This window comes from Crinia signifera, chromosome 1, assembly GCF_055691185.1.
Source record: "Crinia signifera chromosome 1, ASM5569118v1, whole genome shotgun sequence".
In the NCBI taxonomy this organism is placed as follows: domain Eukaryota; kingdom Metazoa; phylum Chordata; class Amphibia; order Anura; family Myobatrachidae; genus Crinia; species Crinia signifera.
The window spans coordinates 120604645-120676733 of NC_139217.1; the positions used below are offsets into that span (position 1 = coordinate 120604645).

The 72089-nt window shown below is 41.8% G+C and overlaps 1 long non-coding RNA gene across 1 annotated transcript; it reads right to left on the minus strand.

Annotated features, from left to right (window-relative positions):
* Positions 1 to 35939: 35939 nt before the first annotated feature.
* On the minus strand, positions 35940 to 38252 carry LOC146026392 (uncharacterized). The gene is made up of 3 exons (XR_014454444.1): positions 38206 to 38252; positions 37060 to 37172; positions 35940 to 36903 (listed from the first exon to the last, which is right to left on the minus strand). It is a non-coding gene; the product is annotated as an uncharacterized LOC146026392 (long non-coding RNA).
* Positions 38253 to 72089: the final 33837 nt, after the last annotated feature.

Genomic DNA, 72089 nt, shown 5'->3' on the forward strand with positions numbered 1-72089 from the left:
TGCACCCCTCACAGTATTCAAAACAGCATTTTGGAAGTTTGTTAACCCTTTAGGTGTTTCACAGGAATTAAAACAAAGTGTAGGTGAAATTTCAAAATTTCTTTTTTTTTGCAGAGTTTCAATTTTAATACATTTTTCTAACGAATACAGTAGATTTTACTAGAGAAATGTGACTAAAAATTGATTCCCCCAATTCTTTTGTTTTCAAAAATATCCTATATGTGGCCCTAGTGTGCACGTTGACCAAACCACAGGCTTCATAATAGAAGGAGCACCTACTTGATTTTGGAGCCTCCTTTTTATGAGATTTTTTTTTAGGCACCATGTAGGTTTCTAGGCACCATAAGTGCTAAAAGTTAGGAACCTCCCCCACAAGTCACCCCATTTTGCAATCTACACCCCTCAGGGAATTCATCTAGGGGTATAGTGTACATTTCAAACCCCCAGGGGTTTCACCAATTTTGGTACAACTGGGATGTGAAAATGAAAAATTACATTTTTTTACACAAACATGCAGTTCTGGCTCAAAATTTTTCATTTTCACAAGGAATGAAGGAGACAAAGCACCCCAAAATCTGTGCCCCAATTTCTCCCGAGTACGGCAATGCCTCACATGTGACCAAAAAATACCAGTTGGGTGCATGGCAGGACTCAGAAGGGAAGGAGTGATTTTTGGATTTTGCAGCACAGATTTTGGTGGAATGAATGGTGGGTGCTATGTTGCACCAATACAGTGGAACCCCCCCACAAGTCACCCCATTTTGCAAAGTACACCCCTCAGGGAATTCATCTAGGGGTATAGTGTACATTTCAAACCCCCAGGGGTTTCACCAATTTTGGTACAACTGGGATGTGAAAATGGAAAATTACATTTTTTTACACAAACATGCAGTTCTGGCTCAAAATTTTTCATTTTCACAAGGAATGAAGGAGACAAAGCACCCCAAAATCTGTGCCCCAATTTCTCCCGAGTACGGCAATGCCTCACATGTGACCAAAAAATACCAGTTGGGTGCATGGCAGGACTCAGAAGGGAAGGAGTGATTTTTGGATTTTGCAGCAAAGATTTCGGTGGAATGAATGGTGGGTGCTATGTTGCATTAGCAAGACTCCCAAAGCACCAATACAGTGGAACCCCCCCACAAGTCACCCCATTTTGCAAAGTACACCCCTCAGGGAATTCATCTAGGGGTATAGTGTACATTTCAAACCCCCAGGGGTTTCACCAATTTTGGTACAACTGGGATGTGAAAATGGAAAATTACATTTTTTTACACAAACATGCAGTTCTGGCTCAAAATTTTTCATTTTCACAAGGAATGAAGGAGACAATGCACCCCAAAATCTGTGCCCCAATTTCTCCAGAGTACGGCAATGCCTCACATGTGACCAAAAAATACCAGTTGGGTGCATGGCAGGACTTAGAAGGGAAGGAGTGATTTTTAGATTTTGCAGCTCAGATTCTGGTGGTTTTTTGGTGGGTGCTATGTCGCATTAGCAAGACCCCCCAAGCACCAATACAGTGGAACCCCCCCACAAGTCACCCCATTTTGCAAAGTACACCCCTCAGGGAATTCATCTAGGGGTATAGTGTACATTTCAAACCCCCAGGGGTTTCACCAATTTTGGTACAACTGGGATGTGAAAATGGAAAATTACATTTTTTTACACAAACATGCAGTTCTGGCTCAAAATTTTTCATTTTCACAAGGAATGAAGGAGACAATGCACCCCAAAATCTGTGCCCCAATTTCTCCCGAGTACGGCAATGCCTCACATGTGACCAAAAAATACCAGTTGGGTGCATGGCAGGACTCAGAAGGGAAGGAGTGATTTTTGGATTTTGCAGCAAAGATTTTGGTGGAATGAATGGTGGGTGCTATGTTGCATTAGCAAGACTCCCAAAGCACCAATACAGTGGAACCCCCCCACAAGTCACCCCATTTTGCAAAGTACACCCCTCAGGGAATTCATCTAGGGGTATAGTGTACATTTCAAACCCCCAGGGGTTTCACCAATTTTGGTACAACTGGGATGTGAAAATGGAAAATTACATTTTTTTACACAAACATGCAGTTCTGGCTCAAAATTTTTCATTTTCACAAGGAATGAAGGAGACAATGCACCCCAAAATCTGTGCCCCAATTTCTCCAGAGTACGGCAATGCCTCACATGTGACCAAAAAATACCAGTTGGGTGCATGGCAGGACTTAGAAGGGAAGGAGTGATTTTTAGATTTTGCAGCTCAGATTCTGGTGGTTTTTTGGTGGGTGCTATGTCGCATTAGCAAGACCCCCCAAGCACCAATACAGTGGAACCCCCCCACAAGTCACCCCATTTTGCAAAGTACACCCCTCAGGGAATTCATCTAGGGGTATAGTGTACATTTCAAACCCCCAGGGGTTTCACCAATTTTGGTACAACTGGGATGTGAAAATGGAAAATTACATTTTTTTACACAAACATGCAGTTCTGGCTCAAAATTTTTCATTTTCACAAGGAATGAAGGAGACAATGCACCCCAAAATCTGTGCCCCAATTTCTCCCGAGTACGGCAATGCCTCACATGTGACCAAAAAATACCAGTTGGGTGCATGGCAGGACTTAGAAGGGAAGGAGTGATTTTTAGATTTTGCAGCTCAGATTCTGGTGTTTTTTTGGTGGGTGCTATGTCGCATTAGCAAGACCCCCCAAGCACCAATACAGTGGAACCCCCCCACAAGTGACCCCATTTTGCAAACTACACCCCTCAGGGAATTCATCTAGGGGTATAGTGTACATTTCAAACCCCCAGGGGTTTCACCAATTTTGGTACAACTGGGATGTGAAAATGGAAAATTACATTTTTTTACACAAACATGCAGTTCTGGCTCAAAATTTTTCATTTTCACAAGGAATGAAGGAGACAAAGCACCCCAAAATCTGTGCCCCAATTTCTCCCGAGTACGGCAATGCCTCACATGTGACCAAAAAATACCAGTTGGGTGCATGGCAGGACTTAGAAGGGAAGGAGTGATTTTTGGATTTTGCAGCTCAGATTCTGGTGGAATTTTGGTGGGTGCTATGTCGCATTAGCAAGACCCCCCAAGCACCAATACAGTGGAACCCCCCCACAAGTGACCCCATTTTGCAAACTACACCCCTCAGGGAATTCATCTAGGGGTATAGTGTACATTTCAAACCCCCAGGGGTTTCACCAATTTTGGTATAACTGGGATGTGAAAATGGAAAATTACATTTTTTTACACAAACATGCAGTTCTGGCTCAAAATTTATCATTTTCACAAGGAATGAAGGAGACAAAGCACCCCAAAATCTGTGCCCCAATTTCTCCCGAGTACGGCAATGCCTCACATGTGACCAAAAAATACCAGTTGGGTGCATGGCAGGACTCAGAAGGGAAGGAGTGATTTTTGGATTTTGGAGCACAGATTTTGGTGGAATGAATGGTGGGTGCTATGTTGCATTACCAATACAGTGGAACCCCCCCACAAGTCACCCCATTTTGCAAACTACACCCCTCAGGGAATTCATCTAGGGGTATAGTGTACATTTCAAACCCCCAGGGGTTTCATCAATTTTGGTACAACTGGGCAGTGAAAATGAAAAAAATACATTTTTTTACACAAAAATGTACTTCTGGCTCAAAATTTTTCATTTTCACAAGGAATGAAGGAGACAAAGCACCCCAAAATCTGTGCCCCCATTTCTCCAGAGTACGGCAATGCCTCACATGTGACCAAAAAATTCCAGTTGGGTGCATGGCAGGACTCAGAAGGGAAGGAGTGATTTTTGGATTTTGCAGCAAAGATTTTGGTGGAATGAATGGTGGGTGCTATGTTGCATTACCAATACAGTGGAACCCCCCCACAAGTCACCCCATTTTGCAAACTACACCCCTCAGGGAATTCATCTAGGGGTATAGTGTACATTTCAAACCCCCAGGGGTTTCATCAATTTTGGTACAACTGGGCAGTGAAAATGAAAAAAATACATTTTTTTACACAAAAATGTACTTCTGGCTCAAAATTTTTCATTTTCACAAGGAATGAAGGAGACAAAGCACCCCAAAATCTGTGCCCCCATTTCTCCAGAGTACGGCAATGCCTCACATGTGACCAAAAAATTCCAGTTGGGTGCATGGCAGGACTCAGAAGGGAAGGAGTGATTTTTGGATTTTGCAGCAAAGATTTTGGTGGAATGAATGGTGGGTGCTATGTTGCATTACCAATACAGTGGAACCCCCCCACAAGTCACCCCATTTTGCAAACTACACCCCTCAGGGAATTCATCTAGGGGTATAGTGTACATTTCAAACCCCCAGGGGTTTCATCAATTTTGGTACAACTGGGCAGTGAAAATGAAAAAAATACATTTTTTTACACAAAAATGTACTTCTGGCTCAAAATTTTTCATTTTCACAAGGAATGAAGGAGACAAAGCACCCCAAAATCTGTGCCCCCATTTCTCCAGAGTACGGCAATGCCTCACATGTGACCAAAAAATACCAGTTGGGTGCATGGCAGGACTCAGAAGGGAAGGAGTGATTTTTGGATTTTGCAGCTCAGATTCTGGTGGAATGAATGGTGGGTGCTATGTGGCATTAGCAAGACCCCCGAAGCACGGTGAAATGATGAACCTAATAATCCATAGATGTGTGGTATATTTTAAAGCACTCCTTTATACATAGGCCGGGTTTGTCGGGGCAAGTTTCACAGTGGAAAATAGTTTCCTTTCTTATTCCCTTTTTATAACAAACTTTGCACCTTTTTTGTGTCCTGCCCTTTCTTGCAGTGGAGGGGATTTCGTTGGGAAAATGCTGCCCTGGTACAATACGGGGGCCAGTACTAGAAGTACTGGGGCCCTCTGCCTGCTGATTCCCAAATGTTAGGCTCTTTATGACTTCCTCTTGAAAGTGCATAAATGTCCCCCTCTGGCCGGTAGAACGGAATAGCACGTAAGCGTTATACAGTGCCATCTGGATGATATACACGGCCAGCTTCTTGTACCAGATATTTGTTTTCCGCAGGGCACTGTACGGCTTTAGTACCTGATCTGAAAGATCCACTCCGCCCATGTACTTATTGTAATCTAGGATACAATTTGGTTTGGAGGTGTGGGTACTGGTACCTCGTACAGGGATGGAGGTGGTACTGTCTCCATGAATTGTTGTCAGTATAAGGACATCCCTCTTGTCCTTATATTTGACCAACAACATATTTTCGGTGCATATTCCCCTGCTTTCACCCCTTCTCATTACTTGGGCAATGTGCGTTTTGGGGAGGCCTCTTTGGTTCTTGCGCACAGTACCGCAAGCTGCTGTACCTCTTGAACCAAGGGCCTTAAACAGGGGGATGCTGGTGTAAAAGTTATCCACATAGAGGTGATAACCCTTATCCAGGAAGGGGTGCATTAAATCCCAGACAATTTTTCCACTAACACCTACGAGGGAGGGGGGGCATTCTGGTGGTTCAATTCTTGAATCCTTCCCTTCATATACCCTAAACTTGTGGGTGTACCCTGTGGTGCTTTCACACAGCTTATACATTTTTATGCCATACCTTGCCCTCTTACTGGGAAGGTACTGGCGGAATTTAACCCTTCCTTTAAAATGTATAAGGGACTCGTCGATACTAATACATTTATCAGGGATGTATAGCTCTGCAAATTTGGCACTGAAATGATCAATGACCGGCCTGACTTTGAATAGCCTGTCAAAGGTGGGATCATCTCTGGGTGGGCACTGTGCATTATCGGTGTAATGTATAAATTTATGGATTGCCTCAAAACGAGCCCGGGGCATGGCCATACGGTGAAATGGGGTGCTGTACAGAACATCTGTACTCCAATATTGCCTAATTTGTGGCTTTTTTACTATGCCCATATGTAACACCAGACCCCAAAACGTCATCATCTCTACTGCATCTACAGGGGTCCACCTAGCAAATGATGACGTGGGGTTTTGAGCAATAAACTGCTGGGCATATAAATTAGTTTGGTCCACCATTAAATTTATAAAATCATCAGAGAAAAATAATTTGAAAAAGTCAATTTCTCTGAGACCTGTTGAATCAAATTGGATTCCTGGGATGGCCAAAAACTCAGGAACCTGGGGCTCAAAATTGTCTGGTGGTGGGGTCCATACGAGATCAATTATTGGGGGGGGGGGTCTCAGCTGCTCTACGGGGGCGTCTTTGAGGGGGTCCCTCATCATCAGAGGAGGAAGAGGAGCTTAAGACAAATCCTTCAAATTCCCCGCTTGCCTCACTGGCTGTGTCAGAGTCAGATGCAAGCATGGCATATGCCTCCTCCACCGAATACATTCTCCTGGATGACTGGGACGACATTTGGGATGACATTTGGGATGCCATTTATATTTTTGTGTTACTGGTAGTGAAATGTTTCAACACGTGTATAGTGTAGGGGGGGGTACAAACTTTATTTCAACCCAGGGGGTATGTAGTGTGTATTGTGTATGTAGTGCAGAAAAAAAAAATACAAAAAAAAAAAAATTGAAGGGTTCAAAAAAAAAAAAATGGAAGGGGTTAAAAAAAAAAAAAATGGAAGGGGTTAAAAAAAAAAAAAATGGAAGGGGTTAAAAAAAAAAAAAAAGGTCCTGCGCCAAAAATTGAGCACAGATGTTGGTCAGTAACGTCCGTCACTGAACAGCGCTCAAAGGCAACAGGAATTTGATCAAAAAAAAAAAAAAATAGATCAACCCTGTGCCGAAAAAGCTGATCAGTGATGTACGTCACTGATCAGTGCACAGTGGCCACAGGACACACACAAAATCACAGTGTGTGTAAAAAAAAAATGTAAAAAAGACCCCACAGCACTCACAAAAAATAAAAAAAGGTGATCAGTGATGCGACACTGATTACCAGTGAGGGGCAGCAGGTGCACAACCTTTGGTGGTACTGACAGGTATATATAAAAAAAAAAAACCTCTGTACCCCCAAAAAGTTGCTGATCACCTCAGATATAGTGATCAGCACAAAAAGGCGGGGGCAGCCGACACAAAATTTAGCACTCTATCACTATCTCTCTCTATCTCTCACTATCTATCACTCTATGACACTGCAGCAGTTATATAAAAAATATATAGCACAATCTGTCACTATCTCTCTATCTCTCTCTCTCTATCTCTCTCTATCTATCTATAGCTCTATCACACTGCAGCAGCACAAAATATAGCACTAGGCCTCTCTATCTCTCTCTATCTCTTTCAGTTATATAAAAAATATATAGCACAATCTGTCACTATCTCTCTCTCTATCTCTCTCTCTCTATCTCTCTCTATCACACTGCAGCAGCACAAAATATAGCACTAGGCCTCTCTATCTCTCTCTATCTCTCTCTATCTCTTTCAGTTATATAAAAAATATATAGCACAATCTGTCACTATCTCTCTCTCTATCTCTCTCTCTCTATCTCTCTCTATCTCTCTATCTATAGCTCTATCACACTGCAGCAGCACAAAATATAGCACTAGGCCTCTCTATCTCTCTCTATCTCTCTCTATCTCTCTCTATCTCTCTCTCTCTAACTCTCTCTAACTCTCTATCTATCTAATAAATCGCAGCAGCACAAGATGCAGCACAAGATGCAGCACAGGATGTCACAAAATGTCACAATATCAATGATCAATGATCAGGTAAGGGTTCTGGTCAGTATAGGCGGCAGGTGGGGCACGGTGACCGCACTGCACGCTTTTCCAGACCGGAATGGCGTCTGCAGTGCAGTCACCGTTAGTTTAAACCCCCCTCCACGGCTGTGATTGGTCCGTCGGTCCGACGGACCAATCACGGCCTTTGGGGGCGGGCGGGGTGAGGTGGGGTGACACCAGTGTCACCCTTACACCCCGCGGTGATTGGTGCTGTACTTTACAGCACCAATCACCTCCGATCCCGTGTCACCGGCGAACGTTATTCGCCGGTGACACAGGAAAACGCTGTGAATGGCTGTTCACACTGAACAGCCAATCACAGCGATCGGCGACGGGGGGGGCGGCATCGCAGCCCCCCCTGGGCATGCAGGGACATGTCTGCTGTCAGGGACAGCAGACATCGTCCCTCTGTCACTGCGTCTCTAGACGCAGTGACAGTTTTAAGCCATGACGTATATATACGTCAACGGTCGGGAAGTACTTCCCGGCCATGACGTATATATACGTCAATTGTCGTGAAGGGGTTAAAGGTCACTCTTTTTAGTTGTTTTTTCTGTGTCTAATAAATATAAGGCGATAGATTAAATCAGAATTTTCAAGTGAATTTGAGCATTTCTAATTTAGGCAAAATGAACACATATTCAATGGCAGATGCTGATTTTTTTTTTAATTTGTAGAGTAGTGTCATTGGTCCAGATTTCACCATTAAAGGATCTACACCATGATTTCTACAAAGGACACTACTGTATTTAAAAAAAAATCAAGCCAATATGTCAGGATCAATCCTTAACTCATAAGTACACACACCCTCTAAAATCAAAAATACATGTGTACTTCTTTTAAAACCGAGCCCTGAGCTTAGGCACCCCTATGAAACTATGATTTCATTATGGAAAATATCTTCAGATTAATCCCATCTGGGATTTCTTTTAATGTGCTCTTTGTACTTGTTGTACTGCATCAGTTTCCCAGCTGAAGACACAGCCTGGCTGCTGGCAGAAAATAACTATAAATCTCTTCCTGGAGGAACATGGGGCTTTTCCAAGCAGAACAACAAGATAAGATTGAGCTCCAGGCTGCCAACAAAAAGTACCACACATAAGCTATTAATTAAAATTACATTAGATAAAAATACTAGGTATAGGAGTGAAATAGAATAATTTTACATATATACACTACACAATCAAATAAATGATTACATTTGGTACATGTATTATTATTATATATTTATTTATAAGGCGCCACAAGTGGTATGCAGCGCCGTACATATAGAACACATTATAACAGAACAGGGTATACAGAACTAAACATAACAGTGACAGAAAAACAAAAACCGAGCACAATTAACAGCACAAATCTTGGTACACAATACAGCTGAGATATAGTGAATGAGAATAGATGCAAGTATATATTGTAGGTAAGACAACTGTAATTAAAAGGCAAGAAGAGTGCTGTGAGAACAGGAGGGAGGAGGGCCCTGCTCTAAGGAGCTTGCAATCTAGAAGGAGGGGGAGACAGACAGGTGACACAAGGTGCAGGTAAGGAGACCCGAGGCAAGAAGTGAGCATGGCAGGGATGGGCAGGACATGAGGCAGCAGGTAGAGAGAATGGACAAAGTAGTCATCTCCCTTCTCCTATCCTCTCCCCTCCACCTGCACCTTTGACCCATACCAGCCCTGCACTGTGGCCCATGCCACAATCCACCCTGCTAGGGGGCAGAAAACATGCAGAGTGAATAGGTATAGCATAGGATTGAGGAACCATGGCTCTGGTACAACAATGTAGTTTAGAAAGATATTGTTAAAATAGAGAAAAGAAAAGCAGTACAGAGTTAGGGTAAGTAGTGTGAGAAGCAGGTATAGAGGGACATATACAATGCACAGAGAACTGATGTGGAATTTGGCACACAGAAATGGATACAGAGAAAATATGACTTGTGATATTAGGATGTACAGAAAGTACTGGCTATGAGCATAGGTCTTGGAGACCTGCAGGCAGGGAGCTTGGTGAGGGCTGTCCAGGCTGTACATTCAGAATGTGTTGGAGGTGGTGAAGTCCTTAGCTCACTGTTGGATGTTGATAACAGTATGTTTGGGTGATACTAGAAGATAGATGGGTGTCCTCCTGTCCTCTCCTGTTTATCTCCGAGATCTCTCCAATATTCTTATTAATATTTCCTCACACTTTACACTACACACTTAACAGCTGCACACAACACAGCCGCAAACAGCTGTCCAGATTCAGATTAAATAGAAGTATCTCAAACCTGTGTCTGACCCTTAATTAATAGCCCCACCCACAGCAAAAGGTTTCCTGCTAAGTGTGAATAGGGAAAGTCCAATACACCCCCCTCCACTAATACAATGTCCTTTCCTGCCCAAATACAGACTAAACAATTACAAAATGTAAGTTTTTCACTATCTAATTTACCAGCAGGGTTTTGTTACAGATGATAAAATCACTAATGAGGGATGCTAGGAGTAGGAATCCAATTACCAACAGGGTTTTGTTACAGATGATAAAATCACTAATGAGGGATGCTAGGAGTAGGAATCCAATTACCAACAGGGTTTTGTATGTAAACATGTATGAAAGCAGAACAAGTTTGTGATGCAATGCTTTACTGGGATAATGCTGATTTTAGTAGTTATACAGTAATAGAGAACACCTACTATTTGTATGCATACATAGGTTAGTCCTAAATTGTAACTTAACCATCAATTTAAAACCATAAAATGACTTCCCTTTTCACATTAGTAAATAAAATAAAATGTGGGCAGCACGGATGGTGTAATGGTTAGCATTACTGCCTCGCAGCACTGAGGTCATGGTTTCGATTCCCCCCATGGCTCTAACTGTGCGGAGTTTGTATATTCTCCCCGTACTTGCGTGGGTTTCCTCTGGGTACTCCGGTTTCCTCCTACAATCCAAAAATATACTGGTAGGCTAATTGGCTCCCAACAAAATTAACCCTAGAATGAATGTGTGTGCATGTACATGTGGTAGGGAATATAGATTGTAAGCTCCACTGGGGCAGGGACTGATGTGAATGTTCAAATATTCTCTGTAAAGCGCTGCGGAATATGTATGCGCTATATAAGAAACTGTTCAAAAATAATAATAATACATGATGTGGAGTCAATGTTACCCAAAGCATTATTATTATGCTTTATTTATATGGCGCCACTAGGGTTCTGCAGCGCCCAATTACAGAGTACACATAATCAAAACAGGAAACAGTGACTTACAGTTGAGGATAATACAGGACAAATACAGGGTAAATGATTATAGGCCTTTTACTGCAACATAAGTATCCAGGTGGCAGCAAACAGCATGCTTTGGTGCAGTTGAAGACTACTGAAGTAAGAAAGGATAAGCACATGAGGTAAGAGGTCCCTGCTTGTGAGAGCTTACATTCTAAAGAGGAGGGACAGACAGACAAGGGTGACACAGGAGGGGTAGACAGGGTGAGGAACAGAAGGTTAGGAGGACAGTTTGCTGGGTTTGGTGAAGAAGTGGGTCTGTATAGAAGTGGAGTGTCTGAGGGGGAGAGGTAGATAATTCCAGAGTAAGGGAAAGTGACAGCATCTGCAATGTACTTTCACTTTGAGTTGTGACTGTTTTTACTTTCACTTTGAGCTGTGACTGTTTTTAGCTTTTGCTTTCCACTTTCTGTTATGTCATCATTTAGACTGTGCAAGTCTGCAAATGGCTTACAAAAATGTTGCCGATCATCATACAGCTGCAAGTCCATTTGCAACTCACTAACCATCAAATGATATTTTGAACTGTTTGCTTAACCCTGACTCTTCTACAACAGGCTGATCCATGGCAGAGCTGAGGTCACACACCTTCCCTGAAACTGCATGGTTATACCTGCATTTCTCTAACTCAACCAAGATTAGGAGCGGGATTCTGTAATCTAACTATGCGGTTATTGCATTTTTTACCGCATTTTGATATGCCGCACAACCCGCACAGCGGCTTTTCGCTGCGGGGGGGGGGGGGGGGGGGGGGTTGTGTAATGGCGATACCCCATCATTTTCTTACAGCAATTTTTAGTAGAAAGGTCTACTAATTGTGTTTTTCTAATGCTAAAAGCTACAAACCAGCCCAGCATACCACTGTACCAGCTAGCACTGGCTCCCATGTAGAGGTTATCAGCCACAGATACTAGATGACCTCTTCTCTTTTCCAATACTTTGGTGGTGCCTTCATCTGAGCCACTGACAACTCCAAATACCCAACAGAGGTCAGCACATGTGGTTAAATAAATATTTTAATTTTTACCACAAAACCCTCTCAATCATTATTACACCCTTATACCTTTAATTAGTCCCAATACATTTATCATGGAAAAATAAAATGCCTTGAGAAATAGAATGTTAGTCCTTAAGCTGCCTGTTAGCAGGGCTGAAGCCACCACTAGGCAGCTTTAGGCATTTGCCTTGGGTGCCGGCCACTGGAGGGCAGCAGTTTGGAGCAGGCCCCCCTTGAATGGAGGTATCGCCAGCTGCAACTTTGTATCCCCCCCTGGTACATCACCCCATGGAGTGACTTGCCGCATCACCTGAGCACCCCCCTTTCTTCAGCAGAGAACCTGGATCGGAGCAGCAGGGACACAGGGATGCCGGCAACAGGGGTACGTTTCCAGCAGATCTCTACATGATCACCCGGCAAACGTGCCCGCCCCCCTACTCATGGAGCTGAATAATCCAGGTCCCTCCCACGCCACAGCACCCGACACCCCCCCCCCGTGGAGTTTCCCGCAGCTCTCTACATCACTGCAAACGTGCCCGCCTCCTGCCACCCGTGAAGCGCCGCGTCCAAACCCTGGTGTCTCCCACGCTGCAGCACCCGCCCCCTGTGGATCGGGTGAGCGCCGGGGCGTTGCACCGGCCCTGCCTATTAGGTATACTGAGTATCTAGCTTATTATACTCCTAGAACTACTCTAATTACACTTCACTTATATCCTAAGCAAAACCATATTTTTTTGTTCATTTTATTAGCCAACCATGTGGCCAGCTGGTGATCATCATCCTGTCATGGGCCTATTTTTATTTAGAGGCCTTGAGCTGCAGCTCCATCCACCCCATTGTTAATCTGTCCCTGTGTTTATCCTCATATTTTATGATTTTTATCCACATATTAGCTGTGATACTGTGACTGTGCAAGAAAGAATCTGATGTTAGCTCTCCTTGTCAGCGGCACTGTGCAGTCTCCAGCTGACAGCACCACTGCTTCCCCGCAGGTGCAGCAAAAATGCTCCACTAACCAGACTATTCACCTCATGCTATCCATAATTGCATAGATGCCCCTGTCTCTAGGCAACCAGGATGTCTGGTCACTTCTGCGTCTCTGTTTGCCTAGTTGTCCATTGTGCACAGACTGCTGCTGAACAGCTCTTTCCTTTCAATAATTACCTGGCTGCTGCTGGTGATTGAAAGTACTATGTTTTAATTGTTGTCAGTCCATTTCCTGCTGCTGGTGAGAGTTTGTCTGCAGTACCGCTGCACACTGGTCCATATCTTGTATGTTTGTTCTGGATTTCTTGGAATATTTGGGATCATATCTTTGAGTCACAGTGATCCAGTCCTCTGCCTGTTTTCAGCAGCAATTGTCTTTCGATATTCATGTTCATTTCATTCTGGCCTGCATTCTCCCAGCACCTGCTTCATGTCTTCATCCTGCATTCTTCCAGCACTATACACATCATTGCCTCTGAACTCTGTATACCTGCCTGCACCTCCCAGTTGCTGGCTCATTAAAATGTCAGTTATATCCTTTTGACCATTTTAATTCAGCTGCATAAATAATTATTCAGTATCAAGCGACCATGAGTAGAGGTCCACAACCTGTATGCCGGGGGCAGCAAAGTCCATATCCCCTTTCAGGGTTCCATGGTGAACACCACCAGCATATAAGATTCACACCTCTGCTATGGGTTAAGCAAACCACCTGATTCCTAATTCGTATCCTCTGTATAAACCAGTTATCGTACCATCACATTGATAAATAATTTGATTTGGTCCTGAACCACCAGCTTCAGTTTCTAGTATGGAAACCACAGTCATAATTCAATATGATACTTTTCACATAAAAGTTATAATTTTAAACTAGTAAAAAGAATATTGAACATAATATTTGCCATATTAAGTACTGTACAGTATATATGTCTAAAATACCAACCATGCATAACACAATCCATGTAAGGCTAGGGTCTCTAGTTCAGTATTTTTTATATACCGTTGTTGACTCAGTTGCTTTTGTATAATACAGAAAGTGTGTTGTTTGTTAGAGTATTTTCAATCAATAATAGCTGCATATAGATTTCTCTGCTGAAAGGTTTATCCTTTCATTTACGGCTCTGAACCAATTAAAGTATATGTAATATAATGCCTTCAGTTGTTAAGAGTTGATATTTTAGTCCTCTCCTATGTTGTACTGTATGTCATTCTCACTGTCCCTCGCTTTGGAAGGTTTATTTTCTATAGCTTCATTTCCTTCATCACAGTTGGGATACAATTGATACTTTTCCTTTCTATAGTATCAATTAAAATGAAGCTGGTTAGAAAAAAAATCTATTTTCTTTACAAAGAACATTTGTTAGAAACACTGAGGTTACTACAATATGCCCTTTAGGGATTAGTCTTTCACAGTAATAAATAAAGAAACAGATCTTGGTGTAACACCTGAAACTTATTTTCCTTCCTCAAGAATTGGGAGAACATAAATTTAATGTTTAATCATGTTTTTTATGTTTCCAGGAGTCTCCAGGAAGCCATTTTAGCACCCTCTCACTTTTAAAACCTATAATTTCTTTAGGCCAGTTGTTCTTAAACTCTCGAATCCCTGTGCCCTAGAGTAGCAGCAGTTTTTTCTTGGCGCCACTAGTATAAAAATGTTTAATTGCCAAATGTAAAAATAACTAAATATTAAATTAAGCAAATAGTAGTGTCTACTGTCAACCTTAGGTCCAGTTATATGGTGGTGTGGAGCTTCTGATTGTCCATATGTGTTATCTTATGTTGGGCAGCCACTAGCACTAGTCATGGAAGCTGTAGGAGGCTCTCAATGTTTGTGGTAGTCCCCTGCAGAGCAGGAAGAGTAGGTGGCTCTCCAGCATCCTGACTGATCCTAGTTAAGGCAGCAGGATTGTACATTATTCTTCTGCACTCGCAGGAGCCTGAGAGAAAAACTATAGGCTTAACGATTGGATTGCATCATCTAATGCTGCCCCCTCACCGTGGTTTTGCACTTCATGGGTGTTTCCCTATGTTGGGGATGGAGCCTAATGATGATACCATTAAGCCCCACCTCCAAAAGTGTCCTGCAGTGTATCCTCTCTTCTCCCAGGGAGAGGACTTACAAAGTAGGTACTTATAGCACTAGGTTTACATATATTTTTTAAATATATTTTTTTAATATTTAATATTATTTAATATTTTTATTTAATTTAAATTTGTTCTCATACCACTTCAGGCACACAATTTGGTAAGCACAATATTAGGTTATCTTTAAGGCAGGTATTATGCTGGCTTCACAATGCAGAGGTTTCAGCTACAGTACCTGTCAGTTTGCAGTTAGCCTCTAGTAAGCTCTGTTATCACTGCTCTGAATGTTCCATTAAAAAATAGTCTCACAGTGGTGCACTGGGGTCCCACTAACTTCCTTATGCCTTCTAACCAGTTTACAATCACCATGGAGTATAATTGAAGTTCTTAGCACACATTTGCGCAAATATGTTGGCCCATCCATGTGCTAGTATTAGAAATGTTAGGGACCCATCTAATGAAGTTCACCTGGACGCGGTGGATGGGCCGACATATTTGCGCAAATGTGTGCTAAGAACTTCAATTATACTCCATGTTAATTGTTAGAGTTTATCAAAATTATTTTTACTATCAGTGCTCTTAGCACCTAGAGTGTGCATCAGTATTGTTCTCTTTTTTCCTGTATGGTACTAGAAGCCTTATCTTGGTAGCACCTCACATTATGTTTAAAAATATGGTGTGCAGTCCAGTCCCCCCCTCTTTCCCCAATATTTGTGTATATATAGTGTACAATATATACACAAATATTGGGGAAAGAGGGGGGACTGGACTGCACACCATATTTTTAAACATAATGTGAGGTAAGGCTCCTTCATTCTGGCACTTGCACCCCTCCCATCTACCCTCAGGTGTTTTAATTAGCACAGGTTCCTACATTGCTGACTACATGTTAATATGGGCTCTATTTGAAGGTAAGACCTGGATAAATGTATATAATGTGCTAGTATTAGAAATGTTAGGGACCCATCTAATAAAGTGCACCTGGACGCGGTGGATGGGCCGACATATTTGCGCAAATGTGTGCTAAGAACTTCAATTATACTTCATGTTAATTGTTAGAGTTTATCAAAATTATTTTTACTATCAGTGCTCTTAGCACTTAGAGCGTGCATCAGTATTGTTCTTTTTTTTCCAGTTTACAATCACCATCTGTTTACTTGTTAACCATCTGGCTACTGCACAGCAAACCGAAAACAAATGCCTAGTACAGTATACGCAAGTATACCTGGTCAATAAAGCTGATTCTGATCTTACAGTATATATTTAGTCAGGGAAACAGCTGTGTTTGGCTGATTTTAGGCTTGCATTGCACATGGTTTAAATCATCCACAGAAAATGTGAAATTCATATGTCTTTTCATTAAAGAGCTATTATAGCAACTCAGTTCAAGTGATGACCTCAGTGAGTGCCCTAAAGGATCAGTTGACCACATATTTATATGTCTAAAGGCTGCATTTATCAAATAATATTTGCAGCTAAATCCCCAAAAACACCAGTTTTCGGGGGTTAACCGCAAATATTAAGTATCTCCCTAATGTATCACAGGGGACTGCAGCAGGAATCTCCGATCCCTGCTGCGATCCACCCCTGCAGCGCCGCCGGCCGCATCCACATAGGTTTCTATGGGGGATGCAAAGCTGCCCGATTTATCAACATCAGGCAGCCCGGCTTCGCACCCCTGGGCTATCGACATTATGATATGGCGATAGCCCATTGTAGCCTATGGTTACACATCGCACTGCCCGAGCGGCAGTGCGGTCAGTGGGGTCGCGGGGGGTTCAGGGGTGTAACCGCGCATGTGCAGGCCCCCTGGCTTCCGGATCCGGGCATCGCAGGGACGGGCTCTTTTCGAAGCCCTGTCCCTGCCCCTGGCCGGTAATACATTGGGGTGAAATTATCGCATATTACAATGCGATCCTGTGCGTTAATATTCCGCCCAGATCGCATTGTAAATGCGATCAATGGTAAATGGGGCCCTAAGTCTGGCCATCTCAGATGACAGATACTGCAAACTACTGTAAAAATGGTCATCAAATCATTCTACATTAATGGTGCCATTGGTGCTTTATATAAATGGCAAATAAATAATTTATGGTAATCGCTACACTACTGTGGGTCAGGTGAATGTATCTAATTAGAGATGCAGTATGATGCGTGTAGGTCTAAGCACTGTACCAAAAAAGTAATGTTGCATCTCTTTTTGCAATGGTGGAGAAATTGGACTTGACCATCAATAGGATAATCAATCCAATAAACCCTTCCACCTATCCTCTGCAAGAGCACCCAACAATACTTAAACCTGCATCTGCCACAAGCACAATGGGGGTTATTCTGATTCACTGGGAAAGGCACAACCACTCTCAAATGGACAAAACCATATGCACTGCAGGTGGGGCTGCTGTGACATGTGCAGAGAGGTAGATTTGGGTGGGGGGGTGTACTTCAAACTGATATCTATATAGCAGTGTAAAAATAAACCCAAATCTAACTCTCTCTGCACATGTTACATCAGCCCCACCTGCAGTGCATATAGTTTTGTCAATTAGAGAGTGATTGTGCCTTTCCCAGTGAATCAGAATAACCCCCATTGTCAGAACAATGGGGAACAATTCTCACCCACCTCTCTGAAGCACCAGGCATGTACATGGGCTTTGCCAATGTGTGGACATCTTATGTGGACAAAACAGGTAACTGTATTATACTTATATGTCAATCTGCACTGTAAGATCCATATTTTACAAATCGCATACATCACATACTTATATTGAACAGTTCATAGATATATATATATATATATATATATAATATATAATATATATATATATATATATATATATATATATATAATAGCTTGAATCAGACACTGGAGACTGAGGAGCATATTATATAGAGGTGTTATCTGACACCATACAATACAACATCATACAACATTGATGTTTGTTCTATAGAAACTCTTCATGTGACACTGTTTGAACATTAAGGCGCCAATAAAGGTCCAAATCCCACGCCGTGAGATTTAAAGGTGTTGGAACCATTACCCCTTATGAAGTCACCCAGGTGACGAAACGCGTTGGTTGTTCCTATGTTTTTATGAAAAGGATTGGAAATCACCATGTCTGGGATACTGAATTTTGAACTATTTTAAATAAAAAAAAAAAATGTTTTTTATTAACAGTTGTATTTATATAAAAACAATTGTGTATTAAGTTGAAACTAGCGCACTTTACATTTTCCTATCATCTTTTTCCGTTCTCCTATCCTCCGCTAACCGGGAGGTTTTGTAAGACCAATTGAGCGCAAACAACAGTCTGTTCTTTTATATATACAGGTTGAGTATCCCGTATCCAAAATGCTCGGGACCAGGAGAATTTTGGATAACGGATTATTCCGTATTTCGGAATATTTTAATATTTCAATTATGTATTTTGAAGTATCTTGCATGTATGCTGTATAAACACATAAAATACACACAAATATATTTTATTACCACATAAAATACACACAAATATATTTTATTTGTTCAAAAAACAAGGTTTCAAAACATGAAACAAAATTTGTGTACTATCTCAGATATTGAATTTGAATGCCAAGCAATCATTTTCTTGCACATATATAGTGCCAGATACATATCATGTCACCAGTAGTGCTGTTACAAATGTCCCCAGTGAGTTTTTAGCAAAAAAAAAAATTTTTTTTTTCACTTTCTGAAATGTATGGTTTTCGGAATAATTCGGATAACGGATACTCGGATACGGGATACTCAACCTGTGTATATATATATACAGTATATATATATATATATATATGTATACTTGTTTGGTGTGGCCGAGCACACTGCCCTGTTGCTGTAGCTGGTCGGGTGCCCCGTCAAAGGTTATGTAGACTGTGGCGGGTGTGGACGTAGCACTCCAGACATTGTAGTAATCCAAAAAAGTTTATTTGCAGACAAGCAACGTTTCAATGCATGTGCATTTTCGTCAGGCTTGTCTGACGTTGCTTGTCTGCAAATAAACTTTTTTGGATTACTACAATGTCTGGAGTGCTACGTCCACACCCGCCACAGTCTATATATATATATGTATATATATACACTGGTGTGTGTTTTTTATAGGGCAGGGCAGTTTTAGCCAACACCTCCAATCTCATCTCATTGATTGGACTACAGGTTGGCTGACTCCTGACTCCAATTAGCTCTTGGAGAAGTCATTAGCTTAGGGGTTCATATACTTTGTCCACCCTGCACTGTGAATGTTTACATGGTGTGTTCAATATAGACATGAGAACACATAATTGTTTGTGTGATATTAGCTTAATCAGACTGTGTTTGTTTAGTGTTGTGACTTAGTTGAAGATCAGAACACATTTTATGACCAATTTCTGCAGAAATCCAGGTAATTCCAAAGAGTTCACATACTTCTTCTTGCAACTGTATATGGAAACAGTGAGTGTATAACAACATATGTAATACACACTAGTCCTCCACTTATAACTGCGGTCTCATCTGTGTTTCTATGTTTATGTCCTTCTCCTGGTACTGGGACCTGTCCTTGAAAAATAATTCTGCTTCTGGCTTGAAATGGGGATCCAGATGATTTGTCAACAATGTCTAGGTTGACAGTCAATAGTGCGACATCATATGGGTGACATTGACATGGTTCAGCTAGGGGGACATTTACTAAGATGGGAGTTCTATTTCACATGGGATGTTGCTATGGGCAACCAATCATAATCTACTTCTATTTATTTATTTAGCACCTTCTAGAAGATAATAGATAGTATCTGATTGGTTGCCCATGGCAACATCCTATCTAAGTAAATTTTATCTAAAGACTTAATGTTGTTTTTTTATTTTTTCATACACATGTTCTAGGCTTGGGATTGGTACAGTAAAGTGGTAGCATATCGAGCTACCTGGCACACAGCATGCTGAGTGAAGGGAGCCATGAGACTGTATGCAGTACACTAGTTGGGGGTCGGGTGCTTATATCTATAAGTTGACATCAAACAATGTAAAAAAAAAACTCATGTTGACCTTTGCAGATGACTTTTTGTTTGTGTTGACCATGTAGATCATTATTTTGGGGTTGACTTAGACATTTTTGACCTAACCATTGTTGACCTAATACCATATCCCCTGAAATGTGCATGGTGTAAAGAGTTAAATATCATTCCAAAAGCAAATTACAATCATATAGAACCATCACATCATTCATTTTATATTTTCCATTTTTACCCTCATACTGCTCAGTTTACACTCCATTATGTCATACAGTTTAAGATGATTGATTTTCTGTTTTGTTGTGCTCAAAGAGTTAAATGAATAATCCATTTATCAGATTCATTTCTTATTTAGCTACAGTGTACATCTGCATTAACCAAAACATTCTGTATTGATATTCAAACAGACAAATTCTGATTTTAGCATTTGATCATAATTATGTAAAGATTTTGCTATACTTCCACTACATATTTGGTAGATATTTATTTGACAGGCTGTTTACACTTCTATGTAAACAAAATGTAAATGTAATATAAGATAATATAGTAAAGAGAACACCACAGAGGCCCTTTCTTTCATAGCAGCCATTTATATAGCAGCTACACTAAATCACTCAATATATTAAGCTATGGACCTTGATCAAGCTTTCACATAAACATCTGCTGCTTTGTGCAGTTTTCAAGTTCCAATTAAAACCGAAATGCTTCCAAAATCATAAATCACATTCTTGATAGAATATATAGAATTTCTAATCATATTAATTTAATCATTTAAATGTCTGCTGCATATCCATGTACGTGAAAATAAAGGTCATTTTCCAATGTTGTGAAGTAAGAAGTTTTTTTTTTATTTCTTTTTATTAAGCACTTTCAAGTTAAACAGGAAATGTACATACAAATTGCATAATCATCAGGCAAGAAGAAAAATATAAAATTATTTAAAGAGCAATGTACAGCTTCCTTGTCTTGACTGTATAATTTTAAATAAGATATGGTATATACAAGGTATACAATTCTACTTCCATTAAGAAAAATACAGTTTTCCTGACTAGGCATGATATAATGATGCACATTTCCATTCTTTGGTTATAAAGTTGAACAATTTTAGAAATTCAAACATACAAAGGAAATAATCATATAAGGCTCTCTCCCACCCCGTCCCCACGAAAGCTCCGTCCAGCACCAGCAACCCTGTAACAGGCCAAAAATTAGTTATTTTATATCTATAGCGCTGCGGAATATGTATGCACTATATAAGAAACTATGGTACTTGTTTCCTAGGACGGCGCCCTTCGCATACCTTAACTTAAGGTATGCGATGGACGCGACCGACGCGATTTCAGGGCTATTTTTCCCCGACAATTAAAAAATCGCGTCCATCGCATGCCTAAAGTTAAGGCATGCGATGCGACCGATGCGATTTTACATAGGGAACAATGTTAAATGGGCCAATGGAACAGATTTTTTATTGTATACCCACCCTTATGGGTATTTTACATGTGAAATGGCCCCCCATTGTTAACGCCACCCCACGATGAACGCCAACCCGAAGAGTGGCGAGCACAGCGAGCCCGCGCGGGGCGGCGATACGCGTCCTCCGACCTCCTCTGACGCATAATACCTGTTAAGTAATGCGTGTCTGCTCGCCATGCTTTGGGCTTGGTGGCTCGCTGCACTCGCCACACTATATAAAATCAACTCCACGCCGACGTGGATAGTGGGGGTATGAAAAGGTCGGAGGATGCGTACCGCCACCCCTCGCGGGCTCGCTGCGCTCGCCACGCTTCGGGTTGGCATTCATTGCAGGGTGGCGTTAACAATGGGGGGGGGGGGCGATTTCACCCATCAGGGTGGGTATACAATGAAAATTGGGGTCTGGTGGGCATTTAACATTGGGCCCAATGTAAAATCGGGTCTCAGGGACCATTTTACATTGGTTCCGATGTAAAAATCGCATCGATCGTGTCGATCGCATCGCATGCAATTTGGTTGCATGCAATGCGATCGACGCAATTTTTTTGGACCCGATGGATACAATCAAAATCGCAGGCGCCGTGCTAGGAAACAAGTACTGAAACTATTAATAAATCTTTAAGGTGATCTTCCGCTATTGATTATAGTAAATACCAGGATGTGTCTTATTTATTTATTAACAGTTTCTTATATAACGCATACATATTACGCAGCGCTGTACAGAGAATATTTGAACATTTACATCAGTCCCTGCCCCAGATGAGCTTACAATCTATATTCCCTACCACATGTACATGCACACACATACATTCTAGGATTCATTTTTGTTGGGAGCCAATTAACCTACCAGTATATTTTTGGATTGTGGGAGGAAACCGGAGAACCTGGAGGAAACCCACGCAAGTACGGGGAGAATATACAAACTCTGCACAGTTAGATAAATGGCGGGTATCAAACCCATGACCTCAGTGCTGTGAGGCAGTAATCCTAACCATTACACCATCCGTACTGCCGTGTATGTCTTTCATACTTTCATATACCTGTTGTCTCATGATTTCTTATTTTTAGTAGTTTCAACCCAATCTATCCTAAAGAGATGAAATAATTTATATTTGAATAACGAAAATGTCAGGGAGGACATTCTTATCAAAATCCTTAAAAAGCGTCAAGAATTAATAAGATACTATTAAGGTTTTTTTGTTAGGGAAGATGCTGCTACCACCACTATAGCTGTCCTAGTGCCCCATCTTGAGTGTCGACTGCAGATGAAACCCAGTTGATGTGTGTGGAGATTGTGTAAAATGGTTTGCATCTGATCTGCTATTATTTTAGCTAGGAACTTAATATCTGTATTGATCAGACTAATGGGCCTTTATAATTCTAATGATTGAAGGTCCTTTTGTGGCTTAAGTGTCAGAATCGTAGTCAAAATTATTAAGTGTGGGAAAGGGGTACAATTCTTAAGAATATCATTAAATAGATCCACAAGTGCAGGGGCTACCTGATGTTGCAATAGCTTATAATACTCATTGGATAGGCAGGGCCGGTGCTAGGGGGTTCGGCGCCCTCCTGCAAACTATGAATTTGCGCCCACCCAAGCTTTACAAAGGGACAGCGCACAGCAAAAGAAAAACGTGTGATCTCACAAGGAAGGGGAATGGGCACACAATAGTACTCTCACTCCAAATGACACCACATAGTAGCACAATTTTGGGGCCATGAGTTAAAAAAGAGGGAGAGTTCGCGCCGTAGGCGTGCTAAAAAATGTAGCAGCGTGGCTTCATGAGGAAGGGACGTGGTCACATAAAAGTACCAATTACACCGTTATCCCCATAACACATTATGCTTCACACCTCAATGCCAATTACACATTATACCACACACAGTAATGCAAATTATACATTGTGCCACACATCATGATGCCCCTTACATAATATGCAGCACACCATAATGCCCATTACACATTATGCCACACACCCTAATTCCCCTTACAAAATATGCCATGCACCATAATGCCCATATGACATTGACACATTATGCTACACATAATGCCCCGAGAACTCCTGCATATGCCCATATTTGAAGTATCGCTGCCTATACACGTGCCCACAATAGTTGCTGACATTAGTAGCGCTGTCTACACACATGCTCACAGCATTAGTAGTGCTGCTTCTACACGTGCCCACAATAGTTGCCGACATTAGTAGCGCTGACTATACACGTACCCACAATAGTTGCCGACATTAGTAGCGCTGACTATACACGTGCCCACAATAGTTGCCAACATTAGTAGTGCTGCCTATAGATGTGCCCACACCAGTTGCCGACATTAGTAGCGCTGACTATACATGTGCCCACAATAGTTGCCAACATTAGTAGTGCTGCCTATAGACGTGCCCACACCAGTTGCCGACATCAGTAGCGCTGACTATACACGTGCCCACAATAGTTGCCGACATTAGTAGTGCTGCCTATAGACGTGCCCACACCAGTTGCCGACATTAGTAGTGCTGCCTATAGACGTGCCCACACCAGTTGCCGACATTAGTAGCGCTGACTATACACGTGCCCACAATAGTTGCCGACATTAGTAGCGCTGACTATACACGTGCCCACAATAGTTGCCGACATTAGTAGTGCTGCCTATTGAACGTGCCGACACCAGTTGCTGTTAGTAGCATTACACTCACACTACTCTCCTGGCAGCTGCTCATCCTCTCCTGTGTCTTCAGTCTTGCACCCTTTATAGCTCCGCCCCCTCTGTTACGTGTAGCCCCGCCCCCTCCGCTCGTGAAGCCCCGCCCCTTTTCGCACGTACAGTACTACTGCTGCTGTGTGCTGACCTGGCTGGCCTCTCATCTGATGTTTAGGACAGGTAGGAGCCTGGAGGGAGCTCTGTGCCTCGGCGCTGCTTCCTGTCATCAAGTGTGACAGCCAGGCGCAGCAGCCGGCAGCCACAGAGACAGACAGCAAAGGATGCAGAGCAGGACAGCGCCTCTCCTGCCCAGCGCCTACCTGCTTTGCATCCTCTGCTGAGCGGGTAGCGCCGGCCCTGTGGATAGGCCATCAGGACCAGGGGATTTTCCTAGTTGGGAAGAAGAAATTTCCTTTAGAGCTTCGTCAATGCTAACAGGTTCTGTCAATGCATCACTCTGTGATTGTGACTGTTTTTAAAGGTGTAAATTCTGTAATAAGTCAGCCTGTTTTATTGGGTCTATCAAATGATCCTTATATAAAGTTTTAATATAATTTTCGAATCAAGAGAGAATGTCAGTTGTGTTGATTAGCAATTTACCGGGGAGTGGACTGCGTATTGTCATTATGTAGGTTTTGACATTTTGCCATAGTTTGCCGTCCTTGTTATCCCACCAAAAGAATTTGTATTTTGTGAAAATTACATCCTTTTTGGCCTGTTCTAATAGGTGAGTATCTAGAAGATGTTTGGCTTCCTGATACATAGGGTGTGAAAGTTAATTGGGGTTATCTATGTAATTATGCAGAACAGAGTTTAATGTTTCTGATAATGGATGGTATGATACATTAGTTGCCTTACGTTGTCACAATCTATAATGTGTCCCCTCAAAACAGCCTTCGATGTGTCTTAGAATGTGGTAGGCATGCCCAAAGCATCAATATTATCATCCTGATAGTTCATCCATTTAGTATGAAAAAATCCTTACATTTTCCTGAGTTGTAAAGGTAAGCACCATTGCCTGGTTCCTTTGTAGTTTGTAGTTATAGGAGAGAGTTAGAGAAATAATGATTGGGGAGTGGTCTGATATTAATATTGAATGTATGTTGGCCTGAATGACTTTGGAAACTAGATGGTCCGCCAAATAAAAGACGTCTATACACGACCAGGACTGAGGTGCAGCTGAGTAGAAGATGAATGATTTATCAGTTGCATTAAGTAATCTCCAAATGAAAGTGAGCTGTAAAGAAGTTTTGAGGGATTGATATTGATTCCACACTGTCTGGTTAGTATGCTGAGGCGTCTGTGTGTCAGTCGACGGATCCTCCACTGAATTAAAATCTCCAGCTAACATTATACGGAAATTTGTGCATTGCATTAATAATCCTGTTAACATTCCAATGAAATCCTGTGGATAAGTATTCGGAATGTAAGCATTTACTAGAGTATATTTGGTGCCCCAAATCTCTACTTCTAAGAAATAAACCTGCCATTTGGATCAGTTACGGTTGACAGAACTATATATTTCACATCCCTATTAAATATTATAGCAACCTCTCTGACCTTCCTATTGAAATTAGTCAAAATACATTGTTCTATCTAAGGTGCCCTCAATGTGGCAACCTTCCCCTCTTTCCAGTGGGTTTCTTGCAGCAAACTGATGCAGAGGAGTAGTTTTATGGGAACTTTTTTGTGAGCCTGAAGAGTGAATTTATTTAAGGGAGACATTTTTTCTAACCAATACCCATTTGGTTGCGATGTGTCACCAGGTATAAACCGTTGTCCTAGCGAGCAGAGTTATGCTCATAATTAGGCTTCTGGATCCCACCGAGGGGAAGGGAGAGAGAGACAAAGAAAGTAAGAAGATTTTAATGGGTTTTTTTACATGTTTCTGGTTAGTAAGCAACTTTTTATTTTACTTTCTTTTCTTACAATGAGAACATTGTAGTTGAACTTATTTTATTTATATCTAGTTTCTGTTTTATTACAAATTCAAATCCCATCAAATGCACATGAAAGCTCCACAAATAATGTGCATACATCATTTCTAAATGCTCCTCTTATCATAATGAGGGGGGGGGGGGCTTTAACTTTCTCACCATGAGAACCTAATGTTGTTTGTGAGTGCACAATTTGCAAAGTGTCCTAGTCACTAGTGAGTGAAGTTGAAAGAATATATGTCTATAAAGTTCAACCTTTCTTGCACTGATGCCTAGTAAATAAAATATCTCTATTTTGACACAGAAATATTAATAATACACAAATCAAACTAAAAGGACCTAGGAAGTTTCAACCTAACAGTGTTAAATCATTAGTCAATCAGTCTATATATTACAGATTTCATCCTTCTTTGCCATTGTTTAGGTTGGTTGGAATCAAAAAACAACATACAGTACTGAATACAGGCAGATACTAGATACTGGTGGTAGATATGAAGCTAATAATAACAATAATAATAATAATAATAATAATAATAATAATAACAATATGGAATATTAGGACAATAAATAACACCACAATAAAATTTCAAGACCATACAAAAGCATAAGGCTGAATAATTTATCTAAAGGTGCCCATACACGGTCCGTTTAACGGATCCGTTCGGCACTTAATTAGCACGCATCGCATCGGATCGCATCCCTAGTGCATGCCTTGTGCATGCACTGTGATCCGATGCGGTGTGTACCTAGTACAAAAAGTATGTGCAGCACATACTTTGTGTACCCTACTATGTGATGCGCGGGAGCGCGCATCGCATAGTACTAAACGGAGCCGGCGAAAACGGACCGTGTATGGGCTGCATTAGAAATAAAATAGTATATGTGTTCCCTTTTGTGCAAAATTGTACTTACAAAATGTATTTAAGTTTTACTATTGTTGCTGCATTTATAAAATAGAGATTTAATTTATTTAACATTTTTTGTCAAATGATGATGGAATAATTATTATCTTCTAACTAGAAATACTGTAGAAACCATTATCATTTTGCTATCACAGCCCAATGCTATAGAATTATCATTTAATTAAGACAAGTAAGGTGTTTTGAACATTTAACAGTATAGTGGCCCTTATTCAGATCTGATCGCAATACAAATTTGGGTACTTATGTATTATCTGGGCTCCCATGTTAAATGCAACCCATTTTTTCATATCCCTACTATCCAATTCCGCATGGAGTTGATTTTATATAGTGTGGCGAGCGCAGCGAGCCACCGTGCCCGAAGCGTGGCGAGCGCACGCGGTCTCATAAGAAAAATGGGAGCCCAGATATTACATAAGTACCCAAATTTGTTCTCAAATGGACAAAACCATGTGCACTGCAGGTGGGGCAGATGTAACATGTGTAGAGAGAATTAAATTTGGGTAGGGTGTGTTACAACTGAAATCTAAATTGCAGTGTAAAAATAACGCAGCCATTATTTACCCTGCACAGAAACAAAATAACTCAAATCTAAAGGTGCGTAATCGCTGGCAATACGGTTGTTGAGCTACCATATTGCCAGCGATTGGAGTGTGCACCGGCGATAAATTGCCGGGTGCGTGCTCCCGTTTTTAGCCCCCCTAGGTTCGCTGGTTGCAGGAGCTTGCTCCTGCGACCAGCTGATTCCCTCTGCGGCTCCCCTCGGCAGAGGTTCCCTTTCATCAGCGACCATCTCTGGTCGCTGATGAAAAGGAGACACTGAGCAATATATTGCAAGCAATATATTGCTCAGCAATATATCATCCCGTGTGTACACAGCTTAACTCTCTGCACATATTACATCTGCCCCATCTGCAGTGCACATGTTTTTGCCCATTTTGAGAACAAATTTGTACTGCGATCAGATCTAAATAAGGGCCAGTTTGTATGCAATACATCAGGGTCTTCATATTCATACATTTGTACTGTGCTGAAAATACCCTGATGTGTTTTAACAAAAAAAATATTCCTTTTAGTCAATAACTAGGCAACTGCTACAATATGGGGAAGGACAGAAGTACACCATGCAATGTCATAGGATATAATAAATATATTTTAGATAAGATTTCACTCTCTCAATAATCATTATTGTAATAATAGAGATAGATACTTGATTCCGTAAAACTCAACACTGTGATTATTCTATGCATTCAACTGTAACTTTTGTATAAATTCTAAAAATTGTATCCTGTGACTGTTCTTAACAAATACTCCTACCATTAAGAACATAAAAATGTATTTGACTATATTATCAAATTTATACATGTTCAAAACAGATACAGAAGAATTAAAAAGTAAAACATTTTTTTTCCTTTTTAGGTTGTGAAGAGTAGATTATCAGGTTGTTTAGGTCAAAGCAATATCTAAAATAAAAATGTTAAATTAAGCACTGTATAATGGAAAAATTAGGTAATGAGATGGAAGAATTAAAAAGTAAAAGGTTTTTTCCTTTGTAGGTTGTGAAGAGTAGTTAGTCAGATTGTTTAGGTCAAAACAATATCTAAAATAAAAAAAGTTAAATTAACAACTGTATAATGGAAAAATTAGGTATTGAGATGATTTTGAAATTGATTTTTGTATTCCTAAAAAGTTCAACAGAGTGCACTACAGCTCACCCCAGTAACATAACATTCAAATACTGCCAGCCCTAGTCCTAGTCAGAGCCTGATTAAAGCTTCAAGGTGCTCTAGGCTAATACACATGTAGCTCCCCTTGTAATACTGTTACACGTGTAACACATGTGTATGGGCACTTGGGTACTCACCATTCACACTGCCCATGTGCAAGTAACAAAGGTTATACAACTGGCATATACACTATGTGGCGTGTGAAGGAGCCTTTAGCTTTAGCAAGCACTGTAGCCCAATGTGCATGAAGTAATGGTGCCATCAGTTACAATTGGACAGCCATCTGGAAGTCACCTTAAGAACTTTACCCCAAACAGTATATTGGGATGTGTGATAGCTAACAAGCATGGAATAAATTAGGACTGATTTTATTCCTCAGATGTCACCTGCAAGCCCCCCTCTGCCCAGTCTGGGTGCACTAGGCTGCAACCTCATCAATCTATTGGTTAATCATAGGCCAGGCCCAATATCTTTGATACTAATTGTGGCCAGAGGCCTGACACACATTATTATTTATTTATTAACAGTTTCTTATATAGCGCATACAGATTCCGCAGCGTTTTACAGATAATAGTTTAACATTAACATCAGTCCCTGCCCCAGAGGAGCTTATAATCTATATATCCCTACCACATGTACATGCACACAGACATTCTCGGGTTAATTTGTTGGCAGCCAATTAACCTACCTGTATATTTTTGGATTGTAGGAGGAAACCGGAGTACCTGGAGGAAACCCACGCAAGCACGGGGAGAATATACATACTCCGTACAGTTAGAGCCATGGGGGGAATCGAAACCATGACCTCAGCGCTGCGAGGCAGTAATGCTAACCATTACACCATCCATACTGCCCACATTTTATTTTATTTACTAATGTGAAAAGGGAAGTCATTTTATGGTTTTAAATTGATGGTTTAGTTACAATTTAGGACTAACCTATGTATGCATACAAACAGTAGGTGATCGAACCCATGACCTAAGTGCTGTGAGGCAGTAATGCTAACCATTACATTATCCATGCTGCTCACACACATGATAAACTTGTAGTGCATGGACGATTGAGCACTAGGTGCAATATACTGTAAATGTACAGGGTTGTAGAATTTTACTTTAAAATGCATGGATGAAGTAGTTATGGGAAAAGTATTTTGGTTTTACAATGCACTGAAATTTGGTGACAGTTCGTGGGATGTTCTCACATTGTAAGTCATATGCTAAATAGTATTACCCTCCTAGTGTGTTAACAAAGCCTTGTAAAGACAGAATGTAAAGCTGTAGAGACAGTATTGTTGGGTATTTAATTTTCAAGTTCTTCCAAAGAAGGTGTTAAGATTCTAATAAGGTTGAACTGGTTTTAGTGAAATAAAGGATGAAAGTGAAATTCCGGTTAAATGTACAATATTAAAAGAGACAGGTATATTATAATTAGATTATGCTAAAGATGACATATTCTTTGTTTTGTACTGTATATATACTGTATATGTATAGGAAGAGGAAACAGGAAATGTATTTAAACAAGTGGATTCTGTTGTAAACTATTAGAAACTGTTGTAAATATCTTATATGCAGTAAAAACACAAATGAGTGGTCCCAAGGTGCTGTAGATGTCTTTTTGCTTCCACTAATATTCCAACTCCTTTGTGTGACATCTCATACTCAAGGATCAGGAAATGAGATGAAATCCTATGATTAGATCTCCAATAATATCAATCTGATCTTAGTAACAAGTTGCTGGTTCAATGGCAGGTATTCAATGCTGTGGGCGAGTGGCGACAGCGAGCACAGCTTCCTGCTCACTGTCACCGCTCACCCTGTCAGTATTCAAAGCAGCTCCCTCATACGCCAATTTCCCCTCGCTCCATTTTTTGAGCGAGGGGGAATTGGCGTATGCGGCTCCAGAAGCAGCGAGACTCGCAGCTAAATACAGCGAGTTTTCTGCATTAGCCGCGGGTATCGCTGTTTTGGGGAATTCTCGCCGTCCTGTGACGGCGAGGATTTCCCCAGAACATTGAATAGAGTGAGCGGCCAGCGAGGGGGTTAAACAGAGAGGATCGCTCGTTTTCTGCAATCCTCGCTGTTTAACCCCCTCGCCGGCCGAATTGAATACCTGCCAATGAGCTCACCTTATACCAGTGAGAGACGTACACATGTAAAAAGGGGGTTACCGAGGTAAATTGGGTGCCTGTAGGGATGGTTTGTCAAGCTGTTCTCACTTGTGGAGGGTCGGCTCCAATAGTACAAATAGAAAAACAAGGGTAGTGGAGCGCTAAAAACTACAGTGGATGAATTGGATGTAAATTAACCATATTTAATCAATAGAATGTCATAAAATGAGTTCACATTAATAAAACATATAGTTAAAATATTAACAATAATATACACTGTACTAAATAATACTAAATGTCTCCCTCTTGTTCCTAGTTTGCTCATTCCTTAGGAATTGGCCCCAGATTTCCATTGGGTGGGATTGGTCACCTTATTTGTCCATGTCGGGATTGGGATACCACTGGAGGTTTTTTTAAATTCTGCTGTAGAGAATACCTCACAATGTTATCTGTGTCTGGAGAGTTGGTGTTTAATGTCCAAAAACCAAGTTCTGCAGTGGAGGAGCAGATCTTGGCTTGATCAAAAGGGTTTCAAGGTGGGTGAGTTTTTCAAATTCTTCCAGTGTCCATTGGGTGAAATGATTTAAAAAAGCTCCTTTACGCATTTCATTGTATCAAACAACTGGGAAACCAACTGATGCCAGTGAGGAGCTGTTTCAGCAGTGTGTTGACACATCCACAGCAGTAAGTGGTATTCAGGTGTCAAGGTAGGATCCTGAGCAGTAACATTGGCCCAGGTGCCATGTGGTAGAAGCCTGGTGGTGGCAGCAAAAACATAACCTCCCAGTGGCAATTCTTTACTGATCCAAGTCCCGAGAGACACATACATAATCAATTATCACTTGTCGCGGTCAATAAAGGCCCCTCCAGTCACACTCATTAAGAGATTTATTTTACAAAAATCACATCACATGAGGTAAACAGGACAAACCATAGGAAACATGAGCAGATTATTGCGAATGAACACATCAGGACATATCAGGACCTTTTGACCAATATCTTAATATAGGTGAGCATTTCCCGCCCATTTCTAAACTGTTTCAAGCAAAATCGCCATGCCTACACACTACACTAAAAAAAAAGGCCAGCCACCTGAATATTGTAAAATCAACCCAATATTTGTATAGCTTGTACATACAACAGCTTTAGGGTGCCTTGAGGATCCACTTTATGAAAACCAATGCCCTACAGTATAATCTAATCAAAGTTTTTTTCATATTTGTTTCCCCCAGGAGAACTAGATTCAATTAAAATTAAAGGGATACATTTCTGACATTAGATTGCATAAAAGTAATTATAAAATAATTAATATTTAAAATAGTTAATCATGAAAATTATTAAAGAAATAGTACTAATAAATACATTAGTATAAACTAAATCCAGTAATGCTAACCTATTTCAAATTATTTTGCATATAAACTCCCAAATGTAATCATGTCAATGCTTTCTCATAAGCCAGACAAATAGTAATGAGTATCTAGTAGGTGTTAATGCAATGGGAAATCTGGAGTTTCATCATTACATTCTGCAAGTTTTAATTAATGTAGGCATGTTTTTTTGAAAACTGTTATCTGCTAGCATAATTTTTACAACAAAGCATATGCCGCATATCAAATAAGTAATTTACAATAAAATATTTTTTTAGGAAGACCTTTTACTTGTTTCTTTACTAATTAACTACCATTTGTAAGTTCATTACTCACTTTTATTTAAAGCTCAGATTAAATGTGACAGAACTAAAAGAACTACAGTGAGTGACCTCATAAAAGTGCTACAAGTGTCACATTAATTACACCTTGCTCTGTCAGGCAATTAAAAACTTAGTAATAGATAGACCAGATGGGATGACCCATTGATTTTTATTTTCATTTTACTGGAGAAGATGTCAACTTATTTTAAGAAGGGTCATATGACTTAGCAGAACAGTATTTTTGTAACTAAATGATAATGAAAACAGACACCATTTAATCATTTTGTTTTTTTGTAATAAAGAAGATCAGAGTGAATATTGTATCAAATATATGCATTCTATTGCTAAACATTTGGGCAACACAGATGGTGTAATGGTTAACATTACAGCCTCAGAGCACTGAGGACATGGGTTCGATTCCCACCATGGCCCTAACTGTGCGGAGTTTGTATATATTCCTCCCATGCTTGCATGGGTTTCCTCTCACAATCCAAAAATATGCTGGTAGGTCAATTATCTCCCAAAAAATCACCCTAGAATGTTTTTGTGTGTATACATGTGGTAGGGAATATAGATTGTAAGCTCCACTGGGGCAGGGACTGATGTGAATGTTCACATATTCTCTGTAAGGTGCTACAGAATATGTGTGTGCTATATAAATAATTGGTAATAAAAAAAATAAACATTCCTGAACCCCCTACTACTATAAATGTGAAAATGTTACAGTTACATGACTACCCATGGATAAAGAAGAGACATGGAGTACATTAAAAGCAGAAACTTCAATACCTGAATATTTATTTATTTACAGTTTCTTATATAGCACAGCATATTCCCTTGCCCTTTACAACAACAGGTCATAAAACTGGGTAATAAGAGACCGACACAGAGGTAGGAGGGCCCTGCTCACAAGTGTCTATGGGGATAATAAGAGGGAATGTTGGAATTACTTGTATAATGCTAGGCTATCTTAGTCGCCAATAAATATTAGAGTATAACTTGAATAGGAGACTTAAATAAGTGAATGAAGGGTGATTGTTGGAATAAGGTACATTTATCAGTAGCTTTATTGACCCAGACTACTCACCTTGATAATCCTTTACAAGTAGTGGAATCTGATGCAATGTCAAAGTACAACAGTAATTGGAGCACAAATTTCAGGATCATAATGTCACATATTAATTTAAAGTTTAATGTGAGCAGATAAATTAAAAACTTACTTAAAGCAAGTTATTATAGATACTATTATGTGACTTTACATTGTATGTCTAATTTTTGTTTTAGATATATTGGGGCAGATGTATTAAGCTTTAACAAGAGATAAATCCAAGGGTGATAAGGAGAGATAAATGTCCAGCCAATCACCTGCTAACTGCCATGTTACAGTCTGTGTTTGAAAAAAGTCAGTAAGGAGCTGATTGGCTTGAGGTTTATCTCTCCTTATCACTCTTGCATTTATCTCTTGTTAAAGCTTAATACATCTGCCCCATTGTTTCAAGCAAGCAGGCTTACCAGTACCTCAAATTCTATGCATGTAGCCCTTGATGTTGATTAGCAGAGAAGGAAGAAATCAGTGCGGACCCCAGGTGACCGCCGGCGGGGACCCGGGGGAAGTGGAGGAAGCGCCATCGGAAGGGGATGTGCGTGCATCTTGTGCGTGCGCGTCCCCTTTCGCAGATACAGATGGCGGCTGGCAGGGGATGGCGGCTGGCGATTCTGCCATCATCTCCTGCAAAGACAAGCCCGGCTCTATCTGTAGATAAATTAATAATCGAGAAGAATTATCACTTCCACAGCATTAACTATAGAATGATCTTTTTAGGTACAAAATACACTCATTACAGAAAAACGGAGATGCGGATCTAGTAATATGTAAGATCGCCCATCAATTGGATCACTGTAGCAAAGTGTGATCCAACAACAAATGATGTTGGGTAGTCTCAGAACATCCTTGACATTTTTGCTTGTTAAAGTCCACATTTCATCTTGAAGAGAGGTGTTGATTTATCTCTATAGCATCTAATATCAAGGATATATATATATATTGATACAGGACATTGTGGATTTTTCACTACATTGTACTTAAAGGAAATAGCCGCTATTGACTGCATATGTGTGTGGTGCTATAATAACCCCTTAGAGGTTATTCATGTATGGTCATTTATAAGTTTAATGATATATAATGTATATTGTAATGTACACGGTGCACTATAATGCTTTAAGTACGCCCCTTGTTTTTCTTTCTGTACCACTTTTAGTCACACCCATTATGACCCACACCCAATATACCATCCCTAGTGGAGCAAGTACTACTATATCTATTCTTACATAACTGAACTACATAAGTTTCCTCACCAATACTTTCTATTTTTTTAAGAAACCTTGGCTTCATACTGTACTGTACACATTAACAAGGGAAAAAGAAAAGAGAAAATATTGTATGGAAAAAAGAAGCTAGCCTACTTCACTGTACATCAGATGCACAATCATAATATATAATATAGTCTATGTACTTGAGATGCCTTTTGTTGGTTTTCAGGTATAAAGTCAAACATAGAGGGCGAGATTTATTGTGTTTACCGTTTTTGACAAAATGCGATTTAAACTCAAATCGCCGTGTATCGCCATTTTTTTATATCGCATTCTTTCCCAGAAATCGCGTATTGAATGGCTGGCGCAAAGCCGCCTGAAAAGTGCGATAGACGGCGATAAGGTGCGAATTGAGTCGATGTAATTCGCCATAAAAGTGCGATTTCCGGGTTCGGTCATGTGCGTATTAGCGGCCAACCGGAGTGCGATTTACACCAATACACCTGAACAGCCCATACAACATGCTAACCTATTGGCCCACCTTAGTCCCTTGCAATACGCATCACACTACCTATATAAAGGGGCGCAGACGCCATTTTACCCTTTGAAAGGGAGTAAGGCGTTTGAGATGGAGAGGAGAGGATGTTTTGTAAGGTGCAGAGGAGGCAGAGGGACAGCCAGCTTGGGCCCAAACACCCCAACCACTGGGAGAGGTAGGGGAGTGAGAGCCAGCACTGCCAGAGGCAGGACAGGGAGAGCCAGCATGCTCCCAGCAAGAGCTGCGCCAGGGAGAGGCCACATGGTGGAAGCTGAGCAGGTGGCTATGGAGGATAAGGAGGAAGCAGGCACAAGCCAGGTGTCCTCAAAGGAGGAACAGAGTGCCAGGCACACAGAGGAGGAGCTGCAAGAGGGGGATTTCTCTGAGGTGGACTGGCCTGTGCAGGAGGCAGAGGAAGCTGAATTGGAGGTGCTGGGTGAAGAACCAGGACAAGAGGAGGAGGAGGAGGAGGAGGAAGAGGGTGAGCCTGGAAATGTGAAGGAGGATGATGCAGCTCGCACAGCTAGTGGGAGGAAAGTCAGGTTCTCATATGAGGAGAATATGGCCCTGGTACGTGCACTCCTGCCCCTGTATGACCGCCTACTTGGTCCTCACCATCATCGCACAAGTGTGGCAAGGAAGAAGGGGATGTGGGACAGTATCACCTCCGCGGTAAATGCAGTTAGCACACACAAGAGAAGTGTGCGCAACGTCAAAAAGCGTTACAATGACATCAAGCGCCTCCTCAAAGCCAAGCTTGCCCTGGAGAAGAAAGAGGCCTGTCGCACAGGAGGTGGCCCTAGGCAGGAGGTCCGCTTTAAGGCATATGAGAGGTTGCTACGCCGAATCATCCCACCGGAGGTGCTTCCCGGCATCCACATTGCCGACACAGACAGGCCCCCCACTCCACCGCCAACTGGTAAGTGTCCACACATGTCAATGTAATATTTTGCTATGTCATGTGCGCATGCTATTATGCTGCTATGCTTTATGTGTCCAAAAGATTGCTGTGTGTGGAACTACATCTCCCAGCAAAATCACATTTTGCTACCTTGCATTGCTAAATAATGGACTCTGCATGTTGCTGGGTTATGTAGTTCCACAGATCCTATTAATGTGTGCTGTCCTAAACACTGTAGGCCTGCAGTGTACTTGATTGTTAATCCTTATCAATCCTCTGGGTAGTTGAGAAAGCACTTTACAGTCACTTTTACATGTGTAATCTGCTGGTCTTTCCTGTTATTTGCAAGTGGATGCAAAATATTGTTCACAGGCATAATACTCAAATAACCACTTCAGTTCGAAGTCTTCAAATTCCTTATGTAATCATATCAGGGTCCAAAAGTTTGATTGAGGAAAAGTTTTTATCTGCATAATGCGAAAAATGCCAGTTAGGTGCAAATGATAATAATAGAAAATGTCTTCTTCTTTCAAACAGCTCCAGCTCTGGAGTCCCAGCCTGCTGTTGACCAACATCAGCCACATCCGATTGGTGACACTGTCCAGTCTGCAGGTGAGATATCATAGTGTTACACACACACATTGCACAAAACACACATGCCTGTCCCCACCACTGTGCCAATGCATAATGCATGAGCAACACCTAACCATTCCAAATAAGGTAACATGGCCCACCATACACCAATCTGCATAGCATACTTACCACTCTTTTCTCATGTATAGGTCCTTCACAACCGATGCCTGAACCAACGGATCCCATGCAAAATATCGACGACATGAGTGAAATCATACTGGAGACGGTGACATCGTTGGAGCCTGCACAAAACCAAGCACACCCAGTCAATGAAGCCCCCTATACGCAGTCACATAGCAGCAGCCCACAAGCAGTGCACCCACCAACACCTCCACTAGTGCGGAGGAGTTGGCGCAATCCATCCATATTTTTAAGGGGAAACAACTCGCTTTTATGGAGGTGCAGACCACCCAACTAGAAACGGTGAAGGGGTATGTGCGGAACATAGCTCTGCAAATGCGAAGAATTTCGCACAGTGTGCGGGCTAATGTAGGGACACAAATTCGTCTTGTCTCTACATTAGACACACGCTTAGCAGAAATTGGCCAAGCCATTCAGGGTCAAACTACTAGTTTTAGAGGTCTAAATACCAACATGGTCGAACAGACCCAAGCAATTAATGGGCAAACAACTGCGTTGATGTCCCTACAAACGCAAATCAGCCTCAGTGCTAATACTTTGTTAGGTCAGCACTAAACCACATCTACCCAAAGCAGTAGTGTATCCTCCACACTCATGAGTGGGTCCCCCACTACTCCCCCACGGCGTAGTGTCCGTACTAGGGGTGGTGGTGGCACTACTGGTAAGGGTGCTAATACCTGGGGCAGTATTTAAACATGAATAATCTTCTTTGCATTTACATGTGTATCATGTTTATTCTTTTTTGCATTCACTGTTGCAGTGATTCTTCCTGCAAATGTTTCATATGCTATGGCCTATGGCCAAATGTTTCTGCAAGTAAAAATTATTTGCATCCAGCAAACTTGTCATTTTTTACAAATGATTACCCACACTGTTCGATTATGTATTGTCAACTAGTGACTTTTTAGCAGCCATGGGAGTTTGGGTTGGGTGTGCTTATTAGTAATGGGATTTTAAGGAAATAGTCACATTTGAAGGGGATAAGCATTGGGAAATGCATACTGTATGTAGCCACCACTTTTTTTGCACCATTTCAAGCACCTGAGATCAATGATCCATGTCACCTCCATCCATGAAGCCTATGTTAATTTGTAGTTGCCAACATTTGCACACACTGAAAACTACAGTACTTACTTGACATTGTTATAGGTGTTATCATGTTGCCAGCCATAAAGTATGCTGTGGTGGGGAAGCTTTCAGGTGTTGGCCATTAGTGTTGGTCTGCTTCTGGGCAATTAACATGGACAGGGAAAAGTGTAATGTTACCAATGTATGTAATGTATGTGTGTTACAGGTTCCCCATTACTATTCATTGTACACACACAAATTACCTGTGAAATGCTGCCGGATCATCCGTGTACGAACCACATCCCCCCTCCGTGTACCACGCACTACAACATCAGTAGTTTGAGCTTCCTGCACGACTGCTGCAGGGGCCACATCGACATAATTTGGTTGACCCAAAGCTATGTTATGCAGCATGCAGCAAGCCTGGACAACCAAAACCACTTTGGCAGGGTGGTATAGCAGGGTACCTGCTGACCTGTCCAAACACCGAAATCGGCTTTTCAGGACCCCAAAGGTGCATTCCACTACATTGCGGGTAGCAATATGTGCAGCATTGTAGCGGTGCTGTGCAGGGCTTTGTGGGTTCCGCAGAGGTGTCATGAGCCACGAATGACACCCATATCCTGAGTCACCTAACATGTAAAGGGATTTGTGTGGTCACATATCATGTGGGTAATTGGTACATAATAGTAGCAGCCTATACTACATTGTTTGGGCTGGTATAAACAATTACAACAGAAATGACTCTTGATTAGAAGGTTCCACACATGGATGTTAAAGGTAAAGGCATAGGTAAGCAAACAGCATGTAAACAGTGGTAAGTGACTTACCAAGTAGCCAGCCCTCTGGCATGGTGTGGTTGTGGAAACGGTCCCAGAGAGCTGAGTGCCGCAGGATATAGGCATCATGGCAGTTCCCGGGGTAGCCTGCAACCACACTGAGAATTCTGAGGTTGGCATCGCAGACCACCTGCACATTGAGGGAATGTCTGCCCCTGTGATTAACATAGACATGCTCCCTCACGTGCGGGGCCCGAATCCCAATGTGGGTGCAGTCTATGGCTCCCAGCACATTTGGAAATGCTGAGAGCCGATAGAATGCCACCTTCAGGTCCTGCCACTCGGACTCACAATGTGGGAATGTGATATATGTGCGCCACAGCTTCTTTAATGCATTTAACACTTGAGAAAAATGTTTAGAGAAAGTGGCTTGTGACACCCCCAAGGCCCATGAGCTCACAGACTGAGTGGAGCCTGTGGCAAACAAGTGGAGGGCGCACATTAATTTCTGCAGCCCAGACACTGCATAGTTGGCCCCCCCACAAGGGTCCAAATCATCTCTCACCTGCTCATATAAGTTCAACAGGTTCTGTCGGTTCAACCTAAACATGTCCACCACCTGTTGATCAGAAAGGGAGTCCAGGTACACCCTAGCACGGTACCGACGAGAAGCACGGAGTGGTCGGGGTACCTGGATCTGGTGGGCAGCAGCAGCATCCCTCCTGCGTAGCTCCTCCAAACGGCCCAGCTCACACACTAGCACCTCCAGTCCACTGTGCAAAATGTCCATCTCAAACAGCCTCACAGGTGTCCATAAGCATGTGGGAGTATATGTAGGGGAGTTAGTAAGTGCTATGTGGGTCACCTGTGAGATATTTAACCGTTTCTACGCTCAAACGGTGGCGATTTTTTGCAAACCGCCACCCTGGTCTATTTTTTTTGGGTCAAAAATCGCACTTTGCTGTCGATTTCCAAATGCGGCAGACATTAAATTAGCGATTTGTATCTTTTTCAATGGGAAAACATCTGGATGCGATGTTGTAAATCGGCACTTCAGAAAGTGCGAATTAGCGGCAAAAAGTGCGATTTATGCCGCAAATCGCCACCCATTAAGTAGTCGGTTTGGGAAAAAAAAAAGACGGCCGTTTTTGCGATATAAATCGCCAAAAACCCAACAACGATCCTCGATGTTTCCTCACTTACTGATTGTACTGTATGTATGCCAACGCTGTGCAATAGATGCATCTAAGTTTTCCATCTTCGCTGCATCACAGGCACAGCAAAAAGACACTCACAGGAGGTCATTCTGATTAATGAATGTATGAGTGCTTTCGCACAGGGTTCAATGTTAAAGCTCTGCGCATGCGCATATTCACTTATGTACATGTGCAGGGCTTTTATGGAAATGCTTTCGGAGACTTGCATAGTCTCTGTGGCACTCGCAAAGGGGGGCATGGAGGAGGCAGGCATGGGGTGTTCATATGCAACAAGAACACAGGAAAATGCTGTTGACCAAATAAAACAATCTTTGTACATAATTATGCAATATATAAATATTTTTGTGGACCCATATTTGAGAATTACTTAGTGACAATGTAATCAATCTCTCTGTCCAGACCTATTTTCTGGTGTCCTTTTTACCTGCCAAAAATCACTTAAAATTACAGCTGATTTATATAATATAACTAGCTGGAGTGCCATGCATTGCCCGGGATTTTAAGAATGTTTGTTTACAAAAATCAGTTTAAATATTAAACAGAGTATAAATAAAAAATTTTGTTTTTTTAATTAACGTTATGCATTATGCATCTCCTGATATACTCTGTGCTGCTGGGGGACCCTGCTACTGCCACTCTATACTGTAACTCTCAGTGTGTGGGTTTGTGCAAACTTTATTGCCCTTATTACATCATGTTATTGTCCTTGTCCCATCCAGCCCTGTCATCACCTACATATCATATATGAATTTCGCAGCCTTGGGAGTCCCCCAGACGCTGCACGCATGGCCGCCCACGCCGCCAACCCCCCCCGCAGGCATCAAATGGATGATTTGTATAATCATCCATTCGCATCCTTGGGTGCGGGGGAGAAATCATTCTATGGTCGGCGACCATGAAATGATTACTTCAGCGCTCTCAGATTTGTGACACCTCTATATTGTCTCTGATATGTCGGCGCCCTGTGCGAGGACAGGCCGGGCAGCTGACATCTGCTGTCATCAACTGCTTGCCCCCAGCACCCGCATAATCAGGGAATTACCATGGGAACGCCCATAAAATATGGGGAATTTCCATAAGCAAATTCCCTGGCCCACCACCCCACGCCCCACCACGCCTCTGCCCAGACATCTGTGTGCAAGCACTGTGGGTACTCGCACATAGTGGCTACACATGCACAGAAAAACCTATGCGTATGTGCAGGGGACCGATTGAATTAGAATAAGCCCCATAGTAATGGACAAAAACAGCAAAGAGAATTCTGAGCGCAGATTGTGGGATTATGCACTGCAGCTGTCTCAGATTAAGGGGAATACCAGACCCCTTAGAGGTTATGGAGACAAACAAAAAAGCTGTATGGACTTTATTCATAGCTGTATGGACTTTACAGGATGGGAATTATACCACCTAAGTACCATCATGAGGGAAAGGAGGGGAGGGGAGGCGGGAGGGAGGCCAATTTTACTTTTATTTTTATTTTAATTTTATTATTCTTTATATTTTCTATTTCTCTATATATTTTTATTTATTTACTTATTTATTATTTTTCATTTTATTTTATTTTATTTTATTATTATTATTTTTTTTTCTTTATTTTAATTTATTCTATTATATTATATCTATATACATATATTATTAATATATTTTTTAGTGTACTTCACCTAACATTTTACAAACTAATCAATGTAGATACTGTAACAATTAAATACAAAAGTCTGTATACAATGTGGGAGGAAAGAAATCCCCCAAAAATAATGTGTATGATATTGCTAATCCTACTAGTCTGCAAAATATGGTCCTATAGATTCCTATAGAAAACTGCTTTTTAATGTATAAATTCATGTATAGTTTTGAAAGACATGTCTCGCTGAAATTACATATGTCCTTTTAATAAAGGTAATGTTTTTAATAAAGGTAATGTTTTTTAGAGAACAATTGTACATTTAGAATGTCATTCCCCCACAATCGATACAAGAGGTTAACCCCTTCCCGACATTTGACGTACATTTACGTCATGGTCGGGAAGCACTTCCCGACACATGGCGTAAATGTACGTCATGGATTTAAACTGTCACCGCGTCTATAGACGCGGTGACAGTTTCAACATGTCTGCTGTCCCTGACAGCAGACATGTCCGTGCATGCCCCGGGGGGGCTGCGATGCCGCCCCCCCGTCGGCGATCGCTGTGATTGGCTGTTCAGTGTGAACAGCCATTCACAGCGTTTTCCTGTGTCACCGGCGAATAACGTTCGCCGGTGACACGGGATCAGAGGTGATTGGTGCTGTAAAGTACAGCACCAATCACCGCGGGGTGTAAGGGTGACACTGGTGTCACCCCACCTCACCCCGCCCGCCCCCAAAGGCCGTGATTGGTCCGTCGGACCGACGGACCAATCACAGCCAAGGAGGGAGATTTAAACTAACGGTGACTGCACTGCAGACGCCATTCCGGTCTGGAAAGCGTGCAGTGCGGTCACCGTACCCCCCTGCCGCCATACTGACCAGAAATACTTGCTGCAATACTTACCTGATCGCTGCTGATTGCTTCCTGGATCCTGTGCAATAATTGTGCCATACTGTGATATTGTGCTGCTGCACTGTATTAGTATTAGCTAGATAGATAGAGAGATAGATAGAGATAGATAGAGAGAGATAGAGAGAGATAGAGAGAGAGAGATAGAGAGAGATAGAGAGAGATAGAGAGAGATAGAGAGAGATAGAGAGAGAGATAGTGTCAGAGAGTGCTATATTTTGTGCTGCTGCAGTGTGATATAGTTATAGATAGAGAGAGAGAGATAGAGAGAGAGAGATAGAGAGAGAGGCCTACTGACAGAGTGCTATATTTTGTGCTGCTGCAGTGTGATAGTTATAGAGAGATAGAGAGAGATAGAGAGAGAGAGATAGAGAGAGATAGAGAGAGATAGTGACAGATTGTGCTATATATTTTTTATATAACTGACTGCTGCCCCCTCCTTTTGTGCTGATCAGTATAAATTAACTGATCAGTAACTTTTTGGGGGCGCAGGTTTTTTTTTATATATAGATATACCTGTGAGTGCTGCTGCTGCAGTGTCATAGAGTGTTAGATAGTGTTAGATAGTGAGAGATAGAGAGATAGAGAGAGATAGTGATAGAGAGTGCTAAATTTTGTGTCTGCTGTCCCCGCCTTTTGTGCTGATCACTATATCTGAGGTGATCAGCAACTTTTTTGGGGGTACAGAGGTTTTTTTTTTTTTATATATACCTGTCAGTTGCACCAAAGGTTGTGCACCTGCTGCACCTCACTGGTAATCAGTGTCGCATCACTGATCACCTTTTTTTTTTGTGTGTGTGCTGTGGGGTATTTTTTTAATTTTTTTTTTTACACACACTGTGATTTTGTGGGTGTCCTGTGGCCGCTGTGCGCTGATCAGTGACGTACATCACTGATCATCTCTTTCGGCACAGGGTTGATCTATTTTTTTTTTTTTTTTGATCAAATTCCTGTTGCCTTTGAGCGCTGTTCAGTGACAGACGTTACTGACCAACATCTGTGCTCAATTTTTGGCGCAGGACCTTTTTTTTTTTAACCCCTTCCTTTTTTTTTTTTTTAACCCCTTCATTTTTTTTTTTTTTTATTGGTATAAAGTATTTTTTTTTTTTTCTGCACCACATACACACTACACACTACATACCCCCCGGATTGAAATAAAGTTTGTGCCCCCCCCTACACTATACACGTGTTGAAACATTTCACTACCGGTAACACAAAAATAAAAATGGCATCCCAAATGTCCTCCCAAATGTCCTCCCAAATGTCCTCCCAATCATCCAGGAGAATGTATTCAGTGGAGGAGGCATATGCCATGCTTGCTTCTGACTCTGACACAGCCAGTGATGCAAGCGGGGAATTTGAAGGATTTGCCTTAAGCTCCTCTTCCTCCTCTGCTGATGAGGGACCCCCTCAAAGACGCCCCCGTAGATCAGCTGAGATTCCCCCCCCAATAATTGATCTAGTATGGACCCCACCACCAGACAATTTTGAGCCCCAGGTTCCTGAGTTTTTGGCCATGCCAGGAATCCAATTTGATTCCACAGGTCTCAGAGAAATTGACTTTTTCAAATTATTTTTCTCTGATGATTTTATAAATTTAATGGTGGACCAAACTAATTTATATGCCCAGCAGTTTATTGCTCAAAACCCCACGTCATCATTTGCTAGGTGGACCCCTGTAGATGCAGTAGAGATGATGACGTTTTGGGGTCTGGTGTTTCATATGGGCATAGTAAAAAAGCCAGAAATTAGGCAATATTGGAGTACAGATGTTCTGTACAGTACTCCATTTTACCGTATGGCCATGCCCCGGACTCGATTTGAGACAATTCTTAAATTCATACATTACACCGATAATGCACAGTGCCCACCCAGAGATGATCCCACCTTTGACCGGCTATTCAAAGTCAGGCCGGTCATTGATCATTTCAGTGCCAAATTTGAAGAGGTGTACATCCCTGAAAAATTTATTTGTATCGACGAGTCCCTTATACATTTTAAAGGAAGGGTTAAATTCCGCCAGTACCTTCCCAGTAAGAGGGCAAGGTATGGCATAAAAATGTATAAACTGTGTGAAAGCACCTCAGGGTACACCCACAGGTTTAGGGTTTATGAAGGGAAGGATTCAAGAATTCAACCGCCAGAATGCCCCCCCTCCCTCGTAGGTGTTAGTGGGAAAATTGTCTGGGATTTAGTGCACCCCTTCCTGGATAAAGGTTATCACCTCTATGTGGATAACTTTTACACTAGCATCCCCCTGTTTAAGGCCCTTGGTTCAAGAGGTACAGCAGCTTGCGGTACTGTGCGCAAGAACCAAAGAGGCCTCCCAAAAACGCACATTGCCCAAGTAATGAGAAGGGGTGAAAGCAGGGGAATATGCACCGAAAATATGTTGTTGGTCAAATATAAGGACAAGAGGGATGTCCTTATACTGACAACAATTCACGGAGACAGTACCACCTCCGTCCCTGTACGAGGTACCAGTACCCACACCTCAAAACCTAATTGTATCCTGGATTACAATAGGTACATGGGCGGAGTGGATCTTTCAGATCAGGTACTGAAGCCGTACAGTGCCCTGCGGAAAACAAAAATCTGGTACAAGAAGGTGGCCGTGTATATCATCCAGATGGCACTGTATAACGCTTACGTGCTATTCCGTTCTACCGGCCAGAGGGGGACATTTATGCACTTTCAAGAGGAAGTCATAAAGGGCCTAATATTTGGGAACCAGCAGGCAGAGGGCCCCAGTACTTCTAGTACTGGCCCCCGTATTGTACCAGGGCAGCATTTTCCTGATGAAATCCCCTCCACTGGAAAAAAGGGCAGGACACAAAAAAGGTGCAAAGTTTGCTATAAAAAGGGAATAAGAAAGCAAACTATTTTCCAGTGTGACACTTGCCCCGACAAACCCGGCCTATGTATAAAGGAGTGTTTTAAATTATACCACACATCTATGGAATATTAGGTTCATAATTTCACCGTGCTTCGGGGGTCTTGCTAATGCCACATAGCACCCACCATTCATTCCACCAGAATCTGAGCCGCAAAATCCAAAAATCACTCCTTCCCTTCTGAGTCCTGCCATGCACCCAACTGGTATTTTTTGGTCACATGTGAGGCATTGCCGTACTCGGGAGATATTGGGGCACAGATTTTGGGGTGCTTTTTCTCCTTCATACCTTCTGAAAATGAAAAATTTTGAGCCAGAACTGCATTTTTGTGTAAAAAATGTAATTTTTCTTTTTCACTGCCCACTTGTATCAAAATTGGTGAAACCCCTGGGGGTTTTAAATGTACACTATACCCCTAGATGAATTCCCTGAGGGGTGTAGTTTTCAAAATGGGGTGACTTGTGGGGGGGTTCCACTGTATTGGTGCTTGGGGGGTCTTGCTAATGCGACATAGCACCCACCAAAATTCCACCAGAATTTGTGCTGCAAACTCCAAATATCACTCCTTCCCTTCTGAGTCCTGCCACTTTTTGGTCACACATGAGGCATTGCCGTACTCGGGAGAAATTGGGGCACAGATTTTGGGGTGCTTTGTCTCCTTCATTCCTTGTGAAAATGAAATATTTTGAGCCAGAACTGCATTTTTGTGTAAAAAAATGTAATTTTTCATTTTCACTGCCCACTTGTATCAAAATTGGTGAAACCCCTGGGGGTTTGAAATGTACACTATACCCCTAGATGAATTCCCTGAGGGGTGTAGTTTGCAAAATGGGGTGACTTGTGGGGGGGTTCCACTGTATTGGTGCAACATAGCACCCACCATTCATTCCACCAGAATCTGTGCTGCAAAATCCAAAAATCACTCCTTCCCTTCTGAGTCCTGCCATGCACCCAACTGGTATTTTTTGGTCACATGTGAGGCATTGCCGTACTCGGGAGAAATTGGGGCACAGATTTTGGGGTGCTTTTTCTCCTTCATACCTTCTGAAAATGAAAAATTTTGAGCCAGAACTGCATTTTTGTGTAAAAAATGTAATTTTTCTTTTTCACTGCCCACTTGTATCAAAATTGGTGAAACCCCTGGGGGTTTTAAATGTACACTATACCCCTAGATGAATTCCCTGAGGGGTGTAGTTTGCAAAATGGGGTCACTTGTGGGGGGGTTCTACTGTATTGGTGCTTGGGGGGTCTTGCTAATGCGACATAGCACCCACCAAAATTCCACCAGAATCTGAGCTGCAAAATCCAAAAATCACTCCTTCCCTTTTGAGTCCTGCCATGCACCCAACTGGTATTTTTTGGTCACATGTGAGGCATTGCCGTACTCGGGAGAAATTGGGGCACAGATTTTGGGGTGCTTTTTCTCCTTCATACCTTCTGAAAATGAAAAATTTTGAGCCAGAACTGCATTTTTGTGTAAAAAATGTAATTTTTCATGTTCACTGCCCACTTGTATCAAAATTGGTGAAACCCCTGGGGGTTTGAAATGTACACTATACCCCTAGATGAATTCCCTGAGGGGTGTAGTTTGCAAAATGGGGTGACTTGTGGGGGGGTTCCACTGTATTGGTGCTTGGGGGGTCTTGCTAATGCGACATAGCACCCACCAAAATTCCACCAGAATCTGAGCCACAAAATCCAAAAATCACTCCTTCCGTTCTGAGTCCTGCCATGCACCCAACTGGTATTTTTTGGTCACATGTGAGGCATTGCCGTACTCGGAAGAAATTGGGGCACATATTTTGGGGTGCTTTTTCTCCTTCATACCTTCTGAAAATGAAAAATTGTGAGCCAGAACTGCATTTTTGTGTAAAAAAATGTAATTTTTCATTTTCACTGCCCACTTGTATCAAAATTGGTGAAACCCCTGGGGGTTTGAAATGTACACTATACCCCTAGATGAATTCCCTGAGGGGTGTACTTTGCAAAATGGGGTGACTTGTGGGGGGGTTCCACTGTATTGGTGCTTGGGGGGTCTTGCTAATGCGACATAGCACCCACCAAAATTCCACCAGAATCTGAGCTGCAAAATCCAAAAATCACTCCTTCCCTTCTGAGTCCTGCCATGCACCCAACTGGTATTTTTTGGTCACATGTGAGGCATTGCCGTACTCGGGAGAAATTGGGGCACAGATTTTGGGGTGCTTTTTCTCCTTCATACCTTCTGAAAATGAAAAATTTTGAGCCAGAACTGCATTTTTGTGTAAAAAATGTAATTTTTCTTTTTCACTGCCCACTTGTATCAAAATTGGTGAAACCCCTGGGGGTTTTAAATGTACACTATACCCCTAGATGAATTCCCTGAGGGGTGTAGTTTTCAAAATGGGGTGACTTGTGGGGGGGTTCCACTGTATTGGTGCTTGGGGGGTCTTGCTAATGCGACATAGCACCCACCAAAATTCCACCAGAATCTGAGCCGCAAAATCCAAAAATCACTCCTTCCGTTCTGAGTCCTGCCATGCACCCAACTGGTATTTTTTGGTCACATGTGAGGCATTGCCGTACTCGGAAGAAATTGGGGCACATATTTTGGGGTGCTTTTTCTCCTTCATACCTTCTGAAAATGAAAAATTGTGAGCCAGAACTGCATTTTTGTGTAAAAAAATGTAATTTTTCATTTTCACTGCCCACTTGTATCAAAATTGGTGAAACCCCTGGGGGTTTGAAATGTACACTATACCCCTAGATGAATTCCCTGAGGGGTGTACTTTGCAAAATGGGGTGACTTGTGGGGGGGTTCCACTGTATTGGTGCAACATAGCACCCACCATTCATTCCACCAGAATCTGTGCTGCAAAATCCAAAAATCACTCCTTCCCTTCTGAGTCCTGCCATGCACCCAACTGGTATTTTTTGGTCACATGTGAGGCATTGCCGTACTCGGGAGAAATTGGGGCACAGATTTTGGGGTGCTTTTTCTCCTTCATACCTTCTGAAAATGAAAAATTTTGAGCCAGAACTGCATTTTTGAGTAAAAAAATGTAATTTTTCATTTTCACTGCCCACTTGTATCAAAATTGGTGAAACCCCTGGGGGTTTGAAATGTACACTATACCCCTAGATGAATTCCCTGAGGGGTGTAGTTTGCAAAATGGGGTGACTTGTGGGGGGGTTCCACTGTATTGGTGCTTGGGGGGTCTTGCTAATGCGACATAGCACCCACCAAAATTCCACCAGAATCTGAGCTGCAAAATCCAAAAATCACTCCTTCCCTTTTGAGTCCTGCCATGCACCCAACTGGTATTTTTTGGTCACATGTGAGGCATTGCTGTACTCGGGAGAAATTGGGGCACAGATTTTGGGGTGCTTTGTCTCCTTCATACCTTCTGAAAATGACAAATTTGGAGCCAGAACTGCATTTTTGTGTAAAAAAAATAATTTTTCATTTTCACTGCCCAGTTGTACCACAATTGGTGAAACCCCTGCGGGTTTGAAATGTACACTATACCCCTAGCTGAATTCCCTGAGGGGTGTAGTTTGCAAAATGGGGTCACTTGTGGGGGGGTTCCTAACTTTTAGCATGTTATGGTGCCTAGAAACCTACATGGTGCCTAAAAAATAATCTCATAAAAAGGAGGCTCCAAAATCAAGTAGGTGCTCCTTCTATTATGAAGCCTGTGGTTTGGTCACCGTGCACACTAGGGCCACATATAGGATATTTATGAAAACAAAAGAATTAGGGGAATCAATTTTTAGTCACATTTCTCTAGTAAAATGTACTGTGTTCCTTAGAAAAATGTATTAAAATTGCAAATCTGCAAAAAAAAAGAAATTTTGAAATTTCACCTACACTTTGTTTTAATTCCTGTGAAACACCTAAAGGGTTAACAAACTTCCAAAATGCTGTTTTGAATACTGTGAGGGGTGCAGTTTTTGAAATGGCATCATTTATGGGGGTGTCTCACATACAAGTCCCTCAAAGTCACATCAGAACTGAACTGGTCCCTAAAAAAATCAGTGTTTGAAATTTTCTTGAAAATTTGAGAATTTGCTATTCATATTGTAAGCCTCCTAGTGTCCCAAAAAATTAAAAGGAAGTTGAAATAATGATGTCAACATAAAGTAGACATATGGTCTATGTTAGTTATTCACTATTTTGAGTGGTAAGATTATTTGTCTCACAAGCAGAAAATTTAACATTTTGCAAATCGCTAAATTTTCCATTTTTTCACGATATTTTGGTATTTTTCACAAAAAAACACAGACTGTATCGACGAAAATTTACCACTAACTTGAAGTACAATGTGTCACGAAAAAACAATCTCAAAATCACTGGGATAAGTAAAAGCAAAAAAAAGTTATCCCCACTTAAGTGAGACATGTCAGAATTGAAAAAAAGGGCTCTGTCAGGAAGGCAAAAACAGGCTCTGTCAGGAAGGGGTTAAAATACTTGCCGTCTAAATACCTGAGTGTGTAACATCATTAAGGAAAATGGACGCTACTGAGCAACAGAAATAATAAAGCTTGAGCCCTATGCGTGGAACGCAAAAGGTGGATGCAAACTATTGCTATGGAACGCATAGATGACACGTAAACAGGCTCTGTGTGACACAGGAGCCACGCATACGGAAGTGCGGTAAAACACAGTGAGAACGAAGCCTGGCTAAGACGCCACGGCGCCTGCGCAGCCGGAAGCGGGCGCTATAAAACTCAGGACGGCACTGAGATATTTATACACCTCCTGAGGAAGCCGCTGAGATTCGTTAAGGCGGAGAAACGCGTAGAGGAGATCGGGGACTTTGTTTGGCAGCCATTTGCACAGAGCCGGTGGAAAACCTTTGATATGACCGCAATCATTTGGAAAGCACCAGTGGTCGGAGTGTGACACCGGGGTCTGAAAGCCACTTCCCCCACCCAGCGTCTGGAATACTATAAGTATAAAACCCTAAAAACCATGTGCACATAGGTGGGACTGGACTGAGCTATTACTAAATTACTAACTCATTTAAATACAATAAGTGATCACAGAAGAGAACATAACCTCTTGTAAGAATATTTTGCATGCATGCAGCTAAAAATGGGAAGGGTATTAACACAATTGCGCTGCTGAGTATTTAAAAGACACTCTGATTAATATCCCGCTGACCAAAAAAGCACACTGGACACGCTTAGAAAATTAAGAATTTTTATAGAAATATAAAAAGAAAAGCATATATAATATACAGTACAATTAATATAGCACCTAAGAAAAAATCTAAAAACATATAGAATAAAATGTAAATTACAGGTGTGTCTCCAAGAATTGATTGATATATCAATATCCGAATCAGGATTTAGGTATATCCACAATAAGGAATTAATTGTGAGTCCCCTTTATATTATGCCCGCAGAAATATATTTGTTGCCAATTAGCATGTATACGGTACATGCACTAGATGTAGTAGGCAGTTCATCAGCGGACAGTAGATAATAAGATTATAAAGTTTCTCACCTATAGGTAGTAGTGAAGGCGGGGAGCGTTATTCATTTGTTGCTCAACCCTGATGTTAAATCGCCAGGAGTGTACATCTGAGATTTGTAGATTTATCGGGGTAATATGAAATAAGCCCGTGCTGTGAACGGTAATGATGGTGGGGAGCGTTATTCGATTGTAGCTCAACCCTGATGTCAAAATCTCCAGGAGTGTACAGCTGAAGTTGTAGATTCACTGGGGCAGTGTAGAGGAAGCCCGTGCTGTCGGATTAGGAAGCCTGCAAATATAAAGTTTAAGCAGCGGCTGTAGATTTCAGTCAGAGCCGGTATCACGGCTGGTGATGGACTGCGGCTGTGAAGTATAAGCCGACAGTGCGGCTCACATTTAGCGGTGGCTATAAGATGAAGGTCGGTCTCACAGATGGCAGTGAGCCGTCGCTTGTGTGTCCAAAGCCGGTAATGCTGCTGGCGGTGGATGCCGGCTAAGAAGTAAACGCTGGTATCGCGGTTTAGTAGTGAGCTGTACTGCAGGGTTGTAGAAGGAGTCACAGAATCTTGGAGACACGTTTGGAGAAGGATATGACGTCAGATCCTTCTCCAAACGTGTCTCCAAGATTCTGTGACTCCTTCTACAACCCTGCAGTACGGCTCACTACTAAACCGCGATACCAGCGTTTACTTCTTAGCCGGCATCCACCGCCAGCAGCATTACCGGCTTTGGACACACAAGCGACGGCTCACTGCCATCTGTGAGACCGACCTTCATCTTATAGCCACCGCTAAATGTGAGCCGCACTGTCGGCTTATACTTCACAGCCGCAGTCCATCACCAGCCGTGATACCGGCTCTGACTGAAATCTACAGCCGCTGCTTAAACTTTATATTTGCAGGCTTCCTAATCCGACAGCACGGGCTTCCTCTACACTGCCCCAGTGAATCTACAACTTCAGCTGTACACTCCTGGAGATTTTGACATCAGGGTTGAGCTACAATCGAATAACGCTCCCCACCATCATTACCGTTCACAGCACGGGCTTATTTCATATTACCCCGATAAATCTACAAATCTCAGATGTACACTCCTGGCGATTTAACATCAGGGTTGAGCAACAAATGAATAACGCTCCCCGCCTTCACTACCACCTATAGGTGAGAAACTTTATAATCTTATTATCTACTGTCCGCTGATGAACTGCCTACTACATCTAGTGCATGTACCGTATACATGCTAATTGGCAACAAATATATTTCTGCGGGCATAATATAAAGGGGACTCACAATTAATTCCTTATTGTGGATATACCTAAATCCTGATTCGGATATTGATATATCAATCAATTCTTGGAGACACACCTGTAATTGACATTTTATTCTATATGTTTTTAGATTTTTTCTTAGGTGCTATATTAATTGTACTGTATATTATATATGCTTTTCTTTTTATATCTCTATAAAAATTATTAATTTTCTAAGCGTGTCCAGTGTGCTTTTTTGGTCAGCGGGCTATTACTCAGAGTGTCTTTTAAATACTCAGCAGCGCAATTGTGTTAATACCCTTCCAATTTTTCCTTTGTATATGAGCCAGGCTAGCTCACTTAACACGTGCAGCAGCTGAGTATATAATCAAATTATCGGTGCATATTATAGGCACCTCACTATTATAAAATTATCTACTTATAATTACCTACTCTTAGAGCGCCGGGATTGTGAATTGATTGGTCCCATCTGGTACCAACCTATATTCACATTTTTTTGTCATGCATGCAGCTAACCCTATATCTTACTAATCAGCTAAGGGGGATATGTGTTTGTGATGCTTGCAATATTGTTCATGGCTGCTAAATATTGCTGACTTTTAGTCATAATAATATATTTTTAAAGTGTTAATGTAAACCTTTTAATAAATAAGAAAAAGTGATTTTGCACAGCGCTGCCTCTATTCTCTTTTTTGTTAAGCCCCATAGTAGAGTGCCACTCAATAGAACACAAAAAAAATAAAGTTTATAATTTCCTCGGTCCCACCCCCTAATTTTGTTCCATATTACGATATAATAATATTCTGAAAATTTTATTCAAATATAGTTATATTTAAGGGTCGCTCAAACAATTTAAAAATTCTTAAAATATTAATTATTCGTGAAATTGGCATTAGTCCCTTACCCATATTAACGAATTCCATCTTATAATTCCATTTTTTATTATAATACTAGGCAACAGAGTACAGTACTTACCATACTCGTATTTATTACCGCAAGGGACAACCCGAGTACACGTGTGATGTGTTGTGAAATCGGGATCAATGATGATGCAATGAATAATGATGTCTGTCTCTTGTCTCGTGTTTAAGCTTCCTTTTAAAAATTAATCAGTCAGTCTGTGTTCGCAGGCAACAAGCAAGCAGTTGCTTTAATATTGTAAAATGGCAAGTTCACGTACTAGCAAGGAAAAAAATAAAGAAATCACGTGGTATTTGGTTAGTGGGAGGGACTTTGGAAGCTATAACAGGAAGTATACTGCCTTCGAACAAGCAAGTTTTGTGTCGTTTTCTTCATTTTAATTTCAACGAAAAGCAGACATTACAGTCCAGTGCAATGCAAACTTCAAGGGAGGTTCTTCCTTTTTGGGAAAAGGCGAGGATTCTCACAAGGAAGGAGTGTCACGTCACAGACAAAATTAAAAGTCTATATGCTACCTGGCAAAGCCTCAAAGAAAATTTCTCAAGGAGAACAGAAACCCAACAAACTAAGGAGAATGGATTCGTAGAAATATTTGTTGACTTATTTGATGTCGCTCATGCCGATGCTTTAAAGGTTATCACAATAGCAGAGGACAGAGAGTTTCTGTTGGCTCAGAGAGAAAGGGAGGCGGGGTTGTTTGGGCCCAGTGGAAACTAAGTTTGCTAATCTGGAAGAAAGTTGTTTAGAGAGGCAACTGAACAGTGAATCCAGGAAGAGAAAAGAGGCAGAGCGATCAGTTGCGTCCACGTCTGTCAAAGGCAATCATTCAATGGTATCCTCACCAACCAGGAGGAGCAGAAACAATTTCTTCTCCAAGTTGTAGAGCAACATAGAAATAACTTTCCTAAAGCAAAGAAAGCGACATTACTGAAAGGAATTCGTAAACTGTAAAATCGTAAAAATCTTGTTGCGTATAATGTGTATTGTGTATTGTAATATGTAGGAATTGTATATAAAACTTTTACAGCGTTGAGCGACCTCTAAATATTGTCCGATTTATTTCAAACTTTGTGTGAATAAATTTTACTTGGAAAGGAACAAAATAAGGGGGTGGGAAGTTGGAAACCACAACATTTTTTTTGAGTGGCACCCTACCCCATAGTCTGTGCTGCTGTCCCACCATTAGGGGTGCTGTAAGTCATATGTGTACCAAGTTTTGTGTAAATTGCTCCAGGCATTCGGGAGTTATGCTGTCTGATGAAATACTCTGTGCTGCTGCCTCACCCCTAGGGGTGTTAGGGGTGTCTTACCACCTCAGTGTTTGTTCACAGATTGTAAGTATGTGTACCTCATTTGGTATAAATTGCTGCAGTCATTCCAGAGTTATGCTGGAACATACATATGAGCGTACAGCAAAAATTGTGTTATTTAATTAATAAAAAAAAATAACTGAAATTTTGTTTTGGATTTTTTTTAGTTGCCATGTTTTAATACACTTGTATGTACAATTTCATGTTCTTGGCTTCTAAACTGGATTTGTATAGAAACACACAGAGAAGGACAAAAGGACACATTTTTGCATTTATATACAGTAGTAGAAAGGCCAGAAAATCAACTTACTGTACATCTGGACAGTTACAGGTCTAAGGGCCTGATTCAGACCTTATTGAATGGCTGCGATTTAGCAGGCCATGTGATTATCGATAGACTGCACATGCATATGGTCTGTAGAACACATGTGCGAGGCCGTCCTGTGATAAAATCCTGCAACTTTTATGATCGCTGGCCATTCACAAGGTGATTGACAGAAAGCCGTTGTTTGTGGTTGGTAAATGCCCGTTTTCTGGGAGTGTCGAGAAAGGCATGTGACATCAGCTCTAGCCCCGATCTGCCTGTTTCTATTGCAACCACTGAGTAATTCCTGAGATACTCACAGACTGCACACATAGGGAAAATCGTTCGATAGTGAGCGGCTAGCGAATGGATTTGCATCTAATTGCAGGCCTGCAATATTTTCGCAAGCTGCAATAAGCAATTGGCAGGCTTGCATGGGATTTCACTCTGACCAATGGGCTCCGAAAATTATTATTATTACATCCCCTGTGGTTGGACTTGGCCACAGCATACATTTAAAATGATTATTTACCAAGAATAATGACTTGCTCGTGCCAGTTTACTATGTGGTTTTTCCAGTGTAACATGTACTGTACAGTGGTTTTTATAAGGGAAAATATTTTCTTTCACCTTGCTTATAATGTAGTAATAATGTCATACCTCCCAACTTTCTTAATGTATTTGGAAAATGTATGTGAGCTGGTGCGAAGCATGTGGGTAGCCAAAAGTGTTGTTTTGTCTACCTAAACTGTTAGAATTCTTAAAATCTAGTTTGTCAGTGGGCCTGCAGTTAAACTTCTTAAAGTGCAGATCTCGCGTTTTAGTTTTTTATCATAGCCAGATGCCTTTGATCCCAGTGGTTCATATGTTCCTTAAAGGTGTTCTTCGTTTCAACCTCCCTTTGTTTTTTAAAACACAGGGGGCCAAATGTAATAGGGTGAGAGTTTCAGAAAGTGAGAGATTTTGGGAGAGTTTTCCCATGTTTTTTAAAGCAGCAATCAATTACACTGCAAAACCAGGTTGATTTTGCCATGTAATTGATTGCTGCTTTAAATAACATGGGAAAACTCTCCCAAAATCTCTCACTTTCTGAAACTCTCACCCTAATACATTTGGCCCAGAGTCTTGGTACATGCCCCTCAGATATTTTTGAACCTGTAGAGTCAGTGGACCAAAAGTTTTTAACTTGGAAGACGGTCATGTTGCGGCCTTGGCTACGGTATGTAAGGTGTCGTAGAGGCCTTGTCTTGTAGATCCCCATTTTTAGTAATTCACAGGGATCGTGTGGAGTTGTGGACTAACTGTACCGTAGGTTGTATTTGCATTTCACGTAAACCAACCTATTGTCGTTCTGGTTTTGTCAGGGGATTCTACATCTTTGGACGTGGTGCATGCTCTGCGCATCTAGGTTGTCGTTTCGTCCTTCATTATGCTGTGAAACATGGTTGGCCAGCGTCCAAGCAGATGTTGGCTCACTGGATTTGTCTTACCATTCATGAAGCATACAGACATGCTGCTCGGAGGGTCCCAGCAGTTGTTTTGGCACATTCCACCAGGTCGGTCAGTACCTATTGGGCCGTTACTAGGGGAGCCTCTCTTTCTCATTTGTGTCGAGCGGCTACCTGGTAAGGTGTAAATTCCTTTTCAAAATGTTATAAGTTTGACTCTTTCTCCAGTTCTGCTGCATCTTTTGGTAGAGCGGTATTGCAGCAGTCTCAGCACTCTCCTGCCCAAGATTAGTGCTTTGGTAGTTCACCAGTCATGTAGACTGCAGTGTCCCATGCTGCATGAAGGAGAAATAAGGAATTTGGTACTCACCATTAATTCCCTTTCCTCCAAATTAAAAGTGGACACTGCACTCATTCCTAGTGCTCGTCCTCCCACCATTTTGCATATGCTTGTGTGGTTGTGGTCTTGACTATTATTAATGTTCTGCCTGTGGCTAACCTAATCTTATTGTTTCTTACTCTCTTCCTCCTTCCTGAAGATGCCCTAGTCTCTTCTCCTCTGGGGTCTGGGTGGGCATAGAGGGGGGAGGAGATTACCACATCACATTTCTTAAAGTACCGACTCGGAGAAAGGGAATTAGCGGTGAGTGTCAAATTCCTTATTTTATTGAAGCACATATGGTTATGGAATTACAACGATATACCACACTATTATGAAAAAGATGTATGTGAATGTATTCTAAAAATAAAAAATCTTGATTTTAAACATATGGCCTGATTCAATAAGGATTGAACAGGGCTAAATTCGGCACCGTTCCAAAGGGTCTGCACATGTGCATGCGCTTATTTGCGCATGTACAGACCCCGGGAGCAAGCAGCTTCAGTGATTTACATGGTTGCTGGATCGTTCACTGTGGGGAGCGAGGGCTGGGGGAGTGTAGTAGGCGGCAGCAGGGGAACACCCAGCGTTTCATGGATGAAACACTGGGCATTCCTGGAAACAGGGGCGGGCCGATGCCTGCCAGGGGTGGAAGGTCACATGATGTCAGTGCCCCCCATCTAAATGCCAGGGATGGACAGCTGATGTCACATGACGTAAGCACCCCCCCCCCCCCATTCAGCAGACACTGACGGAAAGAAAAGTCCATTCAGACTGACTTTTATTTCCAAAGGTGAGAGACTTCATTTGATGGTCAGCGACCATTGAATGTTTTCTCTCCCCTTCGGTCGCATGCCATGGGATGTGTTTAAGTACATCACCTCCCATGGTACTAATGGGATCCGGCGGCAGGGGTGGCAGATGTTCGGCAGAGTGCGGGCAGAATTTCAGGGCTCGCTAAGCAGCGAACAACTGCTGCTTAGCAAGCCTTTCTGAATCAGGCCCATAGATCAACACACAATGAAGAGCAAGGCTTCTGATAGTAAAATATTGCTTATTTTTAAATGAGATCTTTTATAATCTTACCATGGTAACTTGAAGATTTTTAGGGGTGGAGCAACCATATTGCATAATTAATCCCCCAGGCTGCCTACTTTTCTTAGTAAGTGGTTGGGATGGGAGTGGGGTTTACTAGGCCAGATTTCAGGCATGCTTATAGGAAGTTTTGCAGAGCTGTTATGTAAGTATGGATAATATAACATGTAACACAAATTCAAAAAAGGCATCACTTACATATTCAACATAAACTGTATGGTATGGCTTTCTGGTATATACAGTAGCTCATAGAACAGTCATAAATATCATACAACATCAAGATAATATACTGTTGTAACTTCAAAACTAATGAGTCTTGTGTCACAAAGGAAAGACAGCCTAATTAATCTACATATGCTACATTTTTATAGCACAAATGCCTAATAATTAGCAAACTAAATTAAGTCATACAGTACAAAAAAAAAGGAAAATTATACATTTCACTTGAGCCTGAACATTTTCACTGAGATGAAGACTCACAGAATGAACATGAATTGTGCTGAGAAATAAACTTAGATACAAAACAGATATACAGTAAATACTGTAGTTAAATATCATATCATGGTTCAGATGTTTTAAAGGTGAAGAGAAAGTTCTACCTCCATTCATAAATAACAGCAATATAATATGTACATCATATAATAATTATTGATAATGCATGACGCCCACCTGCTTATTCTGCTTGTCTTCTTCCCTTTCAAATTATTATTCACGTCTCTTAAGATTACCCAGTTCAGTATGTACAGTATGCCCATTGTATTTTAATCAAAGTAACATAAAACAAAGGAATGATATAAAGGAATTAACTTTTTTTTATTTATAAGTTGCAAAATGCGCAGGTTTAAAGATTTTTCGAATAGACTCCAACTATTGAAGCTTTACTAATTGGCTATGTGACCTTTTCATCAAACTGTTAGACTTTGACCTTATTTAGAATTCAATACAATTGGTTTGCCATAAGCCATCAGAAGTCCATAGTGCAAGGTTGTATTAGGATTCTATTAATGAATGTTTCCCACTAGGAAATAATAATAGTTAACAGTTTGATTTGAAACTGTTTTTATTTCCACCGCTTTAACAGAAACATTGGTCTATTCATAGAAATTGTCATGTGTTTCTTGAAAAAAAAAAAAAGTTAGAAATGTAAGTTATTTCAAGAGCACAGACAGTGTCCCTATTGAACCATACCCATGAAACATTGGGCCTGATTCACACCTGTTCATTAGGCAGTGTATATTCACTGCCTACCAAACAGGAAAACACTGCCCAGACAAACATTCCCCCCCCCCCCCCCCCGCTGAGCGATTCCCCACATTTGCATGTGAGTGAATGTGTACACTTATACATCCATGTGCATGCGGCCACATGGTGTGAAAAATAATTTGATGGTCGCTCACCATCGAATGATTTTTCTCCCGTTAGTAATGAAGATTCAGCCCTGGACTGACTTTTCATTTCAACGCTGTCCTCTGAATTTGGGGTGGCGCTGATGACAGCCACCCACCCCAAGTAGGCATCAACACCCATTCCCCTGCTTTATATACCTGCCCGCCCCCTTCCCTCTCCTCACTGAACGAATGGCTCGGCAAGTGAGAAACTCACCGAAGGCATTTACATATTAGCATAATCATCATCATCAACATCATCTTCTTTATTTCTAAACAAATCACTTCTGTTTCTTTGCAGACATAAGTTAGACAATTGTAATTCTCTTTTGCTGTTAACTCTAAAATTTTCTAGGTCAACAGTCGATAGGTCGACAAGGCAAACAAGTACAAAGTTGATGCTGAAAAAAGGTTTACACACACAAAAGGCCAACAGAGAAAAGGTTGACGCGCACAAGATCGACACTGGAGAAAGGTTGACACAATCAAAGTGTCAACATGGGGCAATGCGATACAAGAAAAGGTCTCAATGTCTCCATGTCAGAACCTGAGCAGGTGGACCCTCACTTAGCAAACCATATCCCCTTACATTGCTCACTTCGCTCACCATGCTTTGGGCCAGGCTCCTCCTTCTGTTACTGTTGAGGCATACTTTACCATTCCCACGTTGAGGACAAAGTATGAAAAAGTAAAACACTATCTGGAAAAAATCATGAAAAACCCATGTTGACTTTTTTATGTGTTGACCATTACCATATCTACATATTTCTTGTGTCAAACTTTAGACCATGTTGACCAAATGTACGTCAACCATATAGGGTGAGATTTAATAGGTTGAGAGATTCAGAAAGTGAGAGATTTGGTAAGAAATCTCCAGTTTTTTTAAAGCGGCAATCATTAACACTGCAACACCAGTTTGATTTTGATGTGTAAATGATTGCCGCTTTAAAAAAAATGGAGATTTCTTACCAAATCTCTCACTTTCTGAATCTCTCATCCTATTAAATCTCACCCATAGTGTCTATTGACTATCGACCTGGAGGCAAAATAGCAAAATCCATGATAATTTAGCTTTTCTAGCGAAAACACCCAGGTTTCACTGAACCTGGGTGTTTTCAGGTAAAAATTCATTATTTGGGAGAGCATAGCATAGGATACCCCCAACCCCCCCCCCCCCAAAAAAAAAAAATAATTTGGAGAAAAGTGCCAGTTATTCACACCCGATGTTTCTTCAGGTATAATTGAATATCAACCAATGTGTGTTTCTGCCTCATAGGGATTTTTCCATATTATTTAACATTTCTAAAACCCTTTTCATCATTTTATGAAGGGGTTTGAGTGCAGTTAGACTGAAAAACAATGATTTTTGTGCAATAGATTCAAACATAACTAAGTAAATTATATTTTAAAAAGAAATTGTGATTCTCCTGTTTTCATCTTGCTGATAATATAGATTGGCAGCTCTGCTTTAATTTTGCTTATTTTTATATTAAAATGTACCATGACTAAGAACGGTAATAAGTCAAACGAAACAAAAATGCCATGTGTTCACTGATGCAATCAAAATAACACATTCTCAGATCCTGTTCAAAATGACCCAGCTCACTTTACTATTAATTTATTTCAATTGGAAATACCAATTACAATATATCAGACAGACAGTTTAGCTTTTATGGGGATAATTGAAATCTCATTAGGTTCTCTACAAAAAGTAAATTATATGGTAAAAAACTGATTGCTGCATCTCCAAGCTGTGTGAATATGTGTTATTCATATACCTTTCTCTGTTTGTTTAATTTAGTGATTTGTTCTAAATTATTGCGCATGAAATGCATTTTCTCCTGCAAGGAACTGAAGAATTCATTAAATTGGTTTTGAGCCTTTGCTTATTACCAGTTTGCTTGGCATTCTATAGTTCCTGGAAGGTCTGTACAGCCAGGTTTTCTTGTTATGATCAGAATTCTAGAGTGAGCCACAGCAGTCATGAGCAAAATAAACCATTTTCCTATTTTAGTGTGATTTGTTCTAAATTTATTACTCAGGAAAACGTACAGTATCTTTACTATATTTGCTAATAAAATTAAATGCTATCTAAAGTTCACAGCACATTAAAATGAATAAAGTATTACATTATTTCTAAGATCAGAGGGAATATAAAATACTGGTAATAATTTACAATGGATCATATAGGCTAGTTATATTTTCTTACTAGAAAATATTCTGTAAATGCAGTATGAATTAACAAAAACAAAACACTAAAAACAGATAAACTCATTAACATTAGATGCTGGTTATGTTACTTTATTCAGTACCCTCAAATACCTAACACAATTCATTGGCAAGTCAATCTGTCATCAATGTGTTGATAAAAATAGTAAAGAAAAGTATTGGAGGAAAGAATGTTGGCAGGGGTTGGAAAAATTAACACCAGACTATTATGCCTTACAATATTAGAGATGCCTCAAGTGTGGACTATAGGGGGCAGTGGGCCTTATTCTGGTTCACTCTTAGAGGCAAATTCCTCCTCGAATGGACAAAACCATGTGCACTGCAGGAGGGGCAGATGTAACTTGCATAGAAAATTAGATTTGGGTAGGGCCGGTGCAAGAATTGTAGGCACCCTAGGCAAAAAAAACCGAAGTCGCCCGCTGCCAAAGTGAAAAGACACCGCACTCCGGGGGGGGGTGTTCCGGCACTACCCGCAGATTGTCGATGCGGCTGACCAGCGGGGCGGGGAGCGTTCGCCAGCCGGCGATTACCGCTGACCGGGGGACTGCCACCCGCCGAACAAGAGCTGCGCTGACTGGGGTGGTGCGGGCGCTACCCGCAGTTTGTCTCTTGCCGAACCTATCCATGGGCGGATGGGACCAGCGCTGATGACAACCAACCACAGGTGGGCTCGAGGGGGGGGGGCGGCGGGGTATGCTCGCGGCTCACCTGCTCCCTGCTGGCATGGTACTTTTCTTCCGGGAGCAGCGCTGCTGCTGTCTCACTACCGCCCTCCAGTGGCCGGCGCCCTAGGCAAATGCCTAAAGCTGCCTAGTGGTGGCGCCGGCCCTGGATTTGGGTGGGGTTTTTCTTCAATTTGGGAGCTATTTTGCAGTGTAGAAATAAAGCAGTCAGTATTTTCCCTGCACAGAAACAAAATAACTCACCCAAATCTAATTCTCTCTGCACATGTTACATCTGTCCCACCTGCAGTGCACATGGTTTTGTCCATTTGAGAAGGAATTTGCCTCTAAGAGTGAACCAGAATAAGGCCCAGTGTCCTGCCCATCAAGGAAACCTACTGTAAATGGATGGTGTATCTGATCCTAGTCAAGCCCTTCTATGAAGGTGATTAAATAAGCCGTGCACCACCAGGGGTGGATTGGGACGAAAAACCTGCCCGGGAAATTTCTAAAAGCAGCCCTGCAAAAGGGGTGGAGTCAATGAAGGGGGTGGAGTCTTTTAAAGAGGGGAAGGCAGGGACCCCCTTATCAAAGACAACAGCTCCTGGGGAGACCCGAGAGTAAGAGCAGGAACAGGGGGAGTTGCGAGAGTGAGAGCAGGAACAGAGGAAAATGTGAGAGGAGGAACAAGGGGAGACACAAGAGGAGGAAAAGGGGGATACATGAGCAGGGGTGTAACTAGATGTTCATTGACCCCATAGTAAAAGTTTGTAGGGCCCCTATTTACCAGCCAATACTGATCATTTTAGCTAGCACATCTAACTTACAGAGGGAAGATGGGCCCCCAAAGCTCTAGCCCCATAGCAGCTGCACCCCCTGCACATATGGTCGTTATGCCCTTGAACGTGCGAAAAGGAACGGAGACACTTCAGATGAGGAACAGGGAGAGGATAGAGGAGAAGGAACAGGGGGAGACCTGAGAGGAGGAGAGTAACAGGGGGAGACATGAGAGGAGGAGAGTAACAGGGGGAGACGTGAGAGGAGGAGAGTAACGGGGGGAGATAAGAGAGTAATAGGGGGAGATGCGAGAGGAGGAGAGGAATGGGGACACGTGGGAGGAGGAGAGGAACAGGAGGAGATGTGAAAGGATGATAGTAACAGGGGGAGATGTGAGAGGAGGAGAGGACAGGGGGAGATGTAAGAGAGGGAGAGAAATGGGCAGACATGAGAAGAGAGGAACTTGGGGGGGCTTGAAAGGAGGAGGAACAGGAGGAGATGAGAGAGGGGGAAGAATAGGGGGTGACTTGAGAGGAAGATATATTTGTCCACTGCTGCCAGCTACACAGAGCCAAGCTTTGCTGCATCATATATTCATTATTAGTTTAATGTTATGTACCACTCATCTGCAGTCACCTCAATATGCAGCTGTGCAGTCCAGGTGTCGCCCATGCTGTTGTTGATGATCCTCGGCTGCCTGAAAAACTTCTGCATTGCCTGCTTGGAGAACCAGCCCTAGCCAATTGGGTGACTTAGGCAAAATTTTGGCTGGTGCCCCCTAGCCCTGCTGCTAGTTTCATCTATGTTTCAATACCCTTCTCCCGGCAAGAGCTGCTGCACAGAGATGACTCTGCCCATATTTAGGCTCAACCACCAGCGGCAGGGCTTAAAATGGTCATGGAGCGGTGGCAGAACTCCCTTTCCCTGCTAATGCCCCACTCGTGTGTGGCGCTTGTGTGTTTAGTGCTCCCTACAAATTATAAACTGTGCCCTACCGCCAAAATGCTATAAAGGAATAGTGCACACCAAATAAAAAGTGTGGAGTATCACAAGAAATTAGTGTCGTCACACAGTAGTACCCCCAGTTGAAATCATTATGCTAGAGTAGAACAATCCTATTCACCTTACACAAGTAGTGACCATACTGACATTACATAGTGCGTAGTGACCCATAGTCACATTGTACAGCGCATAGTGACCCATAGTCACATTACACAGCCTGAAGTGACCCATAGTCACATTACACAGCACTTAGTGACCTGTAGTCACATTACACAGCACGTAGTGACCCATAGTCACATTACACAACACGTAGTGATGCATAGTCACATTACACAGCACGTAGTCACCCATAGTCACATTACACAGCACATAGTGATGCATAGTCACATTACACAGCACGTAGTCACCCATAGGGCCTTATTCGAGTTCACTCTTTCTGACAAAATCCTTCTTAGATGGACAAAACCATGTGCACTGCAGGGGGGCAGATGTAACATGTGCAGATAGAAATAGATTTGGTGATTTTTTTTGGTGATTCTTTGCAGGGTAAATACTGGCTGCTTTATTTTAACACTGCAATATAGATCTCACTTTGAAGTAAAACCCCACCCAAATCTAATTAGATCTGCACAAGTTACATCTGCCCCCCTGCAGTGCACATGGTTTTGTCCATCTAAGAAGGATTTTGTCTGAAAGAGTGAACTCGAATAAGGCCCATAGTCACATTACACGGCACGTAGTGATGCATAGTCACATTGCACAGCGCATAGTGACTCATAGTCACATTAAACAGCCCGTAGTGACCCATAGTCACATTACACAGCACGTAGTCACCCATAGTCACATTACACAGCACGTAGTGATGCATAGTCACATTGCACAGCGAATAGTGACCCATAGTCACATTAAACAGCACGTAGTCACCCATAGTCACATTACACGGCACGTAGTGACCCATAGTCACATTACACAGCGCATAGTGACCCATGGTCACATTACACGCACGTAGTGACCCATGGTCACATTACATGGCACGTAGTGACCCATAGTCACATTACACAGCCCACAGTGACCCATAGTCACAGTACACAGCACGTAGTGACCCATAATTACATTACACAGCACACAGTGACCCATAGTCACATTACACAGCATGTAGTGATCCATAGTCACATTACACAGCATGCTTTGATCCATATCCATGTTATAAAATAAATCGGTCCTGGCTGCAATCGGAATGCAATTCCAGCTCACTTAACCCCTGTGTTAGTGCCAATATGACAGAGAGGGCCTATATCAGGGCCGTAACTGGGGAGGGGGGGCTAAGGGGTCACTTGACCTGGGGGCTGGATTAGGGGGGAACTAAATTATATTTGGGCACTGTCTGTGGTACTCTTGGCTGACCGTCGCCCAACCCAAGTACCACTGATGCTATCCAAATCCCGCCCCTTCCCGAGGTCCCTGTTGGTGCCTGGCAGGATTTGCGGTTCCCTTCCTCCTGCTGAGCAGTGCGGATGACATAATGACTCCATCTGCGCACGTGCGTGTGATGTGTGAGGGAGGGAGGAAGAGCCAGCAAGTAGGAGAAGGTGCAGAAAGAGAGGTCGAAGAGGGACACAGGGAGGCCATGCTGCACACGTCTTAAAAGAAAGCTTCGTGCCACTGCCATGCAGCAAGCCAGGGCCAGACTGCCAATGAGTGCTATAGTTAATAATAACTGCCTACTGCTGTCCCTGTGCTGTACATTGCAATAGTACATACTGTATGGTACCATATTTTGCTGGGATATAATAGATAGTTATCCTTGTATGTCCCAGCATGACATGTCAGTTTCTACTAGCAGTCTATCAGCAGCTGCCAGAGGACCACAGGCTATCTGATCCTCAGCAGCACATAGGTATATACAAATGATCAAATCTGTATACTATAGAAACTGACTGGTCATGCTGGGACTTGTAGTGCTAGGATAACTGTAATTGATTTCTATATCCAACATATAAAAATTGTAGTTTTGAGGTGTTTTTTTAGTAAGGGGAGGGGTGTGTGTGTGTGTGTGGGGGGGGGGGGGGCAGTATGAAATGTATGAAACTGACGTGCCCCTCTCCCTCATGTCAGCACACATGCTGTACAGTATATCCCCACACAGTGTGGTACCCAGTCCATGCACACACATATTACCTGGCTTCTGGACGAGGACCACAGGAGCCTTCAACTACAGATCAGGGCCAGGCAAAGTTGGGGGTGTGGCCTAATCACAGAACCCCTGTAGCCACGCCCCCTTTCTGTAACCATCCTGCTGCAGCCGGAACCCAGTAGCAGGTGGGTGCCAATCACCAGCTTCCCCTAGGCCGGCTCTGCTGCTGGAGATCAGGGGCATACACACCAAGCACCGCGGGAGGAGCTGCATGTGGCCGCGCATGCACAACAGCCCTCCTGTGGCCATCTTTGATCTGGGAAAATGCTGTGGTCGCAGTTGTGCGGTCTGCGGCCCGGACAGAGGGGAGAGCGGCCGGTTCTGGGGACTTATGGAGCAGCCGACCAGGAAATAGCCCGGTTTCCCGGCAGGCCAATTCGCCCCTGTGCACCACATATTCAACTGATCTTCCACTTCCTGTTCCCAGGAGTACAAACAACAGCACTCCAAAAATTAAATGAAAAAGACAATTTGGAGTTAATTCAAATTACAAAAACCTCATCCTGGGTGAAACAGTTGCTATTGGCCTCAACTGTATGGCTATATATAAGAAAACTCCACATACCTAAAGTCATCATCCCCATTTCTGATGTAGCTTCCGAGCTTCAGAGTTTAATGCATATCAGGCTTACTGAACAATCTTTCATTATATTCTTCCATTAAATGTTTCCTGTTAAAAACTTCCATCCATATTCCGATGACAAACTGCACCTTCCATAGGGCTATTGCAAGTTGGACTGATGATGACTGATGGGGCCTTATTCTGCTTGGTGCGGTCTGTTCCGAATTCTTTCGGAAGGCGCTTTTTAGCTATCTGTGCATGCGTAGGCAACACAATGCGCATGTGCAACGTACTGTCTGCGCACTCGTTCTCACCAATACCGTCTAGAAATATGCACCAAACTCCCTCGGGAAATATGGGCATAACATGGGCATCATGTGGGCGTACACAAGGGTGCGGTTTCAAAGTGGGCAAAACTGGGTGTAAAACAAGTGGGAGTGCACGAACAGTGGTAGGCGTGCATTCGGACAGGACACCGACTACAAGTGAACCAACACGGCAGAACTATGCGGAGTCCAGAAGGAAGTTTCAGTTTTCGGAGAGCACTGATTCATGCGCTAGGCATTCGGATCGCCAAATTAGTACACCTTAAGCACTCGCAGCTGAGCTGACCACAATACAATCCACTCCTCTAGTCATTAGTGATTAATTACATTCTTTTCACAGGTTCAATTGGAAGCATTGCTGCCTAAATAGCCCATTACAACACTTAACATGATGTAAAGGTTAAGGAGCCCATACACGGTCCATTGTGTATGGCTCCGTTCTGTACTATGCGATGCGCGCTCCCGCGCATCACATAGTACGGTACAAAAAGTATGTGCTGCACATACTTTTTGTACTAGCTATACATCGGATCGGATCGCAGTGCATGCACACTGCATGCACTAGGCATGCGATCCGATGTGTGCTGTTTAAGCACACAACGGATTCGATTAACGGACCGTGTAGTCTAAAGTGCAAGTAATGTGTTTAATTATCAATTAGATAATAATTGATTACATTTAAAATGAATCTATGTGTTATGAGGTTGCCTAATTGGATAAGTGTGTCATGTTGCAGAAGCATGAGTTCCGAATAGATTAGTGAGGTTTGCGGAAATACACCAACTCGGTGCGTATGGTCAGCTTCCCGTCCGTAAGACCGTGCAGAATCTTTGTGTTCCCACCACACACGCATGTTTGGATGTAGTCCGAAGACACTCCCTCTTCTTAGCCAGTCCATCCGAACGGATGCGGATGACCTGTGGCGTGTGTTCTTAGAATGTCCGTCGTGCGTGGCGTTCGGTCATTTCCGAAAGAAGTCGGAACGGACCGCAAATAACCAAAATAAGGCCCATGGTGCAATTAAAGATGGACAATGACAAGGGCGTCTCCATTCTTGCACATTCAGATGTATGATTTTGTCAGATAAAATGCAGCCAAGTTTTGAATAACAAGCTGTACAGTACAAAAAGGGTAATAATAAACATTATATAATTTACAACTCATTACACCTTAATTATACATATTTTAATTTACATTTACTTGTTTAAATCAATATAATTTGTATTCCAATTTCTCTCTGTCCAAAATTAATTATCTCCAAAACTGAACTACCATGGCTTTAATATGATTATAAAATCTAAAAATATATTTTATTTATAATTTATAGTATAAGCTCTTTGTATGGATGCAAGCAAAGCAGAGGCTAATCGAAGTTTCCTGACAAATCGCCTGTACAATATATTTGTATTGCCCAGGTTCCCTTCTGTAGTTAGAGTCAATCATATAAACATTGTTTACAGTAAGCTTGTGAGATAGTTCTCTGTGGCACAACAAATGCTGTAATTTTAATGACATAGGGTCTAATTCAGAATCACATGCCATGTTTATATATATATATATATATATATATATATATATATATACTGTAATTTCTACATGTTTAGGAACACCCTTGTCATAGTCCTTTAAAAATGCCATTTCTTATGTAATCCATAGTAAAAAAACAAGGCTTACCCAGGTTCAGTGTGAACAGGGCTGACCTGGCAATTGCAGAGGAAAAGTGTCTCAAACCCGGGTCCAACCTTACTAGGAAGGGTCTAATACCCCTTTCAAACATATGACCCGGGAATTTCCCTGTTCAGATCTGGGATTGGCCGTTTTAAGACAAACTGTAAGATGGTTTTTCCAGTTTTTAAGGCAGTGGCTTCATAAGGGGATGGTTTTCAGGCACACAATGTTCATGCAAAGATGGGAGCAGCGTATAAATGGCCTGAGTGTGGTTTCCATAATGTATTGCTGGACTCATGGCTGGACATTGTAGTGGTGTTACTTTTTTAAAAAGCAAATTATGCTATAATGAAGAGGCTTAACCTGTTCTTAATTGCGCAGTAAACATGGAAAAGGGACATTTTTTTGAATGAGAAGGAGACCAACTGCCAACATTATGTACCCCGGAGGAGGGCATTGATCATGACCAGCATCTCATCCATACTGAAAACAATCAGAGGGTAATTTCACATAATGTGGGTTTTAGATTGTTGACATAGTGAGGCCTTCTGGGCTACAGTGGAGGCATTTACAGAGAACCAGTATAAGGTTCATTTTAGAATGTTACATGACACCTTTAATTACCTCTTAGGACTCATCACCCCAGCACTTACCAGACCCACCACCTACTATAGACAGCCCATTGTCCTGAATGGGAAATTAGCGGTTGTATTGTGGTGGTATGCCACCCCTGGTGAGTACCACTCCATCTTGTGCTTGTTTGGTGTTAGGATCTCCACCGTGTGTGTTTTGGCACATGAGGTGACCAAGGCAATCCTATTGCTCTTCCTTAGAGGGTAGGCTTGTGTCCATGGGTCGATGTTTGGGACTCATTCCCCTGGCACTGCGATGGTGCTGTCACTTATGTGGCCTTGTTTGGATTGGTGATGGTGACATCTGATTCATTGTCTGGCTCATCATCAATATAGGATCTGCAATGATGCCAGGCTCAGCTGGCTGCACTCTGGAGACAATGAAGCAGTGGCTGACAGTATTGCAGACAGTAACCAGCATCACTAGATAAAGATAGCGAAACATGATTGCATAGTGCTGTATGGTCAAAACTGTACTGCACATATGTTAAGGGCCACTCCATCCTTCCCCTACTACTGTGATTTTGATTGTGGTCATGGGCCTTGTTATAATGTTTCTTGTTCCTTGAGTTTGTTAAGAACTTGCCATCCTTAACAGTGTCTATTATTTCTGCTTTTATTTCCTTCTCACCCCTCACATGTAGCAGCACAAGGACCTCATCATCCATCCATTGATACATAGTAATGGCAGGCTCTGCACTGGCACACTCCTCTGCACTGTGCTCCTCTCATGTGTGGCATCTGTTCCTCTCCCTCTGCCACTGATGATGTCAGCATTAGCCATTAGGTAACCCTTGATGGCCAGACAAACTGGGAAGAAAGACCCAGTAAAAATCTTGGTCATTTACAGGGTCGGGGACCTGGGAACTTTTTCTCGGGTTGGTGCTTTTCAGACATAGCAAAATCGTGGGTCTCTGCACGTTCATTTGCAAAAACCCAGGATTTTAGAGAATGTCTGAAAGGGGTATTAGAGCATGGGTGGAGAGGTCTGTCATATAAGAGTAGTGTGGGCGTGTTGGTGAAAGTGGAAGGAACTCAACCAATATATAATAAGCAATATTCTCAATTGTCAAAGGGCTGGTTCAAGTTTCATTGGTAAGAACCAACGATGTATCTAAGGATTTACACTGACAGTGGGCATGTCTGCCCTTGCAGGGCATGTCTGCCCTGCCCTTGCACATAAAGATGCATTGCTGTACACCAGGGGAGCACTGTTTAGCAGCAAATGGGGCCTGGTGATGAATTTTTAGATAGATAGATAGATAGATATTTTTTTCATGTGATCTTAAAATGAGATAAATTGATTAAAAAGGGTAGATTCTTCATTAGAAACTGGATGTGAGACTAGGTCAAAGTGTATGTTTTGTGTGTGTGTGTGGGGGGGGGGGGGTTATGGGTAAATTATCTATGTAATGTATTGAAAAAGAAAATGTATGCGATTTGTATGGTTGTCTTATATGTACTTGTGGAAAAAATAAAACTTAATAAAAAAAAAAAAAGAAGAAATGATGGATCACAGAATACAGAATCGGTATGGTTTAACATTTAAAAATGCTTACAGGGAATACTTCCTATAGGGCACAGGTCTTCAACCTGTGGCCCTCCAGATGTTGTGGAACTACATTTCCCAGCATGCCCTGACAGTTTTGGCATGCTCTTATAGGAAAAAATGTGGTAATGCATGTTGGAACATGTAGTTTCACAACATCTGGAGGGCCATAGGTTGAAGACCCATGCTATAGGGCATCAAATCAGTAAATAAGGTCACAATTTATCATTTTTTATTTTATTTTGGTCAAGTAAGCTGCTAAATATTTATTTGTATGTCATTTGTATTTACAGTACTGTAACAGCTGCCAGTTACAGTACTGTACTACAGTGTATATTATGCCTATATCTTGTAGTCTTTACTGATTCCTCATATCATTCATATTGCTATGTCTTGCAAAAAACATGTTGTTGTATACAGCTGTGGAAAAAAGGAAAATATAACAAAAAATACATTTGTAAAGGAATACGGAATGTAAGGCATATGTCGGTTCAGAACTGTGTTAAATAGATTGCTTTTTGCAATGGTGTGATTAGTTCTTTAGGGATAAATTGAATGCAGTCTTAAAGGATAGCTTTAGCATAACAATGTGATTGAAATTATCCTTGCTTCCTGTTGCCTTGTAAAAGGTAGATGTGAAAAGGTGAATACAACTGGGCAAATAGAATTGAGTATTCAAAGAAGAGATTGCTTTTCCATACATGCAATAAACCAAGAAAATTGCTTTGAGCTACCATGATGTCAATATGTAAATTTGGAGGATACAAATAACATATATAAACTGAAAAATAATAATTACAATTAATGCTGTGGTTCCCAAACAGTGTGCCGTGGCTCCCTGGGGTGCCTCTGGACACTTGCAGGGGTGCCCCAGGTTGGTGGTCAAGTACCAATTCAAATTATTTATGGTTAAATATTTATAGGCAAAACCAGTGCTGGCGGCTGCCAATCATACAATGTGTACAAACAGAAGCAAATCCTGCCCTTACCACTTAACTGACCCTAAGAATCGCATATAAACCCATTCTACTTAATGTAATACTTATTATGCCTTTTTTGGGGGAGATGCTAGGGGTGCCGTGAAAAAATTCTGATACTCAAGGGCGCTGTAATTCAAAAAAGATTGGGAACCCCTGAATTAGTGTAATACTGTAGATCAATAGATGAGGAAGAATTCCTCTAACCTAAATGGTATATACTCTTAAATGGTAATTAGAGGCCTACAAATCTAAATGGTAAAATCCAAAACACACAATCTTTAGGTTTTTTTTTAATAGACATATGACAGCTATTTGCTTGCACAAATACAGCTATAGACCTTTATTCTAGTTCACTCTTTCTGACAAAATATTTCTT